The 69484-nt window shown below is 57.5% G+C and overlaps 1 protein-coding gene and 1 non-coding gene across 2 annotated transcripts; both read left to right on the top strand.

Moving 5' to 3' along the window:
* The first annotated feature begins 18414 nt into the window (after positions 1–18414).
* TRNAK-CUU (transfer RNA lysine (anticodon CUU)) lies at positions 18415–18487 on the top strand. Its single transcript has one exon. It is a non-coding gene; the product is annotated as a tRNA-Lys (tRNA).
* Positions 18488–40338: 21851 nt separating this feature from the next.
* Positions 40339–69206, top strand: WFS1 (wolframin ER transmembrane glycoprotein). The gene is made up of 8 exons (XM_078446281.2): positions 40339–40487; positions 46879–47111; positions 55652–55734; positions 56662–56806; positions 58824–58994; positions 60509–60589; positions 63171–63316; positions 67284–69206. Exons 2-8 carry the CDS (start codon positions 46880–46882, stop codon positions 69090–69092), a joined length of 2667 nt encoding a protein of 888 aa, XP_078302407.2. The 5' UTR covers positions 40339–40487; position 46879; the 3' UTR covers positions 69093–69206.
* The last annotated feature ends 278 nt before the right edge of the window (positions 69207–69484 follow it).

Raw genomic sequence — 69484 nt, 5'->3', positions numbered from 1 at the left:
CCATTTTCCATCCCCGCCCCCACCCCCAGCCGGATGTCAAGTGTCCAGTGCTCCCACATCCTCGCCAAAACCTGGCGTGGTCTGCCTTTTTAAGGTTAGACATCCTCACAGGTGTGGACTGGCAGGTCACCGGACTTTCCGTGTTTATTATGAGCTCATATACGGCACAAGGTGATAGGCCTGGATAGAAGAGATTTTTCTCCGCAGGGCATTTGCATGTACTTCTTCTAGGCTCCAGGGGGCGCTACTAAACTGTAACTATTGCAATTTCTTTTGATGGGTAAGTTTTCTTACCTCCTGGGCGGGGCAGATTTGCTCCTCAGACACACGTGGGAGCAGTCCTCTCGGTACAGGGTCTCTGGAGAGACTATTTATTTACATCACGTTCGGTTTTACCACGAGAGGCAGCCGATATGGGAAGGTTTGTTCATTGGTCCGTGGCACCAGCATGAGACCCTCGAACTTGAAGCTCCTGTTGTAGGTGGTTGTACCCGGTGGAGGCCAGACTTCTGGGTTCACACACTGATTTGGGCTGGCTAGTCCTCTTCTTATGGGGAGGCGTGGTCCTTGGGATTTCCCCGGATTTCCCCGTACATTCAGCAGGGCATTTTAAGTATGCTGGGAATAGTCCCGCATCTCAATATTTTCATCTGAGAAGGTATTGCTGTTGAGTGGGTCTGTCCGAGCACGCTTTGGGGATCCCAAAGTCTCCTTGTGTGATTTCTACTGTTTTCTTGGCTCATTTAGGTCTTTAGTCCATCTGGAGTTTCCTTTTGTATTTGTTGTTAGATTGGACTCTATTCCCTTTTTAGATGGCTGGTCAGTTCCCAGAAGTATTCATTAATAACTCATTCTTGTTCATTGAATTGAACTGTTATGTCGGTCACGGATTAACCTAATACATATTCTGGATTTGATTTGGGTTCTGTCTTTGGTCCTGCCCATGCATGTGTCATCCCTCTATCAATACCTCACTGATTCAATTCCGGTGGCTTTAGGTATAGTCTGGCACGTTCTTCTATTTCATAATTTGCCTGGCCAATCTCAAGGATTTATGTTAGGGGAATAGGTTTTACCCATTTTCGTAAGGAGGGGATCTCATTGTGTATTTGCTACATTTAATTGGACTGAATGGAGGGGCTGCGTGGGGAGGTAGAAGCAGCTTCGCTTAGGCAAGCTGTTTCCTCCACCAAGCAGAGAGGGGACGGCATCTAGATCTCTGGGCTCCTGTCCTGCCGGGAGTCCCAGCCCATGTTGGCTCAGCCCTGGGGCTTCCCTGTGAGCATGAGGCAGCACCAGTGATAAGAGCAGCTGTATGCCTTTGGTGCCATCACACGCCCCGGCATGGTACTCAGCAATCCTATACATGCACGCCTCCAACATTTCATTTAATCCCCAGGCATTCGTGTGATGCTATTAATGCTACCTCTATTCTATAAGGGAAGAAACTGAGCAACAGAGAGTTTTCCTGACTTATTTATTTGTTGAAGCCCTTGGTTGGTTAAAAAAACAAACCGAAACAAAACAGAAACGTGGGAATGGAGTGGGGAGCTTTGCAGAGTAGGAAAAGACCAAATTATATTGTCACACAATTATTGTTTATCACCCTTGATATGTGCAGAAGGCCTCAGAAATAAGAACAGACGTATTTATTGAGTGCCTCTGATGTACTTTAGGAGTACTCTTTGATCCCACACCTGGGCCTAATAATATGCATTATTATTATCCCCCCTTAACAGATGAAGAGATTCAGGCCCAGAGAGGTGAGGGAACCAGCCCGAGGTTACCCAGCAGAAGTAGGCTGATGAACAGACCGTCTGGCTCTAGAGGCTGTGCCGTCCCGTAGGCAACCTCAAAATTACCCACAGAGGGTATGTGCGGCCCCCGATCGCCTTCGTGTCACCTGCCACAAACCAGAAGGGAATACGCGATCGAGCTGTGTTGCCATCAGGAGAGGTGGAGCTCGTGGCTATCTTTATATGTTTGGAATTATCTTTGAAATTATATTTTGAAAAAAAAAAATGTTTACTTAAGGCATCAATGGGTTAACAGGTGGTCGGCTTCGAGGTGCGGGATTCCGGGAGAGGGGTTGCTCTGAATGTCCTACTTTCGCCATAGTGACGATGCGTATGTATTCTTGCGCGATTTAGCGATATTGGAAGACAGAATTCAAAGATGACCGTCGCTGATTGGCTCTTTCTCGCCAACTGGGCGCGCGTATATAACTGCGGTGTGGGCGGAGGGACCCCGTCCGAAGCAGAGGGGAGGGGCTCGCCCGGCCCGCCGCCCCGCCCCCCGCCCGCCTTCTGACCCCGCCCAGTCCGCGGCTGCCGGGAAAGCCCGGAGCCCGGGGCGCCCTGCGCGGCTGGGACTCTCGCCCTGCTCGCCCGCCCAGGCCCCTGGCAGAGCGAAGCGGTTCCCAGCTGACAGAGCCCGCGCCCCGGGGACCCGCAGCGGCGGGGCGGAGCGGCGGGACGCGGGGGCCGGGGGGGGGGGGGGGGCGGAGCCAGAGCTGCGGGCGCGGGGCCGCGTCCCGGGCGACCCGCTGCGGGACAGCTGCCAGGCTGCGGGTCAGTGGCTGAACTTGCGCCCCTCCCCGTCGCGCGCGCCCCGCTGCCCGGGAGTGCGGAGGTCGCCCCCGGGGCGGGGTGGGCGAGCTCCGGTGCGGCCCGGCCCCGCGGGCCCAGGCCCTGGCACGTGACCCAGCCCGCGCCCCTCCCGGTCCGCTCCGCGCGCGTACCCGGGCGCGGGGGCCAGGCGGGTTCTCCGGCCGCCTGGGTCCGGCGCTGTCCGCGGCCGCCGGTGCCGAAGCGGGTGCGGCCCCGGCTCCGGAGCTGGCCTGCAATCCGGGCGGCCGGGGACGGTCTCGGGCGCTGCTTGGGGCAGACGGGTGCGAGCGGTCGGCGGGAGACCTGGTCTTGACAGCAGTTGCGTTGGGGGCGCTCGGCCCGGCTCCAGCTTGGACTCGGCGAACCCGTGCTCACCTGTCCGGTGTACGCCCAGGGCGCCCCCGGCGGGGGGCGGCGGGGGATGGTCCCATCTCCACAGTGAGAAACCCAAGGTGTTCAGCAACCCGATCTCGGCCCCGCGGGTCGTTAAGGACGTCACCAGGATTGGAACCCGGTTCGGTGGGTGCTAGAGCTTGTTGCCAAGCGCACAGATGTTGAAATGGAGGCGGGAGAGGGTCAGGTCTTTGTCCCGAGGCTCCCATCTCCCATAATCAAGGTGAGAGTACTGGGCAAAGCAACCACCATGGTTTTTGCCCTCCAGGGAACTAAGACTTGGTGTTGACCAAGAGCTCGCATAGGCTGAGCTGTCACCCACCGCTGTTTCTGCAGCCTCTGCCTGGGCCCTGGCACTCCGTCCGACCCCGGTACTTATGTCTGTCCCCTAAGCGAATGAATCAGCTGAGGGCTGGCTGACTCCCAAATGGGGTCCTGTCTGCGGCTGGCTGTGCTGGACCTTTGGAGAGGGGCCGAGGCAGGGGAGATTCGGGGCTGGGCCCAGCAAGGTGAGGCTGTCTAAAGTCAGGCTGTACCGGAGGGGAGAGGATTTCTGTTTGTTGGGAAGGTGGAAGGGGAGGCAGCCCACAGTGGAGGGTCTCTTCTGCCCCTGCCCTGCTGTGGACATACAGGAGGGTCATTGGCCTGCCTGAACATCTTTCTCTACCTGTGGATGTCACCATGGTGATGAGTTATGCCAAAGATTAAACGGGATAATACACTTAAAGGGTCTGATCATCATCCACGTCGACTCTCCCTCTCAGTGTCGTTTATATCTGTTGGATGAATGTGGGGCCGGGGGAGCGTGAAGGCCCAGCCTCCTGGAGCCTCAAATGACAGGCCAGGGGACCCGGACTTCATGCCCAAGTCAAGGGAGCCATAGAGGATGTGAGCAGAGAGGGAGGTGGGACTGTCGTCTCCGGGCCCAGAGGCAGGGATCTCTGTGAAGAGGGTGAGTCTGATGCTGTTGGTAGGTGCGAAATGGGTGCAGCACCACAGAAGGGATGGTGCCCACCAGGGTCTGTCTGGTCCATGTGGACCACAAATCCCCATGCCCTTTGACCCAACAACCCAATTCCTAGAGCCCACCACATGCATGGAGCGCCATGCGTGCAAAGACCAGGAATAACCTGCATCTGCTACCAGGGGCTGCTAAACGCACAGTGGCCCGTCCACACTGCGAACAGGGTGCAGCTTTCCCAAAACTGTGGTGGCTCTAAATGGCCAGCAGAGGGAGCTCTAAAGCATAGTGGACAAAAGAGGCAAATAAAGTGCAGTGCAACCATTTTGCCACCATGCAGGGGACGGAAGTGTGTGTAAATGCACAGACTGGCTCTGGAAGGTCAGGTGAAGGGCCTCCTAACAGTGGTTGCCTCCAGGGAGGAACGTGGGTGCTGCAGGATGAGAGGTCAAAATGCAAAATCAACTCTCTCCTCTGCTGAGAGTGGACTTTCTGCTTCACTGCTGGCCACGCTGTTTTCATCACTCTTGTCTCGCTCACCGTGTTCTCCTTTTTAATGGATGTGCTCAAGTGTGTGGGAATGTTCTCCGCGCAGTAACACCCTGTGCTAATGACCAGCTCACTGTGTACGTGGCTCTGTTTAGGGCAGAGTCGACTAAGTACAAATCCTGCGTGAGAAACTGAGTGAGGGCAAAAGGCTTCAGGGAAACATCGCCCAAGTACCTCTGACTCTGTGATTATAGTTTCCGGGCAAGCTAAGAAGACAGCCAGGAAAGAGTTTCTTTTAATAAAGAAACTGAAGCAAAGGGCCAAGGAAGGTGGTAAAATAATAAATACGTGCACGTATTTTGAGAGAAGCGCGATAAAATACATGGCAGTATTTCCTCTAATTTGAAACAAATGACTTCCCCTCTGTGCCGCAGGGCTCCCTGAGGAGGTAACGGCTCTAACCCAAGCCATGCGTGCTCCCGGCCCTCGGCTCGGCACAGCCACTCAGTGGACAGTCACATCATCTTCCTGAGTGTCTTCCCGCAGCCTGCGATGGTGATAGTATTTGCCGTAACCGGGCAACGCGAGACTCCCATTCCGGAAGCCCTTGGTGAGCCCCGGTTTTCTGTGTTCCTTACACGGAATCAGAACTGACCTGGGGGCCCGGGAGCTCTCCAGGGTCCTGAAAGAATTGTCCTTCACTTGCAGACTCCAGGTTATCAGCAGCATAGTCCATGCGTAGGGGGGAATGAGGGAGAGCGTCATTATGTGCCTACGGCATGCCTGGCATCTTGCTAGGTGTTCTGCACACCATCTCATTACCACATGTGCTTGCCACCCTGGCCGTCTGCCTCTTCCTGGCCTGAGCTCTGCCCTCCTGCTCCTTAAGTCCCTGATGCCAAGTGCTACCGGGACCTTCTTCGTCCTTCAGCCCATCTGACCTGGCTGGGGCACTGCCAAATCATCGCCCAGGCAGCCTGCTGAGCCGCTGCCCAGCGTTGTATCCCCTGGCCCTGGGAAGGCCAAAACGGACGTGTCTGGGAGGAAGCTTTGAGCTGGAGAGTTGGAAGAGTTGGAACAGAGGTGTATCATATAGGGCACGTTTCGAGTCCTCTCCACCAATCCAGGCACATGCACGTGTTTGGTTTAGGAAACTCTGACACTGAGCCCTGAATGCAAGGATGTCCAGGCTGTCGTTGGGTAACCTCTACCCCTTGTAATGAATCGTTGCAATTATTTCTATACAACGCAGCCTCCACCATTGGACTGTGAGCTGCTTGAGGGCAGGGCCTGTGTCCTGTTAGCCATCTAGACTCCGAGCATGGCACAGGGCCCTGATGGTAGCAAGGGCTCAGGTGCTGTCGATGGAACCAAGGAAAGCAATGAACGGGACAGGGAGTCTACAGCTTGGATTTCCCTCCCAAGATCTGGCTTCAGTGGGGGAGAGTTCTGCATTCAGTCATCATGGCTGGCACTTAGCACTACTGGGCGCCTGGCCCTGTTTTAAGAACAACATGAATATGAATACATTTCATCCTCATTGCAGCCTCACTGCAGCCCACAGGTAAGGACTATCATCATGATCTCCATTTTACAAGTGGGGAAACCGAGGCACAGGGAAGTTACTAACTTGCCTATGGCCACAGAGGAGGTGAGTGGCAGAGCTGAGATATAAGCCCAGGCTGCTTCAGTCAAGCGCAGATGTTAGCCCTCTGCCCCGCCCCCTGCCCCCTGCCCCCAGTGCAGAGGTTTGGCCCCATCCCTCCGTGGGTTGCTTTCTTGATCACACCCGACGAGCATTACGCAGCTTGGACGAGAGGGAACGTCCCGGCTCCCGCACCTGCTGGGGAGCACTGGGGCAGTGGTTGCATCTCTGTGCCTGGGTTCCCTCATGTTCAGGGGATGGTCATTGCTACTCTGCAGAGTTTAGAAGCCACGCAGACAGGGAGGACACTTCGGTGTCCTGTCGTTATTGTTGTAAACTGTGATGCGAATACGGTAAGTCATTGTTGACAGTCTTGAGGTTTTCTTCTCTGCTATTTCTGCTTCAGAGAAGGAAAGGGGGCTGGCCCGAAGGCAAGAAACAGAAGCCCCCGAGGGATATTTCTGCTCCCCACACTCCTACGACAGGGTAAGAGGGGGCGGACTACCTGACGGGGTGTGAAGGCACGTTCCCGGCTCACCATGTGGCCTGTGCTGTGTGCAGAGCGTGGCCAAGACCCCATCTCCACCTTTATCTGTTGTCCGTCAGGAGGTCTAACACCACAAGGGTAAGTGTGGGTGGTATAGTTCTTTAAGCCCTACTGAGGTTCTGACGATGCTCAAAGGAGAGAACGGAAGCTGGGTGTGGGTCACAGACCAGAAGGCGGTGGCTCTGGGGACGGCAGGTCTGGCTTCCCTTCTGGGCTTGCGGATGTGGGTGCTTTGCAGTGAGCTAGTTAACCTCCACCGAGGCTCAAGACGCCCCTCCCGGTGCCATGAAACCTGTCCCTAGTCCCCTGGCATCTTGGGCTGCAGAAAAGAGGCCCCGTGACAGTCCCTTCCCACTGCCCTGCAGGTCACCTTGCTGTTCCGGAAGCTGGTGCTCTTTGCCCTTTATCCTCAGGGTCCCTGTGTTTCTCAGGGTAAAGGCCTTCTTCTCCGTCTCCTGTAACCCTGCGGACAGGTACATTGTGCACAACCATCACACAGAGGGGGCAACCGAGGCTCAGACTTGCCTCCCACTCTTGGTGCACCTCATGCCCCTGCCTCGGGGAGCCTCCTCGACTAGCGTCTTTCATGAGTCTCTGGATAAATCAGCCATGTGAGTATTTTCCCTCCTGAATTAACCTCCACTCCCTGGTGAGATTGAAAACATGGGCAAACCCATGACTACTTATTTTTGTAAAAAACCAGGAGGTGGAAATAGCTGACCCTCTGACCCTCCCCGGCCCCTGCAGCCGGTCGCTCAGAGCTGTGTCTTCTGATCCTAAGTGAGCGGGAGGAGTCAGCTGAGGGCCCAGCACCCAGATCTGCCCTGTGCAGAAATCACAAAGATGTTGGCTGCTCAGTGCACTCAGCGGTCTCGAGAGGAAAAGCAAGGAAGTCCTTTCCCGCGTGGAATGAGGAGAGAAGCGGCCCCCGCCCCCATCAACAGCCTCCATCAGGGGCTGTCCCCCACCCCCAGCATCTTTTCACACTGGAGCCACGGGGAACCTTCTGGAGAGCGGACACGAGGCGCCTCCGCCCCACCCCTGCTGGTTCTCCACTGCTTTTGGCAACCAGCACTTACCAAACTGGGTTAAGCAGCGTGGCTCCTCTATGAAAACGTAAGTTGTCAAATAAGTTTAGGAAGTTCCGTAGTAAATCACACGAACTAGGTTCTCAGCTCTGCAGAATGTTTTAGGAGCGTTTAATATAGAATTCTGTTCGGCTCGAGGCCCATGCTCTCTTGGAAGGAGGTGTGGAGGGAGAGACAGAGGAAACCCCTCTGGGGGCATGAGAGTCTCCGAGTCTCAGTGCCAGGGTGAGGAATTTCTCAAACTAATTCTGCACGGAACCCCTTTTCCACAGAGCATCTGTAACCTCCCACGTAAGTATGTTCTGGGGGTAACGGCGGAGGAAACACCAACATGTGGGGTACGGCCAAAGCCCTTTTAGCACGGCACATGTGTCCACTGTCAACTTCTGCTGCCACTCCGTACTTGCCACACTGATCAAGTCATGCCTGCGCCAACGTCACCTCCTCCGGGAAGCCCTCCCAAACCCCTTCTAAGTGTGTCTGACCCCAAAGCCCATACTTTTCCCAGAACAGGCCCCCTGCCTCCAGAGTGTCATTTCTTTGGGTCAAATACAAAGACCCTGAGATGAACTTCCTTAAACCTCTGAACGTTCAACTTGTCTTGGCCACAGAAAACGCTTGGTTCAACTTAACTATTACAGAGAGTCCTTATTTGGGGGAGGGGGGATCACCGTCAGCCCTCTTCTTACAACCCAGCTTTGCAACCATTTGGGAAATAGATCCAGGGGCCAGACAACTGGACAATTCCTGGCCGTCCTGGAAGGGGCAGGCCCCAGACTGTGTGGCCAAGAACAGACAAGAACCCTTGCTCTCTGCCAGCCAGTGGATCCCAGAGGAGGGGAGAGAAGGAGGGACCCCACTGAGAATCTCTGATGCTGGCTCCAACTTGCCACTCAGATAAGCCACTCTTCCCACTGGTGGAGGAGGCGCCAGGACGGTTAAGCTAACGGAGCTCCCTCTGTACAGAAGGAAACATCAGGAGTGGGCAAGAAGTGTCCCCACCACATACATGCTAACGTGACAAACGGATCAAAGCAAAGCTGCTATGGTTACAGTTTCGTGAGGGTGGTTAGGGTTGGTCCCCACCCGTTACAGTGACTTAAACCCCTAACATTCCAGTCTGAGGGGCTGAGACAAAATTACAATTTTCTGTGCAAACCAGCATGGTGATGGCAAAGCCCAGGGCATTTCCTGTGGGACAGCGAGGGGCAGAGCCTCTGATTCAAGGTTTTAGGGAATCTCTGAGCTGGTTTCATGATCTCAGAAATCATTCACCCTCTCCCTGCCCCAGCTGCCGTGCTTGGAGCCCCTCCAAAGCCTAGTTTTAAAAACCCTGCCTTACACTCTCGTCAGCAGTCTCCCTGGTGGGACTCAGGTCCCTGCAAGAATAGGACTGAGGCTATGTGCCACCTGACAGGTAGAAAGAGGGTCCAGAAGCCGGAGGAAAGAGGCCGTCTAAGGGACTATCAGCTCCACACGTTAGAAGAACCAGCCCAGCATATCAATGCTTTGAATTATTTTCAACTTAATAACATGACTATTTATTTCAAATTACCAGGTGCCTAAAGTAAATAACCAATGTGAATATTAATGACCTGATGGGTGTTCTTAGGGCAAACTTTTGCCATGCACACTGCCCGCCCTGTCCCCCGGTTGTCCCTGGGTTACACCAGCCTGGGGTCAGCCTCTGTGGCTGGAGATGAGGCCAAGTCCCTGCGTTCAGGAGCACATAGTCAAGGGAGTCGGTGCCCCTGAAGGGACCACATACAATCTAGAGTGAGGGTTGCCTGGGACAAGGGTCTGGCCAACTCCAGGAGGTACCTAAGCGAGTGTGGTAGTGCCTGAGCCAGGCTGAGGGCATCAGAAAAAGATTCTCGAGGAGGTAAATAAATTCCTTGCGAGGGATCTTGTAGGATAAGTAAGATTTGGCCAGAGGAGGAAAAGTGAGGCGGGTGTTATCGACGGAGGGAAAACAGTACCCAATGGGGCAGCCTGGGGCTGGGTCTCACTTCTGTCTTTCTCACCAGTACCCAGCCCAGCACCCTGCACAGGGTAAAGCACTGATTCCGCATGAGTGATCATTGAACAGAAGTGTGGCTGATAGTGCTACCCTCCTCTGCAGTCATCCGATCCCACGCGACAGAGTAGTGAAAGCCTCAGGGAGGCAGGTTCCAGTTTATTGACAGAAAAACCTTCTGTAGTGTCAGCATCATTCAAACAGGGAATGAACTTGCTGGTAGGTAGTGAGGTCCCCATCCCCAGGGGTGTGCAAGCAAAAGCTGGGTAGTAGCTTCTCGGGACCATCCTAGAGAACCCAAGGCAAGTTGGACAAGAGGACCGCCCCCACCCCCCCCCCAACACACCCACCCAGATCAGGACAGTCTGAAAGCCACTGTGCTCTTTTCTCCAGATGTATGTTTATGGGGCAGATGAGGACAAGCAGCGCTACATCCGGGAGCTTCAGGCCTCCCAGCGCTCCCAGGCTTCCCGAGCCTTCCCGGGGAGGCAAACGGCACACGAGGCACAGGCCCTGTGTGGTGAGTGGGGCCCGGCCGGGGGGGGCTGGAACTCTCCCTGCGGGGCCTGAGACTCTGGGATGTTTAATGGCAGGAGGCGTGTTTGGAAAGCTGGTTGGTATGAGCCTCGGCCTCAGTCAATGTTCACACCAGTCACCTTCACCGTAAAGGCCACCTCCTTGTATCTTTGGGATACTGACCCTGTATCCAGTAGATGGACTATGGTGGCCGCTACTCAGCAAGACACCCTGTCCTGGCTTTCTTCCCCTACTTGACTCACCTCCCCACTCCCCCACCAATGTTTCCCGGCATCGCCACCCCCAAAAATCCATTCACACTGAAAGCCTTGCCTCGGGGTCCGCCCTGGGGGTCCCAGCCTGAGGAAGAGACGGGAGCTGCGTTTATTGAGTGTCTACTCACCACGCCTTGACCGTGGAGGGCGCTGTCCATTCATCACCTTTTCCTCCTCTTCAGAAGTCCTGTCACTGGCCACCGTGGCACCCGTGTCCTCTTCGGGGCACACGCCCACAGGGCGGTGCTGGGAGTCCTCACCGGCAGGGGTCCGGGAGCCAGTCCGTGGCCCCACAGGTGACTGCTCGGGTCCAGGGAGGTGGGCTCCTTGTCAGTGGTTTTGGGGTCCACCCAGTGCCCGTGTCGAGGGCTGTTTCCTGCTCAGGGCTGTCCAGTGTCCCCAGGGCTTGCCAGCAGAGCTCACCAGTCCCCCCCACCCTGCTGCATCTCGCTCCCACCTGGGCCTGGGCTGAGAGCTCTCTGTACAGCGGTCAGGCTGTGAGCTCAGGAGTCCAAAGGCCTGGGTTCAAATCCCCGCTCCACCCTGTGCTGGCTCTGTGACTTGGCACAAGTCACACCAGCACTGTGTGCCTCGGTTTCCTCATATGAAAAGGGGGCTGTACTCGGGCCTTCCGTGCAGGGCGTGGTGCAGATCTGGCTGCACCAAATCGCCGGGAGCTTGGTGCTCGGTGCCTGGCACGTGGCAGGAGTTCGGCAAAGCATTCACACTTGCTACCTGTGTCCTTTCACGCCGGAGCTCGGGCAGCCACCCCAGGCTCGTCCAGAGTGGGGACTAGAAACTTCTGTAAAGGGCTAGACGTTCACGCGTGAGGCTTCGGGGCCACTCTGTGGGTGCAGCAGGATGGCCGCCATAGGCCATGTGTAAACAAGTGGGCGTGGCTGTGTGCCAATAAAACTTTATTTGCAAAAAACAAGCAGAGACACCACACGGGTCCACAGGCGTCTCCCCTCCGGCACATTATCCTTGCTAGGTTTCCACCTCACGTTTGCCTTTCACCAAGCACCTGCAGCTCAAAACCAATCAATCTGAAAACCGCCGGTCCCGCGTGCAGGGGACACAGTCACCCCAGGCGAGCAGAGTGGGGTCTCCGGTCCTCACTGCGAACGTCAGAGCTAAGAAAACTGTGCCCTGAGACCCCTGGCCGAGGGTCCACTGAGAGCAGCTGTCATCTTCTGCCCATGCTTTTCTTCCTAAACATGCTTTTGTCAGACCTAGTGGAGAACACCTCATCCTGCTTAACCCTTCGGTCACGCGGTTGCCCTGTGACCCTTCTAATCGTGGTCCTTGGCGACGGTCATCGCACAGAAAGCTGGTGTGCCACAAAGCCCGCTCCAACAGAGCTTGGATTTGGGTTTGTTTTTTTTTTTTAATAAATATTTATTTATTTTGAGAGTGTAGGTGGATGGGGGAGGGGCAGAGAGGGAGAGAATCCCATGCACTGTCAGCGCAGAGCCCGACGTGGGGCTCGAACCCACGAACCGTGAGATCATGACCCGAGCTGAAACCAAGAGTTGGATGCTCAACCGACCGAGCCACCCAGGCGCCCCACTGCCCATTTTTGAATGGGGTTGTTCTGTTTTTTTGTTGTTGGGGTTTTTTTGTGTTTGTTTGTTTGTTTGTTTTTGGTGCTGAGCTGTGTAAGTTCTTTACATATTTTGGATCTTAGCTGCTTATCAGATGCATCATTTACAAATATCTTCTCCCATTCAGCAGGTTGTCTCTTTGCTTTCCTGATGGTTTCCTTCCCTGTATGATTTGCCTCTTCACTAAGCTCAGGGCCTGGATTCCGCGTTCTCCCTGCCTGCAGCCCCTGTGGCCACGTCTCTGTGGGCTTGTGCCCTCCCTTCACCCCTTCACCCAGCTCTTGCTCAGATGGTAACTTCTGGAAGACGGGCCCCGGTCGCTCTGTCTACAGCTGCACACCTCCCGCTCCTCCCGGCCTCCCCTGCCTTGTGTCTGTCCATCATTCTGTCTTCTTCTCGAAGCCTCTTTCGTTTGCACGTCTGTGTTTTTTGCCGTCTCCCTCCAGCATAGAAGCCCCTCGTGTTAGGGGATGCTTACCTTTTATTCACTGCACACCTCCCGGGCCTAGAACCAGGCCGGGCATGCGTAATAGGCCCTGCATGTGTATTTGCTGGGGGAACGCAGGCATGCATAGATGAATTTGTTCAACCAATAACACTTGAGCTCCTACCCTTTCCCAGGCACTGAACCAGGTGCTAGGAACACGGAAAGAATGACGCAGAGCTCTGGCCCAAGAAGACAGAAGTATATGGATCAATGCAACGGTGTTGCACTAAGCCTTGCATTCCAGTGAAATGAGGCCCACAGAACAGAGAGGCCCTGGAATGATCTCAGCTATATGGCATTACATGTGTGCTCTGGGGCTGGAAAAGATCCTCTACGAATGAAACATCTCGGTCAAGCTCTGTCGTGGGGGGTGACAGTTGTTTCTTGTTTTCCACGATTCTTTAATGTCATTAAAGCAGAACTAGGTCTGACTTAAGCCCCTTCTCTGCTTGCTGAGCGGCCCGGGGCCAGTTGCTTAACCTCTCTGTGCTTCCACTGCCTCATCTGTAAAGGAAGGATGAAACTGCCCACCGCTCAGGGCTCTTCGGGGACCTACATCGGTGCCTTGGGCAGGCCTGGCACGGCCACGTTGCCCCCTCCTTCATGACGTCTGCCCTGATCCCTGACTTGGGTGGGGGCTTCCTTGGGGCTCCTGAGAATCCCATACATGATCATCGCTTTGCTTTGCGATTATCATCCCCTATCGCTGTCACCACCACCCGGCAAGACACATGGGCACACGTGCCTTGGTCTGCCCTCCCGGAGGGAAGGCGGGTGTCGGTCGGCAGGACGCATCTCTGGCCCCGAGTAGACGCTCCGTAAACACTGCATGAAGACACGCACGGATGTACAGCGGCCCCGTGTTAAGGCCGGGGTTTAAAGGCAATAAACTACATTCAGTCCTGTCTTGTTTAAGGTGAGTGATGGCAACGAAGATAAAAATGCATCCCGTTCCCTGCAATCGAGCGTAACCTGTGCGCGCCGATGCCTGGAGTTGCACTGTGTAAATTACCCGCTGGAGAGGATTAAGGCTCGTTTCGAAACCTGTAACATCGCGTGCCAGGGGACCGTGAAGTCACAGATGCGTGTGGCTGTGACCCGGTGCGACTCTCTGAGGCCTTTGCAGTTTCCAGAAGGGAACCGACACGGGCACACCTTGTGCCTCTTTCCTCTAAACCGCCTGCAAACTTTATGTCAACGGTCGGGCTCGTGAGAGCTCTTCGTTTCTGCTCGTGTGGCTGCAGTTTTGCTGGGAAGCAGGGCTTCGGGCATCGCCGACCGAGGCTTGGTCCTGACTGTGGCAGGAGGGGTGGGGGTGGGGCCCCACTTATCTTCAGGGCCCAGGCCTCACCCGGCTCTTGTGGCTCCGGGGTCCCCCTAGGGGGAGTGAGCCCCCGGGATCGCCTGCCTCTGCCGTCTCCTCCCCGAAAGAACCTCAGCTCTCCTGTCCCCAGTCCCCGCTTCCACTCACAGGGGGCAAGGCCCCAGAGCTCTGTCTTCAGACAGCACCATGCAGGTGGAGTTCACACACCGTAAGGTCCACCCACTGAAAGCGGTTCTTCAAATATTCGAATACGTGTAACCATGACTGCAGTTAAGTTTAGCTCGTTTTCATCGCCTCAGAAAGAAGCCCCACGCCCGTTAGAACCACCCCCCACTCCCGAGCCAGCACGGAGGTGCCTTCTGTCCCCAGAGGCGGACCCAGCTTTTTCATACTTGATGTCAGCCTTCCGTGGAATGTCCCCCAGGCTTCTCTGTCCCGACGGCTCCTTAGGTGGACAGAACTGTCGCTGTCACCGCCGAGGGCCTGAGCCTGAATCCCTGCTCCGCCCCTTACCTCCTTGAATGCCCTGGGCAAATCTCCACCATGGCCTGTGCTTCTTCCAATGCACTAGGGAACAGTGACCTCGGACCTTATGGGGCTGATGCAGATGCCAGCACACCCTGGATGCTTCTAGTGCCGTGGCGAGCTTGGCTGGAGTGGGTCAGCAGCGCCCTGCCTCCCACTGCCCCCGGCACCCAGAGCCCCTGCCCTGCGACGCCTGTGTGTGTCCCCTGGAGCTCCCTTGTCCCAGAAGGTCCTTCCCCAGCCCGTGGGCCGGCCTCGCTCCTGTGCACAAGCCCGTATTTGCTGCTGGTGGGAATGTGTAGCTGTGTGGCCACTTTGGAAAACGGCCTCACGGTTCCTTAAAAGTAAAGCTGCCGAGTCACCAAATGACCAAGCAGATTCGCTCCTGGGTGTGTTCACCCAAGGCCACTGAAAGATAACATCCACACGACACTGTGAGAGTATACAACGGCATTATTCACGACAGCCCTAAAGTGGGTACAACCCGAACATCCATCACCAGATGAGTGGGTGCCCGTGAAAGGGGTCCCAGGGCGGGGGCTGCAGGTGTCGTGGGCGGCGGGAGGCAGGGCGCTGCCCACACGCTCCAGCCGAGCTCACCGGTCGCCCTAGTGGCACCCGGGGTGGCTGAACCTTGACGACACGATAAATTGAAAACCCGGTCACAAAGGGCCACCTGTTGTATGGTTCCAGGAATACGAAATGTCCAGAATAGGGAAAACTATGGAGACAGAAAGCTGATCAGTGCTTGCCTGGGGCTGGGGGAGAGGAGAGCAGGTGGGGAGGGGCGTGGCTAAAGGCACCAGGTTTCTTTTCGCAGTGGTGAACATGTTCTAAAATCGCCTCTGGTGATGGTGGCACAACTCTGGGAATAGACCGAAAACCACGGCATTGAACACTTGAAATGGGCAAACTGTGTGGTGTGCGACTTAGACCTGAGCCAAGGACCGCTCCCCAGGAGACGCCCCTGCTGCTGCCCCATCTGGCCTCGGCCCCCGTGCAGCCTATTTGTCCGTCCACACGGAGACCCCAAGCAGGGACCCGCTTGCTCGCATCTGGACGGGGGGCCAGGCCCAGAGGTGCTGCTCAGGTCTGCTTGTGGGGCTGCCCCTCGCTGTGGGACCTCTTTGTTTTCCAGGGAAATTCAAAAAAGATTCCACCCGGTACTTACAGCATCCAGAACCGCCGGAGAAAGAGGAAGGTCAGAATTTGAACAAAGGGGATTCAGAGGAGGAAGCCGAGTACCTTGATCCATTTCCGCTCGGGGCCTGATTCCGGAGAAGCGTTGTGCTTCCCTTGACTTGTGTTTCTGGCAAGAGTTTGCCTTTAAACTTCGGAAAAGTAAGTGGTCAAGTTCAGCACTTCCCTGGTAACTTTGGTGGTCGAGGGCTTTGTAACCCTAGTCAGAGTAACCTGCGTAAGAGTGTATAATATTTTTTTAATATTTATTAATTTTGAGAGAGACAGAGTGCAAGCAGGGGAGGGGCAGAGAGAGAGGGAGACACAGAATCGGAAGCAGGCTTCAGGCTCTGAGCTGTCAGCACAGGGCCCGACGCCAGGCTTGAGCCCACGAACCTCGAGATCATGACCTGAGCCGAAGTCAGAGGCTCAACCGACCGAGCCACCCAGGTGCCCCATGGTTTATAATAGTAAGTGGAACCAAAAAAAATGCCATCTAGGAGAATAAACAGTAAGTAAAAATAAAAATCGGATGGGAAATAACCCAGAACGTCCACTGAGCTGGGCACACGTCTAAGAACTTGAGGCAGATTACCTCTTTTAATTCTCATAAAAGTACTGAGCGGTTGGCAACGGTATCCCTCTCTTACAAACTAAGGAAAGTGCAGCACAGAGAGGTTAGGTGACTGGCCTGTGGTTGCACAGCTGGGAAATGGCTGAGCTGAAATTTAAACCCAGGCCGTTGTGTTCTAAGACCTGTCTTCTTCCAACTCTGTGAAATTACGCATGTGAAAATCCACGCCAGTGTTGATGGTGGTTATGGCTGACAGACAAGAAGAGGATATTCTGTTTTTCTTTATTCCTTTCTGTGTCTGCACGTTTTCCCCAATGGACAGACGTCCTTCATATTATCGGGGAAAGCAAGCACTCTATCAGAAAGGATTTTGAGGGTGACCTGAGCATACTAGGGTCTCAGCCGTAGCCTGGGTGGGGTACCGTTCAAAGAGAAGGGGAGGTTTTTGATGGAAAAGAACAGAAAGAGACGGTCTTCTCTGACCTTCCCTCCCCGTCAAAGAATTTGAGCTCAGAGAGCTGAGGAAGACTCTAGAAAGAGTCCGAGTGGAGCGGGAGGCCCTGCAGAGGGAGCTGGTAGAGTTTCCCGGTAAGGTGGTGCCCACGGGGGGCAGGGGGAGCACCCCCATCCCGGCTCCGTGGCCCACGGCTCAGCACACGGCCTCCGTGGTGTCGGGAAATAAGGGATGAAGACCGCATGGTCTACTTGAGACAACGCGTCACAAACGTCACAAACCCCAGTGTCTCTCCTCCACACCATCCATGCTGGGGCATCCTTGCTACGTGTCCTTAAAAAATGCAGCGTTCTATCTGTTACTGATGTACAGAAATTGTGCCAGGAGCCTTCCTGTGCCACCCGCTTACTCCACTCAACGTTCCGTGTTCAGCCACATTGCCATGTGGCGTTTGGCCCGTTACTCCTCACCGTGGCAGCTGTATCCATTTCCCTCATGGTGGCCCCCAGGTTGTCCCCAGCCCCTCATGACTATGGCTTGGGGTGTGACGAGAGCCCCCCCATCTGTTAGGTGACCAGTGGTCTGGACCACACACCCCGAGAAGAGTCGCCTGATGGTAGCCGACAAATACTTTTCTGTCGGCAAGTATCTATACATTTCTGCATCGATGGGTGGCATCTATTTTAAAGACAGCAAGAGAAGAAAATGAGGCGAAACCATGCATAAAGTCACAAGTTTAAATGTGTTAATTTTTTCTGATTATAAAATTAACTTATATTCATGGAAGAAAATTTTGAAATTTCAGAAGCGTGCACGGCGAAGATTTAAATCCCGTCGTGAGGGAAGCATCCTTAGCATTTCAGCGTAGCAAATTCTAGTCTGTTTTCTAGGAGTATCTGAATCTGTTTGTGTAGGTAAATCCATCTGTGTATTATCTGTTATGATGGATCTATATATCTAAATAAGAGGGAGGGAGGGAGATAGAAAGAGCGAAACAGACAGACCAACAGAAAGAAAAGATTGGGGTGAAAAGCCACAGTTTTGACTCCTGTGGTTTCCATTTCACGACGTGGTAAGCATTTGCGTGTCTCCTTTGTTGTTACGAATTGTGTCTCCCGACTGTGATGTTCCATCAGGCGGATGGACCGTAACCGAGTCCCCGTTTCCCGATTCTTGGGCACCTGGGTCACACACAGGTGTTGTATCATACATAACACGGCACCAAACATTATGTCCAGTGTCCAGCTCTGTGCTCAACCTCAGCGGCTCCCTCCAGAGGGATGCCTACAAGCCATATGCTTCCTTTGCAAGCACGGACTTAGAGAGGCAAGTCTGCCGTGGCTCCAGAGCGCAGACTCTAGGGGATCAAATCGGGCTCTGCCCTGAGCAGCCGTGTGCCATGGCTTCCTCCCTGGTCATTGGTCTTTCATGAGTCAGCTGGCGGTGACAGTGGGTCTGCCCCATGGGGTCGTCGTGAGCCATGAAATGCCCGAATCCACGTGGGGCTCCTAGCGTGGTACCAGGAAGGGTGCCTGGCACCCAGCGGTGTCACGATCACAGCATCACCCTCTGGGGACTGTCCCCTCCACTCCCTCCAGCCGGCTCTTCTCCCCTGACTTTCGTGCTCCCCAAAGTTCTGTTGCAACTCCTGGCTCCTTGAGTGTAGCATAGCAGTAGCTTGTTAATCCTGAAGAACAGTGAATGTCTAAAAAAAAAATAACAGGGCTGCCTGGCTGGCTCAGTTGGTAGAGCGTGCAACTCTTAATCTCAAGATCATGAGTTCAAGCCCCATGTTGGGCATGGAGCCTATTTAGAAACAATAACAACAACAACAACAGGAAAGAAGACAGCCAGCTATCCAAGGCCACCACGCCATGACTCAGTTGATGTGGCTCCTTGGAAAACAGCCCAGTCGGGGCCCTCAGTCAGCAGCCTGGGTGGCAAGGAGGGCGTGTGCCATGGGGTTGGGGCTTGCCCCTTGCTGGGCGTGACCTTGTGAACAAGGCGGCTCACTGAGATCCCAGTGCATCTTCAGAGGAAGACAGCCGTGCCCCCACGCCAGGGATGTTGGGACATCAGAGGTCCTGGCATACAGACACCCCATCTCCGTGCCCCCCTGCCCACCCCCTGCCCACACAGCCCTTGCCCTGAAGCTGCCGCACATCCTCCCTGACCCGGGCTTGACTTCTGTTGTGTGGCCGTGAGGCTGGGAGCCTGAAAACAGCGGCTTCAGAAGTCAGGCCGCGCTGTGCATCTGGGCCCCCCTCCCTGGCTGTGGGACCAGGCAGGCCCTGACCCCTGGGAACGGTGCTTCCCCAGCCTAGTAAATGAGATACAGAGAGGCATGATGGGCCTGGGGGTGGGAGTAGAAGGATTTTCATAGGTGGGGGCTGTGTCTGTGGGCGACTGTCCTGCTTCTGGGAGTGGGGAGGAGGGTTCTGGGACATTCGAGGGTTGTGTGTGTGCCTTACAGGAGCAAGACCTCCCTTGGTTAATTGTTTATTCATTTACTTGTTTTGTACTGAAGTATTTTATTTCTTTAATTTATTTTGTTTATTTTGTTTATTTACCTATTTAATTTTTTTATTTATTTACCTATTTACTTTAATTTTTTTGAGAGAGAGAGAGAGTGCACGTGCAACTGGGGGAGAGCAGTGGGGGTGGGGGGAGAGAGGGAATTGGGGGAGGGAGAGAATCTTAAGCAGACTCCACGCTCAGTGCGGATCCCAACTCGGAGCTCGATCCCACCACCGTGAGATCATGACCTGAGCCGCAATCAAGAGTCAGCGCTTCACCAACTGAACCCCCAGATGCTACAGCCTATTTGCTTGTAAATTTACTTATATGTGTACTTAATTATTCATTTACTGACTCGTTTTCTTATTTACTTTCTTACTTGTTTATATGCGTATTTATTTACTTATTCACTTTTTTGTCTATGTGCTCATGCGTGCACTCGCTGGTTCAGGCGCTGGCATATCTCGCTCTCCCCTGAGGGTTAGCGGCCCTGAACCCCTAGGTACCCCTTTCAGAGCCAGCAGCAGAGGCCGGAGGTGGAGGTGGCAGGCATGAAGGCCTTCGGGGTCCTCCCGGAGAAGGAGATTGAGAACCTGAACGTGGTGCTGATGCGGTCCCCCTCCGGCCTACAGGTGACAGACACGGGTGAGCCTCCTACAGGTGACAGATTCAGGTGAGCCTCCTGTCTCAAGCAGTCCCTCCCCCCTCCCCGTGCCACAGGCACCCCTCTGGGTCCTCACTGGTCAGTAAAACCAAGGCTGGAGGCGGTGGGGGTGGGGGCAGATTCCTGGCCACTTGCTTATCCACACCTGCATTCCCTCATTTCTTCATGCAGCGCACTTTCCCACCACGTGGCCAGGGCACCCTGGCTCTGCCGGGTGCTGGGGGTGTGGAAAATGAGCATGGCAGTGATTATCTCAAATCCAGGCCCTGAGCTGGGCACCTCGGGGAGGAAGAGACCAACAGCCCCTGGCCTCAAGTTGTAGTCAGAAAGGCGGACCCTCGGTTCCTCGCTTGTTGGGGTGCAGTGTCTCAGAAGGGGCTGCCCTCCATGGACAGAGGTCATGGGTACTCAGGTGGGTTGCCACTCCTTATCTATGGGGGGAGGGCTTCTCAAAGGGCCTGACGGAGGGAGGGGCCCTTCAGCTGGGCCATTGCAAGCCACTCAGGCAGAGAAAGGGTCATAGGCACACCAGGCAGGGAGGTTTGGAAACACAGGCGAGGGAGGGAACATAGCAAGTAAATGGTTGTGTCCCCATGCGGGAACTTACGCAGCGCAGAACCTTTTTCTTCAAAGAAAAAATTCACGAAGACCATTTCACTGCGAAACAGTTAAACACGACCATTTGTGGGAATATAAGACACGAACACTCCCCTTCACTCTTTCCCCAGGAAGTCCCGCCCCCCCACTGCCCGGAAGTTACCGGCAGCATCTTTGTGCACTTCCTTCCAGGTGTTTTTCTATACATCCGCAAACTGGGTGATGTTAAAAATTAACAACTGGAACTCTTGGGGACCCTGGCTGGCCGTGACCTTGGTGCAGGTCCCTGACCACTCCCGGGTCTTGACAGTGGGGGACCCTTTGGGAAGTAGCTGTTTGCCAACCAGTCTGGCAGTTTTCAATATTTTCAGACCTGGTATGGCCTTACTGGTGCACCATGGGCCAGCCACCAACACCGTACAAAGAGACAGACTCGTCCATCAGCGCCTCGTCTGTCTTCTACTAACGGGACGTGCGTATCACCATCACGGTATTGTTCTGTATATGTCGTGGAAATCTCTCCTGTCTGTATGTGTAACCCCCCTTGTTTTAGCCTCTGCAGGGTGCGGTGTGGCAGACCCCAGCCTGCTGGTCCCCTGCTCGTGCACACCGAGCTGAGAACACCCAGAACTTCACCATCACTATGAAGCCGTGAGTTCAGAACACATCCCTGCCCTCTTAAATAGCAACGCTTTGGGGCACTTGGAGACCCTCCCCGCCTCCCTCTGCTCCACCCCTCCCCTCCCCCCTCTTCCCCTTCCTTCCTTCTTAAATAGCCCTCTTAAATAGCAACACTTTGGGGCACTTGGAGACCCTCCCCGCCTCCCCTCTGCTCTACCCCTCCCCTCCCCCCTTCCCCCTCCCTTCCTTCTCTTCCCTTCCCAGCCCGTTATCCTGACTGAGACCATTTGCCCTGAGGTGACTTCCATGTGAATTTTCATACTTACACAGTGTAAATCAGATTAGGGAGAGGTGACCAGGCTTAAGGGCTCCTGAAGGGGAAGACGTTCCCACAGACTTGGGTCTGCACCAGATGAGGGCAGCAGGTGGGAGGCACCTTCTTCAAGGGTCTTAAAGCCCAGCGCCTTCCCTGCTCTGGCCACTCTCTGCTCCCAGAATCTCCCCCTCCAGACCACACCCTCAGTTCCTCTGCTTGTCCCTAAGCCGTTTTCTGAGGGCATAACACGTGCCAAGTGCTGGGCTCCATGCTGGGAATCCAGAAATTAGAGATGTTTTACGGCCTCGCCGGGCTCCGAGGCTCAGAGGGGTGGCATCCGGGAAAGAAATCCATGCTGCGATGAGCCTGATTTGCAGGACCGTCTCCCAGGAATGGGGAGCACGGCCTCCTCCTTTGGGACCCCGTCTGTGTTCTCTGCCCCAGGCCCAGTGCGTGGTAGGCCACCAGGAGTGTTCGAGATGAGGTCGAGTGAATAAAGAGCAGGTGTGGTTTGTGTTTGCATCTGCAACAGCCCTTGGGCTCCATCACTTTTTCATGGCGGGGAAAACCACTCTGAACTCCCTTCCCAATTCTGCAGCTTGAGGCGGTGCCCCACCCATCCGTGCACCTGCAGCCCAGACATCTCCCAGGAGCTGGGAGGTCGGTGGCTTCCACAGAGGCACCTCTCTCCGTGCAGAAAGGACAGAAGATCCTGGGGCTTATGTATGGGACAGTCAGAATGGATCTGCTGACAGAGGAGAAAATAAATCGTGTGTGTATGTTCGTGCAACAGACTCCATCTGTCTTTTGTGTCCCCGGCTGGGCCGTGTCTGCCCTGTAAGTATTCCTCCCGCGGGCTGAGAGTTGAGCAGCTTTGATTTGGGAAGATTTTCTTTTTTAATGTTGATTCTTGAGAGACAGACAGAGCCTAAGCAGGAGAGGGGCAGAGAGAGAGGGAGACACAGAATCCGAAGCAGGCTCCAGGCTCCGAGCTGTCAGCACAGAGCCCGACGCGGGACTCGAACTCACAAACTGCGAGATCATGACCCGAGCCGAAGTCGGACGCTCAACCGACTGAGCCACCCAGGAGTGCCAGATTTGGGGGAAGATTTGGGTGAGAGCGCTTCTGTCTTCCCACACGTGACCTCCGCGGGGAACACAAGTGCCCGCGCGGAGCACACACCCCTCCCTTGGGGCAGGCTTCCGTTTCCTCTGCCGAGTTATAAGGACAATAATCAATCACTGCCCATCACCCTTAAAGGATGGGGTAAAGATCGAGTAAGGCTATCGGCTTCTCTGACTTGGGTCCTCCAGAGGGCAGACCCTGAGGTCAGGATTTGCATGCAAGTGGGTTATCTGGAGGTAAGTCCAGGTAGGGGAGTTGGGAAGGGGAGACAGCCGCGAAAGGATACACTATCCAACCAAGAAGCCAGCAACTACAGCGAACCCCTCGGGAAGCCCTGGGAGCCACTTCAGGACACCAACCTGACAGCATCCCACCTACTGGCCAGGGAGCTGGGGTGTTTAGCCACCAGTTCCCTTCAATCATTGCTGGAGGGTGGCTTCTGTAGGGTTAATCCCCTGTCCTTCCAGCCTACTGTGCAGGGGGCATAGGAGGCCAGAGAGCCTTGGGCTGGAAAATAAATGCATGCTACGGGTGGGAGACTGGCCAGGATGCTGGGTGGCAAGAACAAGGGATGTGGGTAGGGCACCAAAAGGATCTGTTATGGGACTGCTGTTAAGCTTTATAGCCTATTAATGGATATGCAGCCAGAAGGTGGGGTGGGGGATTAGTTATGGTGATTCTGCACACATAGGGTGTAGACATCCGGGACTGGATCCGGCTGCCTGCAGCAAAGACCCAACCACAGTGGCCTCAACACATAACAGAAAGCCCAGTGACGAGCAGCAGGGGCTGGGACAGCAGTGGCCAAGAGGGATGTGGTTCTTATGTGTACATCCGTTGCCCCCAAGGTGACTCCCCAGCCTCCAGCATTGTTTCCTCACTCCAGGCAGGATGGGGCCCAAGAAGGATAAGAGGCAGGTGACAGCTGGTCTGCCTCATTTTTAAAGAGCTTCCAGAAAGCCCTACTTTCTAGAAAGGATTTCCAGAAAGCAACTTCTTCTTGTTTGCATCTCAGGGACCAAGATGGCAGCATTTAACCAAGACAGCTGCAGGGGAGGCTGGGAAATGTAGTTTTAGCTGAAAACCGGCTGCCCAGAGCAAAGCTGGGTCGGGTTAGGACAAAGGGAGTGGAGCAGAACTGGGAGGGCCAAGGGCAACGTCTGCCCCCAGTGCGTACCATTTCTATAGGAGGAAACCAGCCTCTTCTGATCCTGTGAAGGCATGTGTGCCGTTTGGCCCGAGTCCTTGCAAAGGAGCCCAGAGTTATTCTCCGCTCAGCAGACACTGATGGGGTGTCTCCCAGCATGTTTTCTGCTAGACTTGGCATCGGGGTGATAACCATTCACCAGTTTAGTTGGCAGCCTGCTCTGTATTCAGCACTTAGCATTCGCTTCCTGCATACAACACCCTGCAAGGCAAATCTCGTTGAGCCATTTCAGATGGCGGGAGAGAAGTCCAGGAATCCGCCTGAGATGCCCTCGGCAAGCAGACCAGGTTTGGTTTCTCTTGCAACCATATCCTGTGGGAATCCAGCTCTTTGCTTTGACCTTGGGGCCTGCAGGGCCCTCAGCCCCTTTGCAGAGGGACGTCTTTCTCTTTCCAAACCAGCTCAGCCTCTCCCTCCCTGCAGGTACCCCACCCCTGTCACCCTGGCCCCCCACTTACCAACAGCTCATGGTCGTCGGCCATTCTACGTCTTTCCCTCTGGTCAAGAGCTCCTCCAGACGGAGGCGGGCCCCTGGGGCATGCTCAGCAAAACTTAGTAAGAACCCCCAAATTATCCAAATTAGACCACAAAGAGGATGGGCAGATTTAGCAAATAAAAATACAGGACACGAGTTCAATTTGAATTCAGATAAGCAGCAGATAACTTGCGGTATGAGTATATCCCATGCAATACTTGGGACACACTTCTACTGAGAAGTGGCGATTTACGTAAAATGCAAAAAACTGGACGTCCTGAATTATATCTGGCAGCTCTAGGACACGTGCCTCACTGGCCAGGTGCCTCCCGAAGCCCAGCCCTTCATTCCATCACTGGGAAAACAGGTGGGCTCCTCCCAGGACACGGCGAATCGGTGGCGGTCCCTGCGCTCTCCCCAGCTGCCAGGGTCTGAGACCCCTACTTTCTCACAGAGCAACCAAGAGAAGCAGGGAGAGGCAGATCCCAAGTGAGGAAGGGCGGGCCCAGGGGCCCAGGAGGGGCGGGCGGACCTCTTCAGCCCGCAGGTGGAGGGATGTACCTGGGGATGCTGGGCAGGCTTGGTTCTGGCCTCAGTTCTTCCTCTGAAAGCCTGTGGGACCTGAAGGACATCCCCACCGACTGTGATGGAGCCAGACTAGCCGGCGTGTGGTACTTTGCGTCTCAGTGCCCAAAACACACCCAAACCCGACTCTTCTCTCCACATAGCAGCTGTGGGGCTCTGAGCAAGGCACTTGCTCCCTGAGCCTCAGTGTTCTGATCTGTGACACAGGGATAGCCACACCTCGCAGAGTTCATACAAGAGTAGAAGGAACAGAACTAAAACCCAAGCCCTGCAAAACAACGGTTGCCCGACTTCAGGGGTGCACTCTGACAATCTGTCTTCTTTTCTCTTTCATGTTTTCAAACTGCCAGGCACAGTCCACCAAATTGACTTCAGGGCTTCCCGACAGGTCACTGCCCGCAGTTTGGATGGGCTGGGGTGGGACACCACAACGCCCCTGGGAGTCAGAGGTCATGGCTAACACTCTTGCCGCAGAATGAGGACTCAACAGTGCAGCTCCTGCCGCTTGCTTCTGGGCGACTTTGGTCAGTTGCTTCGGCCCCGAGAGGGTCAGTCTCCCCATCCGTAAAGCGGCGATGACAGCGGGACCTCGTTGGGTTGTTGTGAGGATGTCATGGGTCCACAGGCCAGGGCCCGGCATTTGTGAGTTCAGCCAACGTTGGCCGTGATGGTAATCAGGGCTGGCTTCACAGGTTGCACCCTCTGGAGTCACGCAGAGCCCCGCTCTCGGAAGGACCTTGCACTTGGCTTCACGCTCTGCTGTTAACCTCTTGAAAATCGTAGTAATTTCATCTCTGAACGTGTGTTTGGTAAGTGGCAGCTGATGGGACAACGGAGCGTGCCCGTGAATAAAGGACAGGCTCCAGACGGCACGGTGGGCAGCGTGTGACCCAAGCGGTCAGCCTGGCCACTGGGCGACACACACCTGGGGGGCCCCCGGGGGTGGGGGTGATGGTGGCAGCGGTGGGTGAGCCTGGGGGAGGGAAGGGCTCCACGGGGCACCGGTGCCCGGACCACAGTGGGAGACCAGCTGGCCCTTCCCTCCCTGGAACCTGCCCTTGCAGCACTGCATGAATAGTAACTCTCAGGCCTGAGCACCGGACGGGATCTGCTGGGCAGTAAACTTTGTCAGTAACTCATTCCAGAATAGAAGTGTTCCCGTGGACATTGCCATAAAGCGTGCCAGTTACTGGAATTCTTCAATGAGTTTGGAATCCTTGGTTCTAAAAAAACTATTACAACGCTGCAGGGGCGCCTGGGTGGTTCAGTCAGTTAAGCGTCCAACTCTTGGTTTCTGCTCAGGTCACGATCCCACGGTTTGTGAGTTCAAGCCCCGCATCAGGATCTGTGCTGACAGCACGGAACCTGCTTGGGGTGCTCTCTCTCTCTCCCTCTCTCTGCCCTTCCCCTGCTCGTTCATGCTCTGTCTCCCTCAAAAAAGAGAAAGTACAAAAAAAAATTATTACAACACTGTAAAGCAAAACTCCAAAGGCTTAGAATTAGAAATAATGTAAAGATTGTTTACATTTGGTAGAAAAGTAGAAGAGAACATTATTTCCACATAAAGCATCGGTGAACCAATTATTAAAGAGGAAGACAATTTTTAAATTAAGTTTGGCCTTGTAATTCAATTCAGAGTGATAGAATGCATAGGCAGGAGATTGAACTACGTGCAAATCATGAAGCCACGGCGGGTTCCTGTAGAACCTCCCTGGGTTACAGGGGATGTCAGACATTAGACATGAAAACATTGACATTTAAAACTAACTTCAGACTTACGTGACACTGATTCACTGAAAAGAGTTAAATCTTTTTAGAAAACATGTGCTGCAAGAATCATCAGCTCTAATATACTCAAATTTGTAGTTCAAATCAATAATTGACCTGAAATGTATCCCAATGTTATCACAGCCTGGAAAATACTCAGCAGCCCCAATAACGGTTGCATTGGCTGAGAGATCCTTCTCAAAATGAAAAACTATCAAAAAATGATTTGCGATCTTGAATTCGCCAAGAGCAACAGATATCATGTTCTATTATACTGATTGAAAACGAGTCGCTGAAACTATACATTTTGATGTCCTTAATAAGTGGTTTTGCAGAAAATCCAATCAGGAAAATCTTATCATCAAGCTCTCCCATTAATAAGGTATTATTATTTGTTGTAGGATATACATTACGACACCAAAAATAGCGTTTTTACAGTTTGTAAGTTTATGTCGTTACCCATGTGTCGCTATCCTTCCTACTATATATAGCGTATAAATAATAAAATATTTTAAAGGGAAAAGCTTTGTATTGAATACCTTCAACTGCACCTTTCCCCTGCCTTTCAGTTAAGTCAAAAAGAGGCCCCACGTTTTCATTTTCCAGTGATCCGCACCAATTAGGTCGCCAAGGGATGGTAATGCAGGTGAGAAACTCTGTATAAACTGTTGTGTGCTGTCCACGGGGTCCCCTGACATGCCTCACGGCGCGGGATGCTGGCTTTCCAGGGTCCTCGGTGGAAATCCCATCCTCGCCAGCTGTGTGTCCCGCGGGAGCCAGAACTGCGCCCTTCCTCTGACACCAGGATGCCTGGGTAGCAGGTGGAAGTGCCTTCACAGGCACCTGCTCAGAGCTGGGTGAACGGAGACGCTTCATCTCTCTCCTCCCGGCTCAAGTGTGCTATGAGCACCGGCAGCATGGACACCACCAGCGAGCACGTCACAGATGCAGAATCTCGAACTCACCCCAGACCTGCGGAGGCAGACTCTGCATTTTCACAGTATTCCAGGACGATGGCTAGGCATGTGAGGGTCTAAGACACACTGCCCTAGGTGAACTGCTTGCGGGGACCTCGTCCAAGTTCCTTGTCCCTCGGAGTCTCCGATGTTGCTAGTAAAAGTCTTTCCACTAGAGGTCACCGGAGCCAAGTGATTGATTATTTGCTCCGCCCACCAGGCGTGGTCGGGGGAGGGGGAATGTCAGGAATGGGGCTTGGAGTTACACCATCTCCCCCAGGACCCCTTGAATTGCGCCAGCCTCCTCGGAGGCATATTTAATCAGAAACCTGCATTTGCAAAGCGCGCACTTCCGAGGCCAGATCGCTGGTTTTCCCGGTGGAAACCCCGCTTAGAGGCCAGCTTGGTGGATTGTGGGAGCCAAGGACCGGCGCTCGCTGGGGGTTTAAGCTGCTGTTGCTGCCCCTGGGTGACCTCGAGCAAGTTGCCCCTCCTCCCTCTGTCTACATGCCTCCATCCATAAAGTCCCGGCGGTCGGACCATGAGATTTTCAGGGTCCCTCTGAAAGCCTAAGCCTGGACGTTGCCATCTCTTCCTCCTGTTGCTGCTTTCTGTCCCGTGCCCCCAACTTAGCCAAGGAAATAGAACCCAGCTTCAGGCTCCTGCCCTCCTCTTCCTGGCCTTCGGGGCCCTGGGAGACCAGGGGCTGCGGCTTGGAATTCTGAGTGTCCGGCAGGTCTGGACTTTAAGGAACCCGGCATTCTGCAGGCAATGGTGCATTTGTCTCTGTGCCAAGTAGAGTGGGTTCTAAGCACGGGTGGAGAGGTGCAGGATGGCAGAGGAACAGAGCTAGACCGGCCCAGCCATTGCACGGAGGGGGAAACCCAAAGTCCGGGGAAGGATGCGACTGTATCCCAGGTCCCCACAGCCCAGCGTCCTTGGTCAAGCTGGAACTAGAGCCTAGGTATGCAGGGACCCAGAAGGCTCGCTCAAGATGCCTTCCAAGTGAGTTGCATGGATTCTCATCGCCTGAGGCTCTGGGGGCGAAATGGGACCCGCAGGCTGATGTTCTCAGGGGAACGGCTGCCCAGACGGGAGCGCAGAGCCTTGGCCAGCAGAGGCGGATGAGGCCTGTTAGTGGCGGCCCACGATCCCCTCGTCGTCAGGGTTTCTGCCAGCAGGGAGGGGGTCTCTGCTCACAGCTAGGGGTCATCCAGCTCTGCACTCGGCTCCAGAAATGTTAACTGGAGACTCTCTAGGCTGGTGGGCCACATGGTGGGCTGTGTCACCCCAGAGTGCAGCTCTGACCATGCCACCCTTCTGCTCAAAAGCCTCTGGTGGCTGCCTATTGCCTGAGCACCAGAGCAGATGATACCACACTCCTCAGCTTGGCGTCAATGTCCTGCAGAACTGGGATGGCCCCGCCTTGCTAATGCACACCCAGCCACCCTGCCAATCAGGCCCACTCGCTGGGCTTGTACATAGGCCCAAGTCAGCCTACCCACCTGCCTTCTCCCACTCCTATTACAGAGCCCCTACCAAGTGCCAGGCGTTGCTCTAGGCGCTGGAGAGGCAGCCCTAAGCAAACAGACAAGACCCTGTCCTGGCCAGGCTCATGTTCAACACCAGACAGGCAGGCAAGAACTCAACCGTGAACTGTGGCATCGAGCAGGGAGGGAAGCAAGGACAGGGGGGTGGGGTGGAGGGTGGTTGGCAGGACTTCAATGTTCCACGGGGTGCTCAAAGAAAGCTTCAGCCAGGAGGTGCCACACGTGCTGAGACGAGGAAGTGTGAAGCTGGGAACATCATCCGGGCAGAGGGAACAGAAGATTCAGAGGCCCCGAGTCAGGAGGGGGCCAGCGCGTTCTGGGACCAGCGAGGCCAGCACGAGGCCAGGGAACAAAAGGAAAGGAGTGGACGATGGGGCCAAAGGGTAACCTTGTGGGGCCATCAGAAGGACTTCAGCGTCTACTCTGAGACGGGCGAGGCCCTGGAGGGTTTTGTGCAAGGAGTGATAAGACCGGATGACATCACCCTGGGGGCTTAGATGGGGGACGAGGGTGGGAGTAGGGAGACCATGGCGGCAACCACGCCTGTCCTGCATCCAGTCCTTTGTGAACGCTCCTCCTTCTGCAATCTGTGGTCAAAGAACGCTCGATGTTCCTTGAACTAAGTTCAAATGGCATGTCCTCAAAAGGCCACACTAGCTCCTCCTCCCTCTACCCCCAGGCAGAAATAGCTTGTTGTGCCTCTGAACTTGCACAGCATTCTCTCTGTGGAGAGATCTTCCCTAAGGAAGATCTCCCTTGTGAAATTCTCTCCTGCTCCTATACTGGGTGCTGGGCCCTTAGGAGAAAGGGCCTTGGCTGTCTGGGCCACTGTAGACTTGAGCATGTGACCTTATGAAGAGGCTGTGGCTCTCACCTGGGCTGCACATCACAGCCCCCGGGCATCCTCACCCAAACCAGCAACATCAAAATCTGTGTGTTGGCAGGGTAGTGGGGGGAGGGGGGGGCGGGGGGGGGGGTGCGTGTTGTTGAGCATCTGTTTTTTAAAGTTCTCCAAGAGATTTTAGTGTGGCTAAGAGTGAGAGCCACTTAACTGGCAGGACTGCCGGGGATTTGGGTTAATTTCCGTCTCCCAGAACAGTCAAATGTCCCACATTAGGGCACAGCCAAGTGTCCTCAATTCAAACCCTCCTGCAGCCATGCATTGGATGTTGGATGTGGTCACTTCACCTCTCTGAGCCTTAGGTTCCTCTTCTACACCCCCCAGCATCCCGCAGGCCCTCGGTGGTTTCCTCACAACTGGGATGCATTGTTCCAGGGGCCCATGAGCACCCACATGATACCCTCATCCATCTGCCTCAGTCTGGACAAGTCCTTTTTTCTGTGGGTTCCGTGACATGACAAAGGTTGGAAAGCCCTGTTGAATTTGATGCTGTTCATTTTGCCTTCTGTTCATTGCTTAGTAACATTGCTTCATGCTTCTTTTTCTCCCCCCACTGAAGACAAAGTCTTCCTACCTGCCCCCCCCTTTTTTTTTAGCTAAACGGACTCTTTAAAAAGCCCCTGGACGTTCAGTGGAGAAAATCGGAGCCCCGTTTCCAACCATTTGCCTCTTTAGATGAAACGGTTTCCTGTGCCGACCATGTGCCTTTGTGGACTGCGTGACAGACAAGGAGCCCGGGTGGGGCTCCCCTGGACCAAACCTGAGCTCTGACTTCGCACACCTCAGCTGTGACACCAGGCTGCTCCCTTAACGTCCTGGGGATCCCTTGCTGTGGAGACGGGCTGCACGTTCTGCATCACCCATTGTTCAAAGAGCAATAGCCAGTGAAACTCTTGTGGAGATAAATGCTAACTTCTGAGGCTGGGCCTTAAGAGACCGTGGGCCTTCTGTTTTGCACTCCTCAGAACCACCCTGCACATAAGCCAGCCTCCAGGCAAGACGTCAGCCTGCACCAGACCACCATGCCGGCAGGAAGCCCAAGCAGCCCCGCGGAGAGAGAGACACCACCTGGGGGACGCCCGATGCCCACTTCCTGCGAGGGGAGCCTTCCTGGACCTTCCAGCCCTGCTCACCACCAGCGGAATGCATCCGAGCAAATGGCCCCCGCTGATGCCATGCAGAGAAAAAGAACCACCCAGCTGACTCCTGCCCAAATTCCCGACCCCGGAATTATGAGCAAGGAAAGTGGTTGTTTCAGGCTCCTCGGTCTAGAAGTGGTTTAGCACGCGGTAAGAGATTACTGATTCTCCTGAAATATGCCTTCACCCTCCTCGGGGACCAACTTTCAGACAAGCAGGTGTGGGGGACAAGGTGCTATTCTTTTCCCTAGCAGACCATTTCCAAACTCCCCCCATCTGGCCCTCTCTGGGCTGGCGGGCAGCTGTCCCCAGCCAGCTCTGGACTCCACAGGCCTTCACGCCCGAGCTTCATTCAGAAAAGAACGGCTTGCTGCCCTTGACTTGGCCTGGCCTACCCCCCCCCCCCCACCACCGCGTCTCTCTGGGCGGGTGTCTGCAAGAAGGTGTCAGGCCAGACCCTCCTGCCCTTTGTCCCTGAGGATGGCAGCTCAGGGTCCCCGCCTCAGGCAAGAACAAAAGCAAGCCGAATTGAGAACAGCCAGCGATACCGCGTTTTCTCCAGGAAAAATGTTCAGTGCAGCAAATTCATGCAACATTTCACGCCCCACACGGGAACAGTCCCAAAGCGAGCCCCGTGATCCTCCCTGGAAGCCGGGGTCCCTCTCCTTTCTTGTACCAGAAGTGCCTTGGCATGTTCAAAAGGAAGTTGCCCTCAGAGCCTGACAGCTTCCGTTGTGTTGAAATTTTAAGGAAAACAATTATCTGTGATCACAGTAAACCTTGTGGGTAATTTATATTTCTAACGATCTGCAAGTATCTCTTCTCGTTAAAGGTCCAAGTTGCTCCCACAAACATCAAAAGTGCTTTTTCCCCTCAGCTTTCTCTGTCAGTCCCCGCAGCAGCACGCATCTGTGTTATTCTGATCACCGTCTGGAAAGGTCTTGGGGAGGGTTCTGAAGTAGGTAATTTTCACCTCCCCTTGACATTTCCCGAGTGCTGAAATGCCTACGTTTTCTTCTATTGTTTCCTGGTGAAGTGAACAAGAAGTCCCCTCTCCCACCAGCTCTGGGTTTTGTCACGATGGCAGCTGGGACTCAGGAGCCAAGGCACGTTTCACTTCAGAAGGGAGGGAGGAGCCCACACCCTGGCGGTGTTTGTTTCACGGAGACCCTCCGTGGCACGAGTTGTGTGTGCTTTAGAGCCACGTGAGCCGCCCCCCCTCCCCCTTGTGAGCTTGCTGGGTTTCAGACGTGGGGTCTGCAGGGGCCGTGGCATTCCAGCGGGGACTGGGGACAATCCGATCAAAGAGGTGTCTCAGCAAGCCCTTGGGCAGGTCCCTCAACTTCTCAGAGCCCCTGCCTCCCCTGTCTGTAACCTGGGGGTAACACCTGCCTCCCAGCGCCATTGTGTGGACTTAATGAGCCACCAAGTATAGGAACCATTCAGTCAGGGGTGGCAATAGTTTCCGGCGTGCTATGGAAGGAACCAGAACCCACCGGTCCGCTGTGTGCTGACGCTGTGCTGGCCGTTTCCCCGTAAGTTAACTCATGACTCTCCTGACAACGTGCAGAGTACAGGGGTAAGTGGGGTGACTCTCAGGGAGGGCGATGAGTCACCTAAGCCAGACTCACCTGATGACCCCCTCATGCTCAGTTCTCTGATGTAAAATCAGCACCTCTTGGGTGCTTCAGTAGGTGATGGACGAATACACCGTAGGACATCCACACCGTGGAAGGTCATTCACACTAAAATGAGGTGGGCTATCAAACCAGGAAGAGACAGAAAGGAAACTCGGAAACCCATGACTCGGTGAAAGAGGTCAGTCTGAAAAGGCAACACGCTGCGCGATTCCATCTACGTGACGTTCTGGAAAAAGGCGGAACTGTGGAGGCCGTAGGGGGTCGGCGGTCGCCGGGGGGTCGGGAGGAAGATGGAGAGGCGGATCACGGAGGACTTTTAGGGCAGTGAAGCTATTCTGCATGAAACTATTATGGTGGGTACGTGTCATTACACGTGTGTCAGACCCCAGAGAACGTACAGTGCCTAGGGTGACCGTGACCCACGCTCAGGACTCCGGGTGACTGTGATGCGTGGATGCAGGTTCATCGATTGTAACAAATGTACCACCGTGGCGCGGGATGTCATGGATGGTGGAGAAGAATGTGCGTGTTGGGAGGCAGGAAGCACATGGGAATTCTCTCTGCTTTCCACTCAATTTTGCAAGGAACCTAACACTGTTCTAAGACATAAAGTTTACTGAAAACAACCACCGGGGGCGCCTGGGTGGCTCAGTCGGTTGAGCGTCTGACTTCGGCTCAGGTCGTGATCTCACGGTCCGTGAGTTTGAGCCCCGCGTCCGGCTCTGGGCTGACAGCTCGGGGCCTGGAGCCCGCTTCGGATTCTGCGTTTCCCTCTCTCTAACCCTCCCCCATTCATGCTCTGTCTCTCTCTGTCTCAAAAAAATAAATAAAGGTTAAAAAAAAAAAAAAGAGATTAGCGGCGCGTCCTGCCGGGGTGGGGGACAGCATCCCATCCGTTCAGGGACTCAAGAGAGCCAGCAGGTAGAAGAAGGGCAAGGGTGCTCTTTGCCTGAGCTGGGACATCCCTCCTCTCCTGCCCTCGGACACCTTCGGTGGTCCTGGTCCCCGGGCCTTCTGAAGTGGCCTGGAGCTGTACCCCCAGCTCTGGGGCCCCCAGCTCACAGATGGAGGGTCGTAGGATGTCTCAACCCCTGTAAGTGCGTGAGCCGATCCCCTGTGTGGATCCCGGGGGTTCCGTCTCTCTGGACAATGCCGACTGGTGACCAAGGAGAGTGTCGGTGGGGTGAAGGGATGGGGGAGAAAGCCCTTCTTCCCCTGCAGACACCCATCCTCCCTCTGCCTCGCAGTTACCTTCCCCCTCCTCAATGCTCTTTTTCCCCCCCGTATGAAACTTCGCAATGTGCTCGGTGACTCATTGCAAGGCCATTAAGCGGCATTAACTCTCTGCCTTCAGAGATGACTCAATCACGACTCAGACTCGTGGGGGGACTCAGCTGCCTGGCCACAAGGCAATGTGTGGGTGTGCTGGGGGTCTGTGGAGGTGTAGACAGGCGGGAGGGGTGGGGTGGGGGAACCTCTGATGTAGCACCCAGTCCTGGTGACACAGAGCTGTGTGATCAGCACCAAGCCCACCATCGGGGAACACAAGAAAGTGGCGGGGGTGGGGGGGGGGAGTGCTGCCGGCAGGACTTGGATTGGTGGAGGGATAGAGGGAGCAGAGGGCAGGTCTTGGGAGCCCAGAGGCTCTGCTACTGACCGGCCATGCGATGTATGATCCTGGGGAGCCTCTGCTTCCTCAGAAATTGGAGGGAAGCCCCCTGACTGGCTATGGCATTAGGAAGATCCCTGGAGAGGTAACACTAGCCACCTTCCTGTCCTAAACGTGGCCAAGGGCGGGTGAGACCACCCCCAGCAAGGAGGCTGGGAAATGATCCTGCTTACAGTGGAAGCATGGCCTGAGCGCACTCTAGACCGCACTCAATTCTGAATGTGGCTCCTCTGCTTCCCGTCTCTCCAGGAATCCAGACTTCAGGTTTCGCTGGCCTGGGCGGGACAGGCTCTACAGGTGGTTCCTATACTGGCGCGGCCTGGGCTGGGAGCCTCCCACCTACAGCCGGCCTCCTCCAACTTGCATATGTATACGGATTCCGGGGGTGTCGCTTTGAAACGTAGGTTCTGCCTCGGGAGGTGTGAGGGGCTCTGCACGTTGAACCCTGGTCCGGGTGAAGGATGCCAGTGCCAGCTGGCCCAGTGACAGATCACTCAGCTCTACGGTCATGGGTCTCGAACTTCCCGGCATGTCAGAGTCTCCCCAGGGAACCGTTGACATGTGGATTCCTGGGGGAGGGTAAGGCTGGTGTGGGCGGTCCTGCGGTCACCCCGTCCCAGCAGTCCCAGGTGGGGCCGCCATACTCCCGCACGCTGCTCTTCTGTGACTGGTGCAGTGGCCACCCATTCAGAGTTTAAGTCACCAGGTGCTGCAGATGCCCTGAGGGCACAGAGTCTCTGGAACACTCAGCCCGGTCTGCGGAGGGCGGTTCTCAACTGTCAGTGGCACGTGTCTATCCTCCTGGGACCGACCCACAAAGGGTGACTGGGCCCCTTGATTCCTTGATTTTGATAATATCGATTTGAATATCGGTTCCTTGATTTTGATGACTATCTGAGCCAAGGGATTGGTTCAGTCCTCTGGTTACGTTTATCCCATGCCAGCCTGCCGAGAGTTGGGATTTCTGTGCCCCACCCCAGCTCATCTGACCCCCCCGGGTGGACAGCTGGTGATAGTGGGACCGTAGTTCGGACACACCACTGATTACATCCGTTCCCTGTGGCTGCTGTAACAAATTGCTGCAAACCCAGGGGCTTAAACAGCAGAAGTGTGTTTTGTCACAATTCTGGAGGCCGGAAGTCTGAAATCGGTATCACGGGGCCAAAATCCAGGAGAATCCGTTTCTTACCTCTCTTAGCATCTGGTGGCTACAGGCTCTCCTTGACTTGTGGCCGCATCCCTCCAACCTTCAAGGCCAACATCTTCGTATGTCTCCTGGTCATCTCCACGTCGCCTTCTCTGTGAGTATGGTGGCCCCCCACCCCTGCCTGCCCATGCCTCTCTCCTGAAAGATACCTGTGATCGCATCTAGGGCCCGCCTGGTAATCCAGGAGGACTGCCTCACCTCCTGTGAGCACAGCATATGTAATCCAATCACGTCTGCAACCACCTTTCCCCAATAAAGTAACATTCACGGGTCCCAGGAAGGAGGACCTGTATCCTGGGGGGTCATTTTTGGCCTGGTGCACTGATGGTCTGAGAAAGCCCGCAACCTAGCTATCCTCCAGAAGACAACCCACCAACCTCCTTCTTCACTTGACTTTGTAGGTTTGGCCTGCAGCCAATGCTTGGAACTGGCAGGAAGTCAATAAACATCTGTTGAGTACATTGAAGGGGCTTAAGCAGCAGTAGAGAAGGAAGTGTGGCAAAAGCAGCAATGCAGATTCGGAGAGCAGGTGGAAAAAAAAATCCAGAGGCAGCTGGTGGGACAATGGGACTGAAGTGTGGGAGGCATATTTAGATGTCGCACTGAAGAGTTTGGACACTGTCCTGAAGGCAAGAAAGAGCTCCTTACGAGGTCTTAGCACAAGGTGACTCATTCATTCATTCATCCAACACACACACATGCACACACATTCCAAAGAGAGAGAGAGAGAAAGATTTCTTTCAGGCAATCGGTTCATGTGGATCGTGGGGGCCGTCAAATCCAGTCTGCAGGGCAAGATGGCAGGCTGGAGACCCAGGGAACAGCAGATGCTGCAGCTCATACCTGAAGGCCATCTGCTGGCAGAACTCCTTCTTCATCAGGGGACCTCAGTCTTTCTCTCTTAAGGACTTCAACTGATTAGATGTGGCCCACCCACACTGCAGACAGAAATCTGCTTTCCTCAAAGTTCACTGATTCACATGTCACTCTCCTCTAAAAAGATATCTTCAGAGCAACATCTGGACCAGCGTTTGATCAAAGCTGTTGCCCACGGCCTTGCCCATGCCACATATTAAAGTAGCACATCACAGGGGTGCCTGGGTGGCCCAGTCGGTTAAGCGTCTGACTTCAGCTGAGGTCATGATCTCACGGTTTGTGGATTCGGGCCCCGTGTCTGGCTCTGTGTGCTAACAGCTCAGAGCCTGGAGCCTGCTTCAGATTCTGTGTCTCCCTCTCTCTCTGCCCCCCCCCCCACCCCACTCGCCCTGTGTCTCTATCTCTCGAAAATAAAACGTTAAAAAAAAGTTTGTTGTTGTTGTTTTTAAAAAAGTAAAGTAGCACATCACATAAAATATAACACATCACAGCTGCCGTCTTTCTGGTACATTCAGATTTATGACTTGAATCTTTGTGGACTGCACCTTGCACCATTACATAATAATCCCTCTTTGTTCTTGTGAAAGCTTTCTGCCTTGAATTCTTCCTTCCTTATATGATACTCATTTGCTGTGCTTATTTATTTTTTTAATTTCACTTTCAGTTGCTGTGCACTTTGGACCTCTATTTCTCATCCTTTGGGGGGGCATTCCTTGCAAATCGCACTTCATCACCGGATTTGTATTTTTACCCCAGTCTTACAGGCTTTGATGGGAAATTCAGCCCATTCGCATTTTTTTATGAAAGTCGACGTGCATGGTTTTATCCATTTCTTCTCGTTTTATGTTTACTTGGACTAAACTTTGTTGCTGTGGCTATTTTCTCCTCCCCTCCTTCCTTAATTTTGCTTCCCTGCTCATTCTCTCCACCCACAACCTCCCCCTATTGATGCAGAAGGTCTCCTCTGCTCCTTTTCTCTTTCAGCTCCTGATAGTCATAATTAAACCGACACTCCCCCGGGAACGTGTGAAAAGTAAACGGAGACAGCACGCCCCCCACAAGATTGTTCCTTTCCCACTCCCTCCGCCCCCAGTGCGGGCACCAGAACGGCCCTCCCTCTCCCCCACAATCAGATGTGATCTCAGGATGTCCGACCTCTGCCCTCCACCCCTTCCTCCTTCAGGTCCGGGGGCCGCGGAGATTGAGTCTATTTTTACTCCCAGATGAATACCAGTGTCCCTTACACCATGTGGCATATGCTTCAAGAATCCTTACTTAGCAATTATCCCACAAAATCCCAGGCATGTTTAGATTCAATCATGTATCTTGCAAGGGTCACTGCCAAACCACCATTTCCTGTTCCCGGCTTCTGCTCTATCCTGAGAGGCTCCTGTGTGGCTGATCCACCTGGGGGGAGTGGGGGGAGGGACTTCCAAGGGGAAAGGGGAGCCTCTCCATCTCTTGCCGTCCTGCCCCGTGGGATACTTTATTTCTTATCCCCCAACAGAGGAATTCCAACACAGCAGTGGGGACTCCATCATGGACCGTGATCAGATCATCAGGGTCCCTGGACATCGTTCCAAACTCCCCTGGGAATGGGCACTAGCCAGATTCTCCTGCCTTCGATGCAACTGGTTCTTTCTGGAATTCTGCAAGACATTCTCCCTTTGGACTCGGAGCCTTCACAGCAGAGTTTCGGATGGAGACATGTTCCTCTGGCGTTTCTTTCACTCGTGTCTCCCCCGCCCCAGCTCCTTTTGGCGCTCCGAGCGGCGTGTGTGCTGTGCCTCCTGGAACTGCCCCACAGCCTCTCGGTTTTCTTCAACCAGCAGGGGTGGACGACAAGCCATTTACGTCCCTGTAGACAACAAAGAAGGAGCTGGCAAGGCCCTCCCATGTCGCTGAAGGAAGGCTGTCTGCTCTCAGCCTCCCAGGTGTGAGCAGGGCTGCTGGCTCCCAAAGGTGGGCTGCACAAGCCTTTCAGGCAGCCCCCCAATCCTGCGAGCTGAAGGAGAGGACAGGCAGTAAAGACAGTGGGCTGGAAATAAAAAAAAAAAAAAAAAAAAAAAAACTCATCTCCTGGGTTTTCAAAGAGCCGAAGGAGCCCAATAGATGAATAAGAGAGGAGATGCTTTTCAAAATGAAGAAACAAAGAAAGTCTAGCCTCACTAGTGACTGTGGAAATGTAGACTACAGAGGCAGTGAGACCATTTATCATTTACTGTAGTAGGAAAGGGGTAAAAAATTCTCCATGCCAGTGTGCACCCCTCAGAGGTGAACTGGAGACAACATGGAGGCATTTGTTTGGGTAAAAATGTATCTCATAGACCTGAAAAAGTCTATCAGGATCAGTGCTTCTGTTTCTAGGACTTTGTCCTTATGAAACAGACATGCGCAGACACGTGCGAGTGTGATCACAGGGCCTTTGGGAAGCCCCTTTTTCAATACGCACAGACCCCAAAACGTGAACAGTAATCGTCTTTGAATGATTTTTTTCTTCTTCCTACGTTTTGGAAGTCTCCAAATTTTCTGTAACAAGAGGCGAAATATTTCCACGTGGCGTTGGGCAAGTAACTACCTATGTCCAAACCTCAATTTTCTCATGGATAAAAACAAGCCCCATGCCACCTTCCTCAATCCCACCCTCATTAGAGGTGTAGTGAAAAACCTCAATGTAGGCAAGCCCCCCCCAAACTGAACCTGGGTGCTGCTCTGTGCCCATTTCCTCCCCTCCCCTGCGAGCCTTAGATGAGATGGGATCACACACAGGGGGGCAGCTGGAGAATTAGATGAGGTGACTGATGTGAACCACACAGCTTTTGACGCAAGTCCCCAGGGCTGTGTGTTCACTATACAGAATCCACCTCCCAAACCATCTGGGATCTTTCCCGCCAACATGTTGGTAACACATCTCTGGCAGCCACACTGAGCGGATTTCTGTAATGATATGCTAGGACAGACACCCCAGGTTGGCTGTGAGGACCAGATACAGAGCAGACACGGCCAAGGGGGCCACCCGCCAGGGCCTTGTATTTCCGTATTTCCAAGGGCCTGACTTAAGGATAGACCTTTACCCTCATCTCCAAACGACACCTCTCAGACATAGGACAGGACAGAAAGAAGAGGGTTTCCAAACTGCCTGAGCCTCACACATCACCCCACCCAGGGCTGATACATTTTCTTAAATGAATCCTACAATTACTTTGTGAAAGGCGTGCTATGTTGCACTTAATTTCGTGCATTTAAAGCTGTACTTGGTTACTTGTACCAGATTTTCTATCCCTACTGCTAGATCTGGGGAGCCCTCTATCTCTCTCTCTGGCAGAGCTGGAATTAAGGCCTCTGGCTCATAGCAGACACTCCACTGTTAATTAGTATTGCAGTAGCAGTGATAATGCATCTGGGGCCAGAGTAGTGGGTGAAGGGTGTCCCGAGTCTAGTCCAAGGGTCCAACCACCTGTTACAGCTAAAGGCAAGGGGCCTGCCTCTGCGACCAAACACCTTGCGGGCGGGGCCGGCCGAGGCCGTGGCGGGGAGGGGGCGGGGCCACGACGGGGTGGGACGGGGCCGAAGCCGACTCCGCTCGGAAACTTTCGCAGTGGGCGGGTCGGACCCGCCCCCCGGCTCCCTCCGACCGCGCGGCGCCAGGGGGCGGTCGGCGGCAGCCCCGGCGAGGCGCGCCGTGACTGGCGGAGGCGTGCGGTGATTGGCAGGCGTGCCGGCCGCATAGAGGACAGAGCAGGAGCCGCGTCTTCCGAGCCGCGCCGGGAGTGGAGCGCGGCCCGCGGCCCCGCCCTCGGCCCCGCCCTCGGCCCCGCCCCTCCCGCGGAGGGCGGCGCTCGCCGGCTCTCGCCGCCGCCGGAGTCGCTCCCTCCGGCCCGCTGCTTCGCTCCGGCCCCTGGGCGTCCGCCTCCTCGCGAGCAACTTTTCGGTGGGCCCGGAGGCCCGAGGGCGTCGCGGCGCCACGTGCAGCCCACTCGCGGCCGGGTGAGTACTTCGGGGCGGGGGGCGGCCCCGCGGGGGCCTGGAAAGAGAGCCAGGAGACGCCGCCCGCCTGGGGCCTCAGTTTCTCCGTCTGGGCGACTGCTCCCAGCGCCCCCCACAAGTTCCCCAGAAGGTAGAGGGCCGGGGTCCCGCCCGCTTCACGGCGACCGCTCCACGGCGACCACTCCCCGGGCTTGGGTTGGGTCTTCCTCGAGGGGTGCGCGCCCCCTCGGCCGCAGCCCGGCGCCCCGGGAATCGCGGGGCCCCGCGGGTGGCCGAAGGCACCCCTGCCCGCGCCCCGCAGCGCCGGTCCCGACGTGCCCCGTCATGGCCCTTCCCCCGCGGCCGGCGGCCGGGCTCGGCGGGTCCCAGGGCGGCCCTCGCTGCCCGCGGGGACGCGGGTGGGGCTGCGGGGGCGCGGGGGGTCCAGCCCGCACTGGGGAGCGGGCCCGCCGGAGGGGGCAGCCCCTGGGTCAGGCCGAACCCCCCCCCCCCCCCCCCCCCCCCCCGCCCACAGCCCACTTGGAATCTGTGTCGCGCTTCCTCTTCCCCTGGGGCTCCTCCTCAGTAAGCGGGGGAGGGGAGTGGCAGCCCTGGGTCCTGGCTGGTGCGAACCCCGCGGGGGGCCCCACCTCGGCAACATTACTTTCTGTTTTGACAGATGGCAGCTTTCTGCGGAATCTCGCCCTGCCCTTTTGGATGTGATGGAGCCATGCCCTCCCACCCCGTTTTTTTGTAGTTGATGTTAAGAAATTCCAAGGAGCTAACATTTGTACAATATTTACACTACCCTCCCCCTTAGTCCTACGGGACTAGGAATGATGGCCCCATTGGACACATGGCGGAGCTGGGGCTCACTGGGGATTGGTGACCTGCCCAGGGCAGGACCACGAAGAGCGCAGGGGAAGACTTCCGCCCCAGGCCGCCCTGAAAGCAATCCCAGTTCTGCCTCTCCTCACCTTGGACAGTGACCCCTGGCATTTGGCCTGTTTATAAAGGGCTTTCCCTTCCGCTGGGATCTAGCCCTGCTTGCAGAGTGCCCTGGGTACCCTCTGTGCTGGACGCCCGTTCTCACTGCAGCCCTAGTGAGGGAGCCCGGAGGCCACACTTACCACCATCCAGGCCCGGCCCCCATGTCTCCAAGAGGCTGTGATTCTCGCGGGAGCCCCAAAGTGTCTGACCAGGAGTTTAGAGGAAGTTTCCCCTGTATAACCTCTCCTTTGCTGTGACCCCCCCTAGCCCCCAAGCACATGGAGCTTCGAGCACAGGCAAGGTTGCTGGGAGACCACACCGCACCTTTCCCAGGATGACGTGTGTGGAGGGCTCCCGGTTAATACCTCACCAGCCCCTCCCAAGCCAGGGCTGGACAGGCCTTGGGGGCTGGTCACAGAGGGGCCCCCAGCTCAAGAGGTGCCTGAGCACTGGGACAGAGACCAAACGCTGGCGCTCGATGGTGGTGCTAAGAAGAATCGCAATAGGGAAGGAGCCTTACGCTCCTTTATACGGCTCCTGCCCTCTCGCACATCCCCACCCCAGAAAGTGGCACCACTGCTGTGGCCCCCGGCCACAGACCAGGCCACTCTCTGCGCCCCCGCCCCTCCCATTGTGTTGGTGACACTCCCGCCTCTCCTGGGTCCAGAACCACTCTCAGATAACCTGCTCTGGACCAGGCCTTCTTACCTTGCCCTGGAGAGTTGCCCAGCCCCTTCCCTGGTCTCCCCATCCTGTCCCCACACAGCCCTGGTGGTTCTGTAACTGTCACTTTCCTGCTCGTCACTGTCTTGTACTCCTTCTGGCCCTGGACGCAGCTCTGGCTCCAAAGCCTGGCGCTCATTCAGGCCCTGGGAACCTGCCCTAGCCGCCCACACAGCTTCTTCTCATTCCTGCACCCCATCCCCAAGCAGTCACTTCCCAGCCGCCTGCACCTTCCTGGCGACATTGCTGGTCACTCTCACCCCACCCCATCCCCACCGCCTTTCCTCCTGGGCAGTCCCCTGTTGGAATGCCCACGCGCCTTCCTTCCACCCTCACCTGGCTCACACCTGCCTGCTTTGAAGGCTGAGTCGATCCCTCCCCTGCCTTCCAAAGCAGAGTGAGACCCCCACCTTGGGTGCTTGTAGCCCCCAATGCTGCTCTGTCTTTGTGGTTGTCGAGGTGACCTCCTTCCCACTGGACGTGAGCTGCTGGAAGGCCAGCCCTACGGGGGTCCTCTCTGGGGCGGGGAGGCCAGCTAGTGCCTGGCAGGGGATCCGCCCACCGTCCGTGTCTGCTGTCCCCCTGGGGCCTGGTGTGCAGTGGGGGCTCGGCCACCGGGGAGACATTCATAACTGTCCTTGATCAAGGACTAGGGTATTCCCAGCTTGACTCCCACTTTGTTCCTGTGCATTTGGCACGTTGAGTGGAGCCGGAATGTTCCTTGGTTTGGCCCTTAATACTCTGGGGCAAAAATAGGTATCTGGGAGCCTCCAAGGGCTTTGTGCCCTTGTCTTGAGGAGTAGCCCAGTGCCAGGGGCTGGGCTCCCAGACCTTGGGAACCCCTGGGTCCTTTTGCTTGGGGCTCAGTCGCAGATGGGCTTTAAAATCTATTTTGTCTTAATTTCAAGAACCTTATTGTTATAGGAAATTAGAGAAATACATTGAGAAAAAAGTCTAAAATAAAACCAGTCATAATCCTTCCCCCCCCAGACAGAGTCAGTGTTGACAGTTCGGGGGCCATTTTCTTCCACGTCTTTCTGCAGGTAGGTTTTGATGGCATTCTAAAGAGACAGGCTGATTCTCATGCTGTTTTAAATCCTGCTTAACAGTGTTATACCAACACTTTTCTTGCCTTTAAACATTTATTTGTACACAGGGTCGTGGGTAACGTCTGTATAGGACAGCACCGCGCTGACGGGTTGTAATTTTCAAAACTGGTCTCTCTGGATGGTTCCTGATGTCTGCCTGTGTATGAAACCTGTGGGCATCCCTGCTTACTCTCCTGGGCTGGGGCTCTAGTGTGGAGGCTTGAGCAACTTGAAGGCTTCCCGTGGGGGCTTGTTCCAGAGGTGGGGCCTTCCCCCCAGGAGAGCAGAGGGGGGGCCTGCCTGCACAAGGACTAGAGTGTTTGGGGCAGAAGACCACACGTGGTCATCCTGCTCTGTGTCTCAATAGATGCACGGTCCGTGCAGTCCCCTCTGGGGGTGGGAGCTCCTCAGCCCAGCTCCTTAGTGCTGGAATTCGTGTTTTGATGGGATAAAAATATGCCTCGGTGCTCACGTGGAAAGAATGCCAGCCACTCTGCTTTTTTGGAGCTGACACAATGACAGGTTCCAAGCTCCCGCTCTGGCCATCAGGTGGCAGTTGGGCTTGACTGGTCCCACCAGCAGGCAGGTTGGAGGAGTCTTGGGGCCGGGGCCCAGCTGGAGGATGATGTGCCCGTTTTGCAGTCAGGACGCCGGTGTCTGGGGGGAGGGAATTGCTTAGAATCACAGGGCAAAAGGTCCTGAAAGCTTCTTGCCCGGCCAGCGCACCTTCCCTGAGGCCAGGCTGCCTCAGTGTCCCTTGCGCCCTAGGCCCCTAACGTGTGTCAGGCAAGGCAGCAGCTAGTCTGAGTGGATGAGGTCCAGCTCCTGCCTTCCGGGCTCCTGGCATCACGGGAAAGAAAACTTGTCAAAGAAGGAAGGACCGGGGCACCTGGGGGGCTCGGTCGGTTGATCATCTGGCTTCAGCTTGGGTCATGATCTCGTGGTTCGTGGGTTCGGGCCCTGCGTCGGGCTCTGTGCCGACAGCTTGGAGCCTGGAGCCTGCTTGGGATTCTGTGTTTCCCTCAGAGTCTCTCTGCCCCTCCCCCGCTCACACTCTGTGTGTGTCTCTGTCTCTCTCTCTCGCTCTCAAAAATAAATAAACATTAAAAAATTTTTTAAATAAGGAAAGACCAGACACTTGTGGGGGGTCCTTCCACCAGGAGATGGTCTGTGATCCTTCCTGTGACCCAGCCATGGCAATGAATTGTCTCCTGTGCTTTAAAATAACAAGACTTCTGATCCCAAAAGGGCTTGACCAACTCTCAGAGACCCTGAAAATTAATTTTCTTTTATTCATTCATTCTTACTAACCGTTTTACTTGAAACAGTCATTTTGACTGCTGTATGAGATGCATAATACTTAGCCCGCAGGCCAGCCAGAACCTGTGTTTCCCTGGAACCCCTTTCATAATGTGTTTTCAACTGAATATGCCTTTGTTCAGCACCTGAGAGAACTAGCTTGTTTATTTGTTGTTTTTTAATGCTTTATAGTTTGCAGATTACTTTCTCCTCCTTCACACCCTTAGTCCCTATAGCACCTCTACGTGGAAAGTGTTATTCTTATTCTACAGATGAGGAAAAACTGAGAACAGTGAGGTTAAGTAGCTACAGGTAAAGGGAAGAACTGGGATTCACTCCTCATGTTGCTTGGTAGTCAAGTCGTGTCCTGTTGGCTGGGGACAGAGCTGTCCCTCCAGACCTGGGGCGTCCTGGTAGGAGGGGGAGTGTTACCCGAGACAGGACTCAGCAGAGGCAGCGGGGAAACTCCCAGAACGGAGGCACGCTGGGGCCTTGGCTTGGATGTCCAGTGCTGGGGGAAGGGGCTCTGCCAGAGCGCAGGCACGGGGTCAGGGGGAGGCGGAGGACGGCTTTGGGAACAGGAGAGAGGAAAGAGAAGGCGTGGCAGGGGTCGGATTTTGAAAAGAGGCCGCATTTTCAGAGACGGGCTTTGTGGATTTGAATTCTGACTCCCACACGGTGAGCTGTGTGGCCTCTAGCAAGGTATCTCGTTTCTCGATTCGCGTTTCCTCACCTGCGAAATGGGGTGAGGGTTGAAGGATGAGCCACTTCTCCATCTGTCACACCTGGGTAGCAGCGGTGCCCGCTTCACAGGGCTGTGCGAGGAACCCCGAGAAAATGCACAGGAAGCGTTGAGAATAGGGTGTGTTCCAGACACATGTGCGTTCCTGTTAACGACCCGGGTGCCCCGGCACAAGGTGGCCGTCTTAAGATGAGCTGCACTCTGCCATTCCAAGAAGGTGGCACTTGATTCTGGGGGCAGCCGGCCAGGCGAGGTGGCTCGGTAGGACGTGGCCCGGTGTGGCCTAAAGAACAGACTTGTTTGCTGTCTCGGCAGGACTCTGTTCTGTGTCCCAAGTCACCCGCCGGTCTCCTCGCCCGCCACTGGCTACGTGCTCCCTCGGGTCCGTGCGCGCTGAACAGCGAGTTTCCCGGAACTTGCCTCTTTGTTTGGTTTCCCTGAAGCCCGGGAGTTTGGAAGCCACACCAAGCGCATCGATGTCCAGGCAGAGTCACGTGGCTTGGCCAGGCTTTTGTTTTGCCCCCGGGGGATGTTTTTAAATAAGGACTCTATCCCTCTGAGGCAGGAATGTCCAGATTGAAATCGGTGGGGTTGTTTGGCGGACACAGATCCCATCTCCCGGACCCATTTGTGGCTGGGAACAGGGCAAGCAGGGCAGCGTAGACCCTGGGAACAGGCCACCTCCACCCTTCTTGGGACAACGGTCTCCAGAAACATCCGGTGAGCATCTACCCTGCAGGTGCTTGGAGCTGGGTGTTTGGGGACACCTGGCCCCCTTGTGCAGCCTGTAGTCTCTAGCCTCATCTCGTCCTCACGGCACCCCCTCACGTGGGGCGATTGTCCCATTCATAGTGGAGGAAACTGAGGTGCGGGGAGGGGTGTGGCCCGCTCAGGACCGCAGAGCCGGGGGGGCGGGGCCAGCGTTCCATTAGCAGAAGGGGGTGGATGTGGCCTTGAGTCCCGGGGAGGGTCATGACATCTTTTTGGAGTCTGAGGAGAAGCCTCACTGGGTCCCCCTGCTCAGCGCACACATAGACCCCGTCAGGGGCCTGTGTCCCCCTCAAGTCTATCCAGGGCACCGTGTCGGGGACCCTGGGGCACCTCCCAGAGCTTCTGGCTCCCTGCCCCGTGACTTCCCGTTGCCCTCGGTTGTGGCTGTGCCGGTTTCTGCCTTGCTGCTCAACAGCACGTGAGGTCCCTTTCCTGGACTGATGGAGCCCCGCCCCCTGCCACAAGGTGGCTGTAGGTCTGTGCTCTCCCGTCTGGGCCGGTTCGCCCCCTGTCCCTAGGTGCTCCCCTCTGTTTTGTAGGGTGTGTCCGTGTCTGGTGGCACCCAGGCTCCGCTCGGGCTCCGCGGTTGTCCTGTGGTTCGGGCCAGCACGGATGGCTCTGCGGTTGGGCAGGTCTGACTGAGTCCCAGCTCCAAGGGCCGTTTCCCTCCCCTACAGAACGTGAGGCGGCCCCTACCCCACTTCCCTTTTCTGTCCCTTCTCTGCCCAACACTCGAGGCCCGAGCAGGCTGGGCCTGGCCCGCCTGGCGTGTCTTACCCTCGGCTTTTCTCCTCCGCAGGATGGACCCCGGCGCCCCCTCTGCGAGCCCCTCTGGCTCACAGCCTCCACCACCGCTGCAGCCCCAGGCCCGTTCGCGGCTCAATGCCACTGCCTCGGTGGAGCAGGACGAGAGCGGGGTGCCCCGAGCCCCTGGACCCCAAGTGGGACGCGGACCGGATGTAGGAGACACAGCTGCCCCAGCCGTGGCCCGGACCCCGAGCCCTCGGAGCCAAGAACGAGGGGACAGAACAGGTAAGGGGCGGGGCCTGGAAGGCAGCAGCCCTCCGCACACGTGGCTCAGGCGCCATCCGAGGTTCTCCCTGTGGAGCAGGGCCCTCGGGCTCCCACCCGCACGGCGGGCTTTGCTCTTGGTGCGCAGACGTCACGCTTCCCACCTGATGGCTCACCCTCGGGGCTGGCGCCGGTCCCTCAGCAGGTCCTGTGGGTGAGAGGTCCTGCTCTCGTCCCGCACGGCGCTCAGGGAAGCCCATGTGGTCCCCCCTGCCCCCCGGCCCAGTCCCCAGTGAGGGTGTGCCCAGGCTGGACAGCTAAGGGCCGCCCCCCTCCCCACTCTTGGGCCCCCCTGAGGTTTTCATTCCCCGAGGCCTTCCCGGAGGCGCCTCCCCGGGGCAGAGGTGAGCCGGTGTGCGGGCCTTGGTGAGACCGGATGGTTGGCCGTGGTGCTGGCTGTCTCGCTGACCTTGGGGGAGGGGCACTAGCCCTTGGGCCGTCCTCCATCCAGCTCCCGCTCCCCGAGTACGGCCCTGAGTGGCCGTGGGTGGCACACATGGGTCAGGTCTACCCCCGACTCCCATGAGCCCACAGTCTGGTGGAGAGCAGAGGGAAGCATGAGGCCTGGGGAGCACCGAGGTGGCCCTGGGCCCAGGGCCGCGGCGGTGGGAAGAGAAGGTGCCCGAACAAGAGGTAGGTGGGAGGAGAGGGCATGGCGGCCGAGAGAGTCTGGACCTCCGGTGACGGTGGGAAGGTTGGGAAGGGAGGGATGCGGGGATAACGCTCATCTGGCCTGTGATGGAGATACACTGGGAGGGAGCTGGGGGGCAGGACTGGTCACTGGGCCAGAGCACAAGCCTCGTCTGAGACGTTTCTTCACGCTCTGGAGGCTGCTGTGGGTAGGGACGGCTGTGCGCCACCATGAGCTTCGTGGACACTCAGAGGCAGGAATCCCAAGCCTCTGGCTCCGATGTTTGTGGCGAGTGTAGCTGCTGTCAGCTCCATTCTTTCTGGTACTTTACCCCGTACTTTGCAGCGCGTGTCTCACTCCCAAAGGAACCAACCCCTCCACCTAGACCGTGCGCTTGAGCACAGGTGGGGTCATGGTCATGCTGTCCTGCTCAGAGCGCCAGGTCCCGTTCCTTGTCTTCCTGGGGTACCGGCCCCTCCTCCCTGCACACCCAGACTGTTCTCTGTCCCCCAGGCCGGCCTCCAGGCCTCCCCATCTCCCTGTGCATGTGGGAAGCTCCGCCCAAAATGTGCCCTCACTGTCTCCACCTGCTGGAGTCCTACCCGGCTCTTAGGGCGCGGCTGCCTCCTATACTTTCTGACCTTGACCCACAGCAGGCAGTACACGAGCCACCCTTACCTGACCTGCGTGCCTGCACACACACACACACACACACGCACACACACACACAGCCCCGATGGCAACAGAAATTTCCAAAACACCACTTTTCTCGCTGCGCGTGCTGCAGTCAGATCGTGTCCTTTCTCTTCCTTTGATGTAAAAGCAAACGCCGCTCGTGGGCAGTTAAATGGATTTTGGGATTTAGTGTGTCGAGACAGGCCTGCATTTTATAAAACGCTTTCTGCAGTTTGGCTCCGCTGCCGGTTCTCTGTGCACATTTCCAGGCCGGGACTCCCCGGGGCACGTGTCTGCACACGAACCGTCACTTGTTGTCGGGGCCCTGAGGCGCCCCGGGCAGGGTCGGGACCTGACTCTCACGGTGGCGCACCCCCCAGCCACGTGCCCTTGACGGAGTCGGGAGGCCATGGCGAGCCTGTTCCTGCGTCTGAGGAGTGGGCGCGACCTCACCAGCACGTGGAGTCCTGCCGGGACCTTGTACGCCGGGCAGACTGCCGTCAGGCCCCGGCGTGTGCAGAAGCGTGCTGGCGGGTCGGTGAAGGGCTGAGTCCGGGCCCGTGGTCCCCCCGGGCACCCCATGCCGGTGCACAGCGACCGTCTGTACCTTGAGCTGCAGCACAGTCACCAGACAGCCCGGTGCCCTGGCTCCCTCACCCAGATCCTGTGCAGACCTCCTCCTGGGGGGCATCTGCTATTTTATGATCCCCCATTGAACCCCTCTTTGGACTGGTCTTCACGTTGGCTCGGGCCGTGTGTGTGCACCAGACTTTTTCTCTCCCCCAGGGGAAGCTTGTTGTGCCACTAACTGGGTGTGTGCGTGTGCGTGTGTGTGTGTGTGTGTGGTAGGGGGTGGGGGCTCTCTTTACCTTCTCTGTCACCGCTGGTGGGTGGGATGCTACGACCTCGCTCCTTATTCCCAGGCTGCTGAGGTGAGGCTTCGTCCCCCAGGTGGTCTGTACGAGCTAAGGAAGTCCAGCTGTCGCGGCCCCCTGGCCACACCTCACCTCCCCTTTCTCATCTCACCCAGGCTTTGTCATTTTTCTCTTCCTCTGGACAGCTCGCCGCTTAAGTAGGCCACCCCAGCTCAGCCATGCCGCCCGTGCGGAACCCCCAAACCCGCCGTGAGCACCTGCTGTGTCTATCTGTGTGTGCCACGTGGCCAGCCCTGTCCGCAGGGCTTTCCGTGGGGCACGTCTGACCCCTCACAGCAGCCTGTGAGGGAAGTTCTGTTATCACCCCACCTAGAGGGGAGGAAACTGAGGCACAGACTTGCCCAGGTGACCCACTGCTGTGTGACGGGTGCACAGGTGACCCGAGTCTCCTGGGTTAACACCAGCCCCGCCCAGCAGAGTTCAAGCTCTGGTTGAAGCAGGCTTGAGGCTCCCTGTACAGTTCACGCTGGGCCAGTGCCTGCTTTATTCCAGAAACTCACCCGGTCCTTGGGCACTTCTGATCTTTGCATCTCCTTGAAAGATCACCCGGTTCTCCGCTTTGTCTCCGAGGCCTCTGGGCAGGCAAGGGGGCTTGACCCTGAGATCTCAGCCACAGATGCCTCACGGCTGCAGGGCACGGAAACCAGCTCTAGAAACACACTTGGTTTTAATCTGAGTGTGCAAAACAGCCCCGGGAGGGCGGGGTCGAGACTGCAAATTTCAGGTAGGAGCCAGGAGATGGCTGTGGCCTCTGGTTGCTGTCCACCCCCAAGGGGGGGAGGGAAGCGGGTCCTGGGCAGTCTCGCGGCCTTGGGGTCCCAGCCCCCACGTGCTGCTCTGAGGCGGATGCAGCGGGCCCTGCCCTGCTGGCCCTGCGCAGCCCGGACGGCGCCTGCCCCTGGAAGGGCTTTGTGGGCACGTTTCGGTGGATTCCCTGACCTGTGCGTCTGCAAACGTGTGACGCGCGTTAGTTAGGCAACACCGAGAGTAAGAGTGAAAGTGACACGTCCCGTGCTGGGTACGCGTGAGGTTTTCTGCCTTATTAGCTCACTCGCTTCTCCAACATTTTCGCGAGAAAACCTAGGGGAAGAGCAGCAGTAGATACCCCGAGGCCCCCAGCTGGTGAGGGGGAGGTTCAAACATACTCTGTGACTCTGCCTACCCGGGGGTGGCAGGCGGGGCCCTGCCGCGTGCCCCGTGCCTTCAGGCCGTCTCTTCAGGGTGCCCAGGGCAGGAGCAAAGCAGAGACCTCTGGGCTGAGACCTGGGTGGTCTCTGGTGAGGACAGAGGGGTCCGCCCCCCAGGAGCCCTTGGGCCACAGGGAGACAGAAGCAAACAGTAACAGTCCTGGCGGGCAGGCACCATGCTAGGGAGAGCTGACGTCATGGGGGCCCAAGGAGCACGAGACACCCTTTCTGCTGACCTCAGTTTGCGGCGGGTCTCCATTGGGACCGCCAGCCCTGTACAGCCTCCCAGCTGCGGGGCCACGGACGGGGGTGCTGGAGCCCTTGGGCACCCCAGTGTTGACGGAGGACCTGCCCAGTGTGGGCAAGACAGGAGGGGCTCTGCCCTCCAGGGGGGGTCCTGGGTGGGTAAATGAAGAAGGGTCAGCACAGTACGGGGCGTGCTGGATGCTAGGCCCGGGGCAGGGATCAGAGTGCAGGGGCAGGGGGTCAGCCAGGTGAGCCCTTGGGGGTCGTGATAAGGAGAAGGGTGTTTTAGAGGGCATTGGAGGGTTTAAGACCTGCACGAAGCCAGGCTGGCCCCCAGGTCTCTGGCTGGGTGGTGGGGTCCAGAGCTGATGGTCTGGTCTGAACCGATACCGATGTGGGACCATGAGCAGAAGCAGAGTGTCGAGGCCCTGCCATCCCAGGGACAAGTCACAGCAGTGGACCACATGGGTTCTGAGGCTCTGCTCGAGGAGCCAGCTACTTTTAACTGAGGAAGTTTTCTGCACACATCGTCTCGTTCTGATCCCGATTCACACCCCGGTCTCTCTGGACACCCCACCTGTGCTGTGACCCCCTCGCTGTAGGATGTCCTGTCCCAGGACGGCAGGGGCAGTGAGTCTGTCTTGGGCGCGGTGGTTTCCTGAGACCTTTGGAAACTTGGCAGTGTGCCCTTAATCGGTCACCTTTAACCACCCACTTATGTCCCAATCCTCAGGTGTCACCTCCTCCAGGAAGCAACCTCCCGCTGCGCGCCCCCCCCCCCCCCCGCCACCATCAGGAGACACCTCCACAGCCTTGACCTTCCGGCCTGGACCCCTGCCTCAGCTCAGCCAGCCCCAGGCAGAGACGGGGTGGCAAGGATTTTTCACCGTTTGTTTATAAGAATCAGAGTCAGCATCACAAAGGCTGATGAGACACCCTCTTAGTGCAAGACAACCCCCACTCCCTGGGTATGGGACACCCCCTTGGCGTAGGGCAACCCAGCCACCCCAGGTGTGGGAGCTGCGTGACCTTGGACAAGTCTCCCTCTTGCTTCCAGGGGACCCAGCCATCCTGAGTATGGGCACCTCTTGGGGCGGGGCGGCCACAGCAACGGTGCGGACACACGAGGACACACGGTGTCCTTGACTGCAGGGCCCCCGTGAAAGGCGTCCTGAGAGGACCAGGGCGTCCAGGAGGCCTAGACTCGTCGGGGCGGGACTGGGGAGGTGGGATGGCAGCAGCCGCCCAAGACAAGAGCTTTGGTCATTATCGTTCCTGCAGGCGTCAGGTGGCTCCTCTCCTAAGAGCTCTGGGTGTGCATTCCGCAATTCAAAATTACTTCCGCCACAGACCTTGCTAGCAGCCTTCATGAGCGAGGCTGCCGGCCGTGGGAGCGCTTCGTGCACAGGCCTCCCAGCTCGCAGCCGGGGTCCTGACGCTGTCCAGAGTGGACACCAGACTTGCTCACCACCCTCTTTCCTTTCTGCAGAGCACCTGCTCCAGCCTTGGGGGTGCGGGGTGAGCTCAGTGCCGTCACCGTGCCGAGCACGGGCTGTGTCCCTGCGCTGGCATGTGCGGGGACAGGAAGGCCGCAGACCCTTCTCGGGATCCTTCCCTCGGCAGCCCCCACCCCCTCGTCCCTCCATCCTGCGCCGTGTATCCAGTCGCGCTGTCCCACGCTGGCCGGAATCTGGGGATGGGTCAGACCCACTGGACGGATCGTCCCCACGAAGGCTGGCGGGAGCTTGGAGACACCGTGTGGACACTGCATCCCGGGTTGCAGAGGGAAAATAGCAGTGGGCCCTGCTGGGAAGAGGGGACGGCATCCTGGGGGCTCTGCTCACCTCACCAGCTCCGGAGAAGATGAAGGGTCACGTACCAGGTCAGCAGGGCACGGGGTCTGTGGGCACAAACAACGAAAAGACGAGGGTCGGTGTATACGTGGGTCTCCGTGGGCTCCGGCAGAGGTGTGCGGACCTGCCCAAGGCCACGCAGCTCTTGCTGCTTCGTGATAGGAAGCTCTTCAGTAGTGAGTTCGAGCCAGGACCCCTTCGGTCGTAAGTGACACAGAAACACAGCGTAAATGGACGTAAGCGAGAAATCGGGAGTTGAGAGGAATTTCTCAGTCCCGTGGATCTGCAGAGTGTAGGCTGTGCTGGCTCTACACGTGGCTGGATGCAGGGGCTCAGAGGACGTGATCAGGAGCCCCAGCTCCACCCTCCCTCCCTCTGGTGGGCTGTCCTCACCGGGCGGCCTTCCGGGGCTCCCGGGGGGCATCCATCAGCCGAGTCCTAGCGGAAGGAAGGCTGCTCCCCGATAGTTCAGCACAGACCCCGCTGGCCCGGCTTGGGTCTGTGTCCATCTCTGAACCAGGCGCTGTGGTCAGGGAGACAGAGGCTTCTGATGGGCCAGGAGGGCGTGCTGTACCCACCCTGCATTGAGGGACAATGCCACCGGGCCTCGAGGACTGAGATGGGTAAGGGTGGGTACCCAAGAGGGGCATCAGAGTGCTACTATCAGAGAAAGACAGGAACGCGGGCCGGACATGCACAGAATAGTGTGTTTCGTGGTCTGTGGTCCATGCTGACTCAGCCAGATTCTGGGGGCGTCCTTTACGGGGCTGAACAGTAAGCCTGTGACCTGTGGGAAGGCTCCTACTTACACGGAAAAAGCCAGAGCCCTCTGCTGGGTCTGCAGCGTGGGCCCAACACGAGTGGTAGAGAAGTATTTATGTCAGTGCCAAATGGGAGCTGGAATAATAAAGGTGTGGCATGTATTTCAACGAGACTTCTCGAAATGTCAGGCTGTGAGTAACTTCTGTGAAAAATTAATCACGGACAGAATCTTTGTAGCCAACAGATGTATGCTCGAGTCTTCTATATCCTGATTAAGACACAAAAAGAACGTGGGCTTGTGAATTTGGTTAAGAAAAGTTTCGAACTTGTGGGAGGCGCCCCATGGGCGCTATGGTGGGAGGTGCACTGAGGAGCAAAGGCCCTGGGGTCAGCTGAGAGGTGGGGAGCATGGACGGAAAAGAAACCTACGTTTTGGGAATGCTGGCTCTGGCCCAGCCACTTCATACGAAATATCTCGTTCTTTATGACCGTCCTGTTGGATAGATATTAACGATTAGGTTGAAAATAACTGGCTAGGTCACACAGCACTTTGACGTTGAAGGCACAGTCACACGCAGGTTAGATTTCTCTCCACGCCACACTCCTTCCCTGGGAGCCTGCAGGCTTTGTGTTCTCCTGTTCTAGGCCAGAGAGCGCATCCAGGGGCTGGAGGGGCTGGGACAACAGCCAGAAGGGAGAAGTGACCTTGCTGGCTGGCTCGGGAGGCGCCAGGGTCCTGGCCGCGAGGGCAGGCAGGGTGGGCGTGCTGAGGCCATTGCTGGCAGGGTCCCCGGGGACCTCAGGGAGGAAGTCCAGTCCGAACTCCTCAGGGAGGGTATTTTCCAACCGCCCACCAGGAGGGCGAGGGTGTGTGTCCCTTAGCGTGAGGTCTTGAGAAGAAGCTTCCCCTCTTGGAGCTGTGTCCTCAGTCCCCTGTGCCTCTCTGCCTTTGAACCTGCGGGCCGTGTTGGCTCAGACCCCCGTCGCATCCCCCCGGAGTCCTGTGGCCCGTGGACTCCGGTGCCCGGCGTGCAGCAGCCTGTGGCCTTGGCCAACACAGGCAGAGCCGGGAAAGGCCTGGATGAACCAATCAGGAAGGCTGGTCATCGGGTGTTGTTACTGGGGACCGTTTTTGTTTCCCTTCATTCTGCCTCCCGTTTCCAGAAACATCTAGAGAGTGAGGAGGCTGTCGTGTCTAATAAGCACCTGCTGTGAAGTCAGCAGTGCTGCGGCCGCATCCCGCGAGCTACTGCGAGGTGTCTTATACCTGCCAAGGTGGGATGCGGGGTGAACGGAGGCGGGAGAGGAGCCGGACGTGGGCCGCCGAATATCGGTTGCGGAAATCAAAGACAGGCACTGGTAAAAAAGGATTTGTTTTTAAACTTCTTATTGTCATGCTGTCTACTGCTGGTAAGGTTGCGGTGACATTGGTGTAGTTCCGTGACGCTGTGTCACTTGGGGTAACTTTTTGGAGACTAGGCTGCAGCGTGAGCCGTAGCTGTTTGGGCCTTGGGCCTAGGATTCAACTGAAAGGCCTGTGCCAGGAGAGTAACCCCCAAAGGAAACACATACACGGAGTGGTTTGTGGCACCGTTTCATAAAATTAGGGAGTATTGGGAATAACGTAAGGGCCCAGTGGAGTGGAGGGGCCCGGCACCCTGGGCATGTTCCTCCGACCGGATCTCTGAACTGTGGCAATGCTGGATTTCACCACAGGGTAACGTGGGAGATCGGTTACAATTCACTGTTGTAAACGTGTATGTGTCAAAATGTGCGTGCACAGATTGTGACCCCCAAAAGTCGTGTGTATGTAGACGACAGTCTTGGAAAACATGGATTTGGAGTGTTTATTGGGGCACAGGTGTTTATCTGGGTCAGGGGCTTTCCCGCTGGAGCCCTGGGATCTTTCTGGAGCCCCAGTTCAAGCAGGCCTGCCCTCAGGTGTGGCGGTGGGACTGGGGTCGGGGCCCCCGTGTCCTTCCCGCCACTCTGAGCCGCTGCTGAAGACCCCCGTCCGTGGCAGGTTTGCTGTCCGTGCTCTGGGGCTGTCTGCATCCTGGATGGCAGCTTTCTGGAGTGTTCTCTCCACGTCTGACCTGGATTTCCACAGAGCTACCCTGGGTCTGAGCACATTCTCGCAGTCCCCTCCACTCCCAACGAGCGACAAGGACCGGCCTCGTGACGTTCTGTCTGCTTCTCTTCTGTGCTAAAGGGCCCGTGAAGGGCGATGTGGAAATGCCCTTTGAGGAAGTCCTGGACAAGGCCAAGGCGGGGGACCCCAAGGCACAGACAGAGGTGAGGACGGCGTGTGGGTGGGAGGCTCAGGCCTCGGCCCCACCACGTGGCGGCCCTGCGAGGGGCGGGTGCCCCGTGAACAGGGAGCAGGGGCGCCGGCTGACTACGCGCTGTGTGCAAGGCCCCCTCTCTTCCATGGTCTCCGCGTCGTTCTGCCTCCCGCCACTCCTCTGGGGACCCTGTGTTCTCTCCCGTGTCCGGCTCACGCCTCATCTTGGGCCCCTCCTCCTCTGGGACACCTTCCCCACCTCCTGCCTGCCCTCAGCACCTCCACCCTCCTCTCATGTCCTCTGTGGAGGGGGCACCATACCCTCCCCGGGGGCTGCTGAGAGGGTCTCACAGGCCCAACCTGGTGCAGGTCTGAAGCTCCCAGAAGGTGGGGTGGGGAGGCGGGCTGGCCTGGGTGACGGGGGTCGGGGAGGCGGGCTGGCCTGGGTGACGGGGGTCGGGGAGGCGGGCTGGCCTGGGTGACGGGGGTCGGGGAGGCGGGCTGGCCTGGGTGACGGGGGTCGGGGAGGCGGGCTGGCCTGGGTGACGGGGGTCGGGGAGGCGGGCTGGCCTGGGTGACGGGGGTCGGGGAGGCGGGCTGGCCTGGGTGACGGGGGTCGGGGAGGCGGGCTGGCCTGGGTGACGGGGTCGGGGAGGCGGGCTGGCCTGAGTGACGGGGTCGGGGAGGCGGGCTGGCCTGGGTGACGGGGGTCGGGGAGGCGGGCTGGCCTGAGTGACGGGGGTCGGGGAGGCGGGCTGGCCTGGGTGACGGGGTCGGGGAGGCGGGCTGGCCTGGGACACTGGGGCAGGACAGGGTCTGGAAGCCGGAGCTTGCGCGGCCATGGGGAGCAGGTCGGGGCCAGCACACAGAGCCGGAGCCCGGGCGCATGCGTGTGGGGACTGCCGTGGAGCGTGGCCTGACCGGGTTCTCGCCCGCAGGTGGGGAAACACTACCTGCAGCTCGCCAGCGACGCGGACGAGGAGCTGAACAACTGCACTGCCGTGAGCTGGCTCATCCTGGCCGCGAAGCAGGGCCGGCGTGAGGCGGTGAAGCTTCTCCGCCGGTGCCTGGCGGACAGGAAAGGTGGGCCCACGGGAGGCTGCGGTGGCTGCCGGGGACACACTGCTTCTTGCTACATCAGCACGTAACGGCAGGGGGAAGATACGAAGCTGGTGGCACTCTTTTTGTTTTATGGGGTTTTTTTAACGTTCATTTATTTTTGAGACAGAGAGAGTCAGAGCATGAGTGGGGGAGGAACAGAGAGAGAAGGAGACACAGAATCGGAAGCAGGCTCCAGGCTCCGAGCTGTCCGCACAGAGCCTGACGGGGGCTCGAACTACGGACCGCGAGATCATGACCTGAGCCGAAGTCGGAAGCTCAGCCGACTGAGCCACCTGGGCGCCCCTATGGGTTTTTTTTTAATGTGTGTTTTTGAGTGAGAGAGGGAGACAGTAAGAGTGGGAGGGGCAGAGAGAGAGGAGACACAGAATCCGAAGCTGGCTCCAGGCTCCAGGCTCCGAGCTGTCAGCACAGAGCCTGACAGGGAGGCTTGAACCCACGAACTGTGAGGTCATGACCTGAGCCGAAGTCGGACACCCAACCGGCTGAGCCACCCAGGCGCCCTTGAAGCTGGTGACGCTCTCGAAAAATAAGTGTAAATTCTGTTTCGCCAGTGCTTTTGTCATTTGGACGTTGTTTCCAGAGCATAACACAGGATGTTTAGCCAACAAAGCTACTCATCCTATCTTTAGTGTGTGTAGGTGTCTGTGAGTAGATCCCTTCTGAGTTCGAATCCAGATTGAGGAGTGGATCATAGAGCCATTGGAGAGTCAGCTTCCCTGTGATGCAGCAGGACAATGTGACAGTGGCCGGAGGTCAGGATGGAACTCCCTGGACTGACTTTGCATCTGGTCTGGGCCGAACGGCTGGGAGACTGTGGGCCAGTGAAGATCTGCTCAGATGCATTCATGCCTGGAAGGGAACGGATGTGGAGGGCGGTGGGGGGAGACAGCGAGGCAGAGCCTGGCCACGTGTGGTCGCATATTCCATTATCCTGCCCAAGGGAAATGGCTTGTCCCTGGTGCCGTGGAGCAGTGTGCTTCTGGGGGCTTCCCATCTCAGAGACAAAGGAACGGGTATGTCATAACGCGTTTTTTTTAAACAAAGTTTCTCCAGATTGTAGAAGTGTTTGATGCTTATCATATAAAACGTGGAATACATAGAAAACAGAAAGATACAAATTACTCATAACTTGGAAACCCAGAAAGAAAACGCTCTGTAGTCTGGTGTATTTTCTTCTGGTTTTGTATTGTACCGTTTTTAGAATTACATTTTTTATATAGAATCTGCTTTCTTTGGAAATGGGGCTAGTGCCTCTGAAAACCTGGAATGGTGGCGCTCTGTTAGCCGGGATTTCTCGCCAGCCCACCTTCCCGTTCTGGAGCAGGAGGGAGGGCTGGGCCCACGGCCCACGTGGCCCGGAAGAGGGGCTCAAGTCAGGACCCTGGGACCCAGGGCGGGTGCTAGACGGGGCCGGGAGCAGCCTCACGGGCTCCACACCCCCACTTTCTCACGTTGGGTGCTTCCTGATCTTGAGAGAAACGTGTGCTCAGGTGGAAAATTTGGAAGATGTGTAAAGGGAGAAAAAATCCCGTCTCTCTCTGCGGCGAGTCTCTGTCTCCCTCGGAAAGGCAGCTGTGCGGGGACACAGCTTTTCCGGCCGTCTTAGGAGGGGCAGTGCCCGGGAAGTGCCATGGACACAGGGGAGTCCCGCTCTTGCACCCAGGCCGGTGACCCTGGTTACGTGTCTCTGACGCCCATGGTTACCTGCCACTCTGTTTGTCTCTGACTCCCTGGCCGCCTGCCCCCCGGGGTCGCCTTCTGCAGGGCCAGGCCGTGCTCTGAGCTGGAAAGTCCGGGACTTGGCCAGATGGCATTTTTGGTCAAATGTCTGTTTCTGCCCTGGTGACCACAGGTGCCTGCAAAACCTGTCGCCTGAGTCCCCTCCAAAGCCCCCGCAGCAGAGCTGGTCTGGGCCCAGGGCATCGCTAAGGACACCCAGGCAGGCGGGATGAGGCCTTTAATGCATCTTGTCTCCTAGGCATCACTTTCGAGAACGAGCAGGAGGTGAGGCAGCTCTCCTCCGAGACTGACCTGGAGCGGGCCGTGCGCAAGGCGGCCCTGGTCATGTACTGGAAGCTCAACCCCAAGAAGAAGAAGCAGGTGGCTGTGTCAGAGCTGCTGGAGAACGTCGGGCAGGTCAACGAGCACGGTATGCGAGCCTCGTGGGGACCAGCCCTTCCCATGGGCACCTCATGGGCTTCTCTGGAATTCTGGGGGCTTCCCTATGGGGACTCTGGGAGCCTAACAGGGGGCTCCCAGAGACCTTGTCTCGGAGACCTCATGGGTCTCCTCTAAGTAAGGCTCAGGGAGGGTCCCTCCTGGGGTGCCATCCTGTTCTTGGGGTCCCCTTCCTAAGCCGTGTCCTGAGCTCTGGAACAGTCGATGGGCTGGATGCCCACAGGCAGAGCTGTAGATCATGTCATTCTTAGGGTGTCCTGCTCCTCCTGAGGGGACAGAAGCTGGGGGAGAGTAGCAGATGCTGGCAGGGACTCGCGGTTCCAGGGGTGTGGGGCCGGCTGTGGCTCTGATGGCCTCCCTGAGGCAGGCCTCGTCTCCGGCCTCCACAGCCCCTCCCCCAGTTTCCTAACCCGGCAGCCAGCCAGAAGGACAGATCAGGCAGAAGAATGGGCATCCCTGGCTGGGTGCGGCCCCTTTGTTTCCCAGGACCCGACCTGGCTTTTTCTTCTCCATCAGCTCGAGGAGCACCTGCCTCCCTCTGTTCAGAAAGTTGATTCCTGCCCTTGGGTACACAAGACAGGGCCTGGGGCCACCTGCCAGCAGCAGAGAAGGCTGCCCGGTGGACACCTTTGCCCCTTCTCCTGGGGTCTCTGGGCAGGACCCCTGTCTGACTAGACCTCTGGCGACCAGCCCGCTCTCTTGGCTCTCAGCTCTCTCGGTGCTGGGGCCGAGCCGAGGCGTCCGTGAGGCCTGGGGCTTGGGTGGCAGCACCCGGACAGACATGCTTGCTGTGACGGACTCGGGGCCGCCCCCTGGAGCCCCAGGGGCCCTGCAGTGCCATAGGTCAGCCCCCACCCGCTGCCCCTCCCCCCCCCCGCCCCAAGGCAGTCCCAGCGTGTCTGGGCCCCTGTGGCCCCCGGTCACTCTCGGTCACAGTGCTTCTCACCTCGTGTTGTCACTGCCTGACCTGACCCTGCGAAGGCACGCCTTGGTGCCTGGCAGGCAGACTGGAATGCTTGCCAGATTGGGGGCGCGGCAGGTGGTGGATGTTGACAAAGGGGCAGAATTCTTCAGTCCCGGCTCAGCGCTCAGCCATTGAGCAGACTCTTGTGGGGCCCCTTCCAGCACCAGGGCTGGGGAGACCGGGAGAGGCGTGACCCGTGGCCCCAGGCGCTCCGTCTGTTCGGAGAATCAGGGGAAAATCATGCCAAGGGACGGTGCCAGCAAAGGTTATGCCGACCAGAAACTGCGATGTGTCCTCTGCCCTGGCTGCATCCGCAGAGGAGGTGGCTGTGCTCCCTGGGTGCCAAGTCAGCCTCGTGGGCGGAGGCTCAGAGGTGGCCCTCACTGTGCCCACCAAGGGCTGCAAGGAGGCCCCAGGCCCTGCAGCCCCCAGAGCTCGGGGGCCGGTTTCCGGAGGGCCGCAGGGCATGTGGGAACGGTTAGTCCTGTTCTCTGATTCTCTGTCTGCTCTGTCACTTACAGATGGAGGGGCACAGCCAGGCCCAGTCCCCAAGTCCCTACAGAAGCAGAGGCGGGTGCTGGAGCGCTTGGTTAGCAGCGAATGTGAGTATGGCCTCCAGTCCTGCACCTGTGACAGCTTTGGCCCAGCCGTTAGGCCCCCCAGCCGGGCACCACCTCCACTCCTTGGGCACCACAGCACATGCCCCAAGGCCTTGGAGGCGGGACGGACTTCTCATCCCAGACCATCTGGGGCTGTCGGTGTTCTGGGCAGCGGGATCTGGACTCTGCCCAGCAGGAGCACATGGCTTGGAGCGAAGAGGGACAGGGCACAGAGAGGGCAGTGTGACAGTCCCTGCAGGGCAGAGGGATGGGGGGAAGGTGAGTGCATCTGGGGTTCCTGAGTATGTCTGCAAGGATGAGGAGGCAGTTAGCCCCTGAAGGGTAAAGGGGAGGGAACCGCACACAATGGCTTGGGGGGGGGGGGGGGCTCCCAGCAGGGGGTGTGGGGGGCCCCCCCCAGCACGGGCTGCGGGAAGGTCGGGAATCGGGAATTTGGGGCATCCAGTTAGGAGAGGTCCTCAGATGCTCTGTGTGCAGCTGCCCGGCCGGGTGGTGGTGGTCAGAGTTCCCCGGGGCCCGAGTTCCAGGGGAGACAGACACGAGGGGCCCAGGGGCTGCTCACCACTGACAGGAGGCCTGGGTCCTCCCCCAACTTGGCCACACACTCTCCTCCTGACCTCAGGCAGGCCTGGCTTTCCTCCCTGGGGCTCAGTTTCCCCTTTCTGCACAGTGGTGGTCAGATTAGAGGGCCGAGGGCCCCACCAGCCCTGAGAGCTTCTGTACGGGGGCGGGGGGCGGGGCGCGCTTCCCCCCTTCTCACCGTCTGTCTCTGACGTGTCATTGGAACTCTGGGGGCATAGCGCATCCTGGGCCTGGCTTCCCCAAGGCCCCGGGCATGTAGGACCCTGAAGCGGAGAGGAAAGTGTATGGCTGATAGGAACCAGAAGGATGGGAGGTTTTAAGGGGGTTTTTCGCGCAGAGGTGCCGGGAGCCCGTCTGGGGTGAGGTGCGCCTCTGGGCAGAGGTTCGTGAGGGTCGGTTCCTCCCGAAATAGGACTGCGGTGTGGCAATCTCCGAAGGTCCCTGCTCAGCTCTGCCTTCTCCACCCTGGGGATTTTATGATTAACGGCTTAGAGCTCTCCCGCGGACCTTGTAACTGCCAGAAGGTCACGGGGTCCCGGGGGAGACCACGTGCTCTGGGCTGGGAGGGATGGGTCTGAGGCCCACCCGCGCTGAGAGCTGGGCAGAGACGTGGCCTCTCCAGGCGGGTGTGGACAGTGCCGTCCACGGGTCCCAGCCCTGCCATCAGGCGGCCAGGCCGGCCTCCCCTCTGGCTTGGGCTGCCGGCCCCCCATCCCCACTGGGACATTCCCAGCAGCTTATGAACATGTGCCTATTCCTCCCACCTCAGAAAATGAAGACGAGACCCTCTCTGGACCCCTCGTGCCCATAGCAGCCACCTGCCCTGTTTCTCTGCTCCCCTTTCTAAGGAAGGTGGAAAGGTGCACATGGGTCCGTTTCTTGGCTCCTCTCCCCACTTCTCCCGGGGCCTTCCGCGCGTCATCCCACCAGAATGGCTCTGTCCAAGTCCTTGGTGACTCATCCTTACACCCCATTGTGTCCACACGCCACGCCTTGGTGGCCAGTTTCGTGGCATCAGAGGCCACCCGTGACCCCAGTCACACAGCCTGGGCCAGGCCACTGGGCCCCGTTTTCTCCCCTGCTTGTTCCATGTCGGCTCCAGCCTTACCTGTCCCTGTGTGGGCCCCGCCAAGGCTGCCCCGTTTTGACCCTTACCGCTACCCCGGCTCGTGTTAAGGAACAGCCCCTTGTCTGCGCCCCACCCTCTCCGTGGTGCTCACTGCGTTCCAGACACTGTTTCCTTTGCTCTTGCTGCTGTCTGTCGCTCTTTTCTGCGATGGGCTTCTGTCCCCAGTGTCTAGAACGCAGTCCCCGCGTGGGAGGCCTCACGGCCTGGCGAACGGCAGCCCTGGGGCTGGCGGCCCATTCACGATCGTGATCTCTGTGCCGAGTCACTCACTGCACCTCCCCGGGCTCCCCTCTCTCCCTCTGCCTGGAGGACGGTTCCGGGGAGCAGCCGGTCGCGTCTGGCAGCCAGCTGTCTTTAGCACGACCCCACCAGACCAGGAGTCCAGACTCGTGCACACACTGGGTCCGTGCGCACATACCAGGCCTTCCCAGTGCTTAGCATGGTGCCTGGCACATAGTAGGTCCTCAGTGGACGCATGCTGAGTGGAGGGGGGGGGCAGGTGGCTGGGCCGTGGGCTGCAGGTGGCCATCACCAGAGCTGGGAGCAGCCAGGGCTGAAGGAGAGGAGGTGGCTGCAGGGCTGGTGGGGGCAGACCCTAGTCTTGAGAGCTGGGCAGCAGGAGGTTCAAAGGAGGGACTGCTGTCCCCAAGGCGAGGAGGTAGGGTGCCCGCTCTCCACCCGGTTGGCCCGTCTGTGCCCGCCTGTCTGTCCAGGACAGAGAGGTTTGTGCCTGGCGTGCTCAGCCTCCCTCCGCCGGGGCCCAGCCACCGTCCCCTGCCTTGCCCATCCGTGCGGGGTGACCATGTGCTCGCGGTGTGGGCGGACCCTGTGCCGTTCTCTCTTGTGCCCCAGCCAAGAGCTACATAGCGCTGGATGACTTCGTGGAGATCACCAAGAAGTATGCCAAGGGCATCATCCCCGCCAACCTGTTCCTGCAGGACGATGATGACGATGAGCTGGTGGGCAAGAGCCCCGAGGACCTGCCCCTGCGTCTGAAGGTGAGTGGGGCCAGGGGCCCAGCCAAAGGGCGCTCACCGTGCAGCCTGGTGCCATGCAGGAAGGAACGGGCAGGAGGCCGCTGCGACACGGGAGCCTCCGGGACTGCCGCTTGTCTGGGGAGGCGTGTCCGCAGGGATGGTCCCCATAACTGCATGAGGGTGTGTTCTCGAGAGAGGGGCCTTTCACATGCACTCAGGCTCCAAACCCAAGACGCAGGTGGGGCGGTCATGCGCGGGTGTGATGGACGAGCACGGGTACCCCCCCCGGGCCGTTCTCCGCGGAACACCACAGGCAGCAGAGTGGCAGGCTCTGGAGTCCGACTCTCACCGAGACCTTGTCATTTTGAAAAATGATCCGTTTACGGCACGGAATGGAGGTCGGTTTTGCAAAGATGCCTTTCCCCAGACGCAGAGTGCTGGTACTGAGAGACCGTGAGGGTCCTGCCGGTCCCTGTTTACCCAGATCCGCGGGGCTCGGGGGAAAGCCAAGTGCAGTGTGCATAGTAGCAGAGAGGCCACTGTGGGCTTGCTGGACGGAAGGGAGACACTCTGGCCCCCGCTGTCGGCCCGCGAGCAGCCAGGCCCGTGAGGAGCAAGCACGGGGCCTACAAATACGTGCAGAAGGCAGGGATGGCGGGCCATGCCCCTCTGTGACAGCTTTCACTTCCCTGGTCACGCCATTGAGACCACGGTGCAGGCGGTTCCCCAGGTCAGCTCTCTGGCTTGCAGAGTCTACCGTGATTCCGCAAGCCTGGCTGCCTGACCCAGCACTAGCGGCTCTGAGCAGACGAATCATCGAGAAGCTCATGGCGTTAGTCGTCCGAGCGTCCGTGTGGTGCGAGCTGAGTGGGAACCGGGGTGAATCACCATCAGTGGGGCAGAGGGGCAGGCGACGGCTGGGCCGCCAGCAGGCAGGAGTTGGGGGGACAAGGAAGCGTGGGGAGTCCCCGTGCCGGAGACAGCTTGGTGTAGCACCTGCCAGGAGCCCAGATGCGGAGGCTCAGACCAGGGCGGCCGGCGCGATGGCCACGCTCGGGACCGACCAGCGAGCTGCGTGAGTCCCCCGAGATCAGGTGCTGTGGCGAGCCGCAGGCCAGGATGGCCAAGGAGCTTGACCAAGGGAGGTCACGACTTGATTGAAGGTCCACTCTGACAGGCTGGGGCTGTGTGTTCACAGATAGTTGCCTTTAGTTTCCTTAGAACTGGAGAGAAGGGGGGTGGGGCCCTGGCCGTTGTTCTTGGCCAAGCTGAGGTGCTTCCGAAATGCCAGTGAAGGTCAGAGGTGAAAGGGTGAGTCTGGAGGGCCTGCGGGCAGGCCTGCGCTGTCCCCCCTAATGATGCCTGTTTGCAAAGCAGCCTGGCTGGGACAGTAAATTCTGTCACTCTCAGTGTTGGGAGACGTCTGAGAGTCCTTTCTGGGAAAGAGACTTAAAGTACTCTGACAAGAAGTACATGGGGCTCTGAGTTTCCTTCAGGTTTTGAAACCATCAGAGCACTTGGATGCCTCTATAATTTGTCTCATTAAAAGTCTTTTGCAAAAGAGATGGTGAATCCTAGCAGGTGTCCCTAAAACTGGAGGCTGTTGCAGCTTTTAATAGCCTTTTGGAGGCAGAGGAAGAGCAGTGTGCTCTGTCTTCTGGCCCCAGCGAGGTGCCTGGTGCCTCTGTGAGCGCATGTGGCCCCCACAGGCAGGCTCCAGACTCCAGGCCCCGGGCTGCACGGGCCTCTTTTGTGGCAGATGAAACCGTCGTAAGAGTAAATGCAGTAAAATCCACACGGTTTTCACGTCAGTCATCGCGAGGTCCAACGTGTGAAAACTCACCGGGGTCCGAGCCTTGCCGTGACCTGCCGGGTCCCAGATGGGCCCCTTGGTTAGCGGCCTGTCGTCACACCCCTGGCCTCTTGGGTCAGCAGAGCGGCCGACGACCTCCGACCTGGCCAGAGCGAGCTGTACCTTCCTGTCGTAGAATTGACTCCCTGCTCTGTTTTTTTAAAAATCTGTTTCCTGCTCAAAGAACAGCTTGTTTTAATTTGTTGGACTTTGTCTACAGAAAGGTTTTCTGTTTCCCAATTCAGTGGGTCCCCAAGAGCAGGGTCTGGATGGAAGTGACCGGGGACAGAGTTGGGACCCTAAAAGGGAAGGGCTCCCTGGTCCTCGTGGCCTTGTGCCTCAGCCGACAGAGGCCGGACACCCTGGACAAGCTGGGCATTAGGTTGGAGAAGCTTCATTGTCCTTGAAAGTTCCTCTCAACCACTTTGTGTGGCCTCAAGGGCAAAAAACAAAAGGTGTGAGTGGCTCGGAGCCTGGGGGGAGAACTTGAGACCCGTCTCAAGGTCCCAGCCGCAGGGCACGGAGAATGACCACTGACCACAGCGGCCGGGAGACGCCTCTAGTCCGTCTGCCACTAGCTAGCGAGGCCCCCGTCCCCAGGGATCGGCTGCGCCAGCCTCGCTGACACACCTGTCCGCTCGTTCTGAGGCGGTTGACCTCCTGCCAAGCATCACAAGTACCCACCGAGACTAACGTTACAGGGCCCAGCACTCGCTGGTAGCCGTCCCCAGTCACGTGTGAGTGTGATGTCTGCTTTCCGGGAAGGTCACTAGCCCCAGGGAGCTGGGGGAGTAGTTAGCTGGGGTACCGATCTGTTCATTTCCTAGCTGGGCTGTCACAGACACGTGAGAAGGAATGTAACCCTTCACACGGGTGTGTGTGTGTGTGTGTGTATAGACAGGTGTGGGCATACACACGTTCTTTGAGCCATGGACTCCTGTAGGAGCCCGGGTGCCCCTTCTCTGTGGAACGTGCCCCATGCCGTTGCTTCCAGGGTATTTGGTCACCTGTAGCTGCCAGCCACATCCTGCTGTGATCCCTTGGTTACACTCACTCAGGCTCCCCCTCCGTGGCCAGTCTTCTCCTCTACACCCCGGCAGGGCAGGCAGAGAGAGCCTGTCCCGAGGGCATGGGCGGAGGCCGTGGTGCCCACCTCACCGGGGCAGTGGTGGGCATCCCTCACGTAGCCCCTGAGGTGGGCTCTGGGTGGCAGCCGGGCTTCCGTGCCCCCACACGTGGGTGATCTTGTGTGGTCTGGGGTCCGCGCCTCTGCCCCTCCAGACACACCCAGACCCCTGCCCTCCACACCACACCTCCTGAGCCCTGGCAGGGCCGGGAGCCTCTGGGAGTCCTGCAGAGAAAACCGGGCAGGAGTGGGGTCCAGCCCGCCTCCGCCGTGGTCTCCCCTGCCCTCTCCACTGGGTGCAGATTGCAGAAGTGGCCGTCGGTTACGTGTCTGCTCTGAGCGGCGTGGGTGTGTGGAGGTGGGCGGTGGCAGGCAGCTGGTTCTCAGGGTCCCTGCCACTGGCGAGCACCTCTCCTCTGGCCCCTTTCATGTGAGCCCCATCGTTCCGTTTGCAGGGAGCTCTTTCTGGAGCCCCTACAGCCACCGCGGCTCCTGGGAGTGTTCAGAGCCCTGTGTGGGCTTGAAAGTATCAGTTCCTCTGTCCTCAGCAGGCTGGGGGGTCGAGGCCCAGCAGGGCAGCCCTTGCTGGCAGGTGGGGGCGGGATCAGGTCACAAGCCCTGGTGCTTTCCCCCAGGGACTCGGGGTCCCACGGGGGACACTGGCTCACAAGAGTCTGGAATCCCTGACAAAGATTGGGACGAGAGGGGAGCCAGGGGACACACAGGGTGTCAGGACACCCCTGACACGAGGGGGGTGCAGAGGACAGGGGCCAGGACGTGCAGGCCTGGGTGCAATTGAGGGAGGGTCTGTATAGACCGCAGGGCATGGGGAGGACGTCACCACGTGGAGAGGGTATTCCTGGGGAAGGACCCGCTGGGACGAGGGGCCCAGGGGTGAGCCATTAGCTTCGCGCAGAGCTCGGGAGGCTGGCCGGCCGGGTCACGGGGACGGCAGCAGGGGCCCCGTCCCCGCCCGCCTCCGACGCCCCGTCTTTGTCTCCGCCCCCCAGGTGGTCAAGTACCCCTTGCACGCCATCATGGAAATCAAGGAGTACCTGATTGACATGGCATCCCGGGCGGGCATGCACTGGCTGTCCACCATCGTGCCCACCCACCACATCAACGCCCTCATCTTCTTCTTCATCATCAGCAACCTGACCATCGACTTCTTCGCCCTCTTCGTCCCCCTGGTCGTCTTCTACCTGTCCTTCGTCTCCATGGTGATCTGCACCCTCAAGGTTTTCCAGGACAGCAGGGCCTGGGAGAGCTTCCGCAGCCTCACGGGCCTGCTCCTGCGCTTCGAGCCCAACCTGGACGTGGAGCAGGCCGAGGTGAACTTCGGCTGGAACCACCTGGAGCCCTACGTCCACTTCCTGCTGTCCGTCTTCTTCGTCATCTTCTCCTTCCCCGTCGCCAGCAAGGACTTCATCCCCTGCTCCGAGCTGGCCGTGGTGGCCGTCTTCTTCACGGCCACCAGCTACATGAGCCTGAGCACCTCGGCCGAGCCCTACACCCGGAGGGCCCTGGTGACGGAGGTGGCCGCTGGCCTGCTCTCCCTCCTGCCCTCCCTGCCCTTCGACTGGCACCACCTGAAGCTCCTGGGCCAGACCTTCGTCACCGTGCCCCTCGGCCACTTGGTCGTCCTGAACGTCAGCGTCCCCTGCCTGCTCTACGTCTACCTGCTCTATCTCTTCTTCCGCATGGCGCAGCTGAGGAACTTCAAGGGCACCTACTGCTACCTGGTGCCCTACCTGGTCTGCTTCATGTGGTGCGAACTCGCTGTGGTCATCCTGCTGGAGTCCACCGGCCTGGGGCTGATCCGCGCGAGCATGGGCTACTTCCTCTTCCTGTTCGCCCTCCCGATCCTGGTGGCCGGCCTGGCGCTCATGGGCGTGGTGCAGCTAGCCCGCTGGTTCCTGTCCCTGGAGCTCACCAAGGTCGCTGTCACCGTGGTGATGTGCAGCATCCCCCTGCTGTTCCGCTGGTGGACCAAGGCCAACTTCTCGGTGGTGGGCGTGGTGAAGTCCCTGACGCGGAGTTCCATCGTCAAGCTCATCCTGGTGTGGATCACGGCCATCGTGCTGTTCTGCTGGTTCTACGTGTACCGGTCGGAGGGCATGAAGGTCTACAACTCCACGCTGACCTGGCAGCAGTACGGCTTCCTGTGCGGGCCGCGGGCCTGGAAGGAGACCAACATGGCCCGCACCCAGATCCTGTGCAGCCACCTGGAGGGCCACAGGGTCACGTGGACGGGCCGCTTCAAGTACGTGCGCGTGACGGACATCGACAACAGCGCCGAGTCGGCCGTCAACGTGCTGCCGGTCTTCATCGGCGACTGGATGCGCTGCCTGTACGGCGAGGCCTACCCGTCCTGCAGCCCCAGCACGGCGCCCACGGCCGAGGAGGAGCTGTGCCGCCTCAAGCTGCTGGCCAAGCACCCCTGCCACATCAAGAAGTTCGACCGCTACAAGTTCGAGATCACGGTGGGCATGCCGTACAGCGGCGCCAACGGCTCGCGCAGCCCGGAGGAGGACGACGTCACCAAGGACCTCGTGCTGCGGGCCAGCGGCGAGTTCAAGGACGTGCTGCTCAGCCTGCGCCAGGGCAGCCTCATCGAGTTCAGCACCGTCCTGGAGGGCCGCCTGGGCAGCAAGTGGCCCGTCTTCGAGCTCAAGGCCATCCGCTGCCTCAACTGCATGGCCCAGCTCACACCCGCCCGGCGCCACGTGAAGATCGAGCGCGACTGGCGCAGCACCGTGCACGGCGCCGTCAAGTTCGCCTTCGACTTCTTCTTCTTCCCGTTCCTGTCGGCGGTGTGAGGGCGCGTCCCCGGCCAGGGGAGTCCGCGCGTGTCCCCGCCAGGACCTCCAGCCCGCGTGTGGCCACCCAGCCAGAGGGCACAGCACTAACGCTGAGAGTGTGTGTGTGTGTGTGTGTGCGTGCACGCACGTGTGTGGATGTGGCGCTTGTCACGTGCAGCCTGCTCACACCTCCGTGAGCTTCGGCTCTGCCCGCCTGGAACGCGATGACGTTGGAAATTGCATGCCGTCTCGACCCACAGCCCCGACCTTGCGGAGCGAAGCCGATGGGCCCTCCAGCCTGGCAGTTCTGGGCCCTGGAAAGCACGTTACAGAGGAAGTCCTTCCCCCTTCCCTCCACTTCCAAGCACCGCCCCCCCTCCCCCGTTTACTCTCGTGTCGGATTTGTTTTT

This window comes from Panthera onca, chromosome B1, assembly GCF_046562875.1.
Source record: "Panthera onca isolate mPanOnc1 chromosome B1, mPanOnc1 haplotype 2, whole genome shotgun sequence".
In the NCBI taxonomy this organism is placed as follows: Eukaryota; Metazoa; Chordata; class Mammalia; order Carnivora; family Felidae; genus Panthera; species Panthera onca.
The sequence above is the reverse complement of the archived record's forward strand: the minus strand, read 5'-3'. Positions and strand labels throughout refer to the sequence as shown.

Excerpts from the sequence above, each read along its gene's own strand:
- WFS1 (XM_078446281.2), top strand. The coding sequence starts at position 46,880 with ATGGACCCCGGCGCCCCCTCTGCGAGCCCCTCTGGCTCACAGCCTCCA. Across the intron at positions 47,112-55,651 it reads AGAACGAGGGGACAGAACAG|GGCCCGTGAAGGGCGATGTG; the intron begins GTAAGGGGCGGG and ends TCTGTGCTAAAG. Across the intron at positions 60,590-63,170 it reads GCGCTTGGTTAGCAGCGAAT|CCAAGAGCTACATAGCGCTG; the intron begins GTGAGTATGGCC and ends CTTGTGCCCCAG.